The sequence below is a fragment of the Phoenix dactylifera genome, chromosome 18, assembly GCF_051530095.1.
Source record: "Phoenix dactylifera cultivar Ajwa chromosome 18, Ajwa_hap1_PhDact_Kaust_v1.1, whole genome shotgun sequence".
In the NCBI taxonomy this organism is placed as follows: domain Eukaryota; kingdom Viridiplantae; phylum Streptophyta; class Magnoliopsida; order Arecales; family Arecaceae; genus Phoenix; species Phoenix dactylifera.
The window spans coordinates 15,186,008-15,258,096 of NC_143207.1; the positions used below are offsets into that span (position 1 = coordinate 15,186,008).

The 72,089-nt window shown below is 39.8% G+C and overlaps 3 long non-coding RNA genes and 1 other non-coding gene across 9 annotated transcripts; all 4 read right to left on the reverse strand.

The window, feature by feature from the left end:
* Window positions 1–8,465: 8,465 nt before the first annotated feature.
* Window positions 8,466–20,904, reverse strand: LOC113462702 (uncharacterized). 5 transcript variants are annotated; one of them, XR_015974670.2, is made up of 4 exons: window positions 12,828–20,208; window positions 12,414–12,532; window positions 11,524–11,776; window positions 10,711–11,381 (listed from the first exon to the last, which is right to left on the reverse strand). It is a non-coding gene; the product is annotated as an uncharacterized LOC113462702 (long non-coding RNA). The 5 variants fall into 5 exon arrangements; XR_016398987.1 differs by adding an exon at window positions 8,466–10,485 and having other exon boundaries at window positions 11,262–11,381; window positions 11,524–20,208; XR_016398986.1 differs by adding an exon at window positions 20,383–20,904 and having other exon boundaries at window positions 10,706–11,381; window positions 11,524–19,936.
* TRNAV-CAC (transfer RNA valine (anticodon CAC)) lies at window positions 12,176–12,249 on the reverse strand. Its single transcript has one exon. It is a non-coding gene; the product is annotated as a tRNA-Val (tRNA).
* Window positions 20,905–51,041: 30,137 nt separating the features above from the next.
* LOC148699524 (uncharacterized) lies at window positions 51,042–53,206 on the reverse strand. Its single transcript, XR_016399001.1, has 3 exons — window positions 52,993–53,206; window positions 52,043–52,141; window positions 51,042–51,219 (listed from the first exon to the last, which is right to left on the reverse strand). It is a non-coding gene; the product is annotated as an uncharacterized LOC148699524 (long non-coding RNA).
* Window positions 53,207–64,837: 11,631 nt separating this feature from the next.
* On the reverse strand, window positions 64,838–67,152 carry LOC120110443 (uncharacterized). 2 transcript variants are annotated; one of them, XR_016399015.1, is made up of 3 exons: window positions 66,797–67,152; window positions 65,847–65,945; window positions 64,838–65,023 (listed from the first exon to the last, which is right to left on the reverse strand). It is a non-coding gene; the product is annotated as an uncharacterized LOC120110443 (long non-coding RNA). The 2 variants fall into 2 exon arrangements; XR_016399014.1 differs by having other exon boundaries at window positions 64,838–65,945.
* Window positions 67,153–72,089: the final 4,937 nt, after the last annotated feature.

Consider the following 72,089-nt stretch of genomic DNA (forward strand, 5'->3'; position numbering starts at 1 on the left):
TTGGTGCGCATGAGATAAACCCATACGCAACGTATAAAATCATCGATAATGGTTAAAAAATAGGGTTTTTTTACATGGATATCCTTCTAAATATCAGATTTTGTATAAATATTCTTTCAAAATTGATATTTGCATGTATATCCTTGTAAAACTCTGTTATTGTACAGATTCCCATAATATAATGGTTGTTCTAACGATGTTAAGAAAAATCATATTTATATTAATTAAAAATAAAATAAAATTTTAAAATTACGCTATTATTCCTGCCTTATTTTTCTGCTATCGGGATCGCAATCTATTTGCATGTCTACCCATTAAGGGTATTTTAGTCATTTTAATTTGAAATCGTTAATTTTTTTAACGTCGTTAAATAGCATGGGTACATATGCAAAAACAAAAAGAAAAAAAAGGGTAGAATAACAAAATAAGTGTTTTAAGAGGGCATACATGCAAATATCAATTTTGGAAGGGTATTCATGCAAAATTTGATATTTAAGAAGATATTCATGCAAAAAATTCTAAAAAATATTAATAACGATCACGAGAAACTGTAGAGAACGGTCCCCAAATATCAACATAAATTAAGTCAAATGCATTTTTCGATTTGATATAACTAATTGGAAAAGATAAACGATGCTGTTTTGCAAGAGGGCAAACAGGACAATGATGATTTGAAGAGAGGAAAATATTAGAAACAGAACGTGCTACTAATTCTAAGCGAGATAAAGAAGGGTGGCCAAGACGATAGTGCCATAGATATGGAGAAGTGACAACCACAGTTGCCGCAACAGCAGGCGAGCCAACCAGATCATGTAGCAGGTGATATAGGCCAGCGGATTTCTTACCCATCCCAATCGTCCTCCATGTGGAAGGGTCCTGTATAAAACAATTGTCAAGCAAGAATATAAATCAATATCAAAGTGACCGAACAAACTTACTTGCAGAAATAAGATTAAAGGAAAAGAAAGGTACGACAAGAACATCATGTAAAATAAGGGAATCTGATAGGTGTACAGTGCCTATGTGGGTGACAGAAGAAACATCACTGTTGGGCAATTTGACAGTAGCTTGAAGAGTCGAAGTGATGGAAGTGAGGCAAGTGACGGATCCGACCATGTGGTTGGTCATGCCTGTGTCAATAATCCAAAAATTTTTAAGTGAAGAGAATGAGGCGAGACAAAGGGATGTACCTGCAAGATTGGATGTAGGCTGAGATTGTGAGGATAATATGTTACTTGCATGATTAGCCAAGGCTTGAGAGAGAGAAGGGCTCTTGAGGAGAGCAGGAAGTTGCTGGCACTGTCCTTGAGTAATTGGCAGTTGTGAAGCATCTGCTTGGCCGAGCATTAAGAATGACTCTTGGTGCGATAGCCTGGAGGATACCCATGAGTTTGTAGCATTTATCAACAGTGTGTCCAACAATGTTACAATGAGAGCATGTTGGATGCCCACGACAAAAAAAAATTAGAGCTATTTTTCTTGTCGTCTGATCGAGGAGGTTGTTAAGTAGTATGTGTCCTGCTGACCAAGGCAGTGGAGTCAGGATTGAGGGACGGTGAAGCAGTGATATCTCACTGTTTTCTTCTTGAATAACAAGGGCAAATATTTTGTTAATAGGTGGCAAGGGGTCCATAAGAAGAATCTGACCACGTATATTAGAGAACGAGCCATTGAGACCCATTAAGAAATGGAGAACATACTCCTGCTGTTGGTATTCGACCAATTGCTTGAAAGCGCCACACGAATAATCGGGTAGAGGTCGAAAGTTGAGTAACTCATCCCAATAACTTTTGAGTTTGGTGAAATAGGTACTTACAGAATTTTGATTTTGAGTAAGGAAGGAAATTGCCTTCTTTAGTTGACAAATACGAGAACTAGCTATGGGAGAATCGGTCTTTGAGATCAAGCCACATGTCACGGGCATTGTCGATGTAGATCACGCTAGCACTTAGTTCTTTGGAGATAGAATTGATGATCCAAGAGAGGACCATGTGGTTGCAACGAACCCATGGCATATACAGAGGATCAGTCGGGCTTGGCTTGGAAAGAGACCCATCAATGAACTCGATTTTGTGCTTGGCACTTAATGCCATATACATGAAATGGCTCCAGGTGGGGTAGTTATCACCATCAAGGGGCTGTGAAACCAACATGATGTCTGGGCTATCGCCATAGTGGAGAAAATATGGGCTAGAAGGATCAGCAGCCATATGGGGTATGGAAGCAGAGGCACTCGAGATAGAACTCGAGGATGAACTTGAAGATGACGCCATTAAAAAAAATTAAAATTGCTCTAATACCATGATAAATGTGAAGAAAACTAAGATTGGAGGAAAGATACTCTTTTATTGATACATGCTTTGTCCCATATATATACAAGAGTTTGGAATAGCTAGCCGTTGGAATAGTACAAGAGTTTGAAATAGCTAGCCGTTGGAATAACTAGCCGTTGGGATAGCTAGCCGTTGCTCTGCCAGCCTCTGATACTTTAAGATAGAACGTGGGCAGTGAGAAATGAATTAATTTAGCTTCTTTTTCTCTGATGCATTTCTTTTTCTTATATTGGACATCTAATATGTTCGTGGGAAATGCTTGGCTTTTAAATAGAAGTAGCTGTGTTTTCCTCGAGAGTAACTTGGCTACGATGATCGAGTAGATCCGGGTCGGAGATGCGGTGCTAGCAATAGGCCATTGCTGTACAACATTTCCAGACTCTTGGATGAGTGTGGTTCCTATCGGACGACACATGTCTATAAGAAGGCAAATAATGCTGCTGACTAGATTGTCTTTTTTATGGTTCACCACTATGAAGGTTTCATCTGAAAAGACCATGTGTCTACGCCTGATACTTTGTATTATTTTTTTTTTGAGTTTGTTGGTTGTATCCATACCATTGTACCAAAAAAAAAAAAAAAGAAAAGAAAAAAAGAAGAAGAGAGAAGTGGTTTGCAGAACGGTATAATCCTCCATAGGAGGAAAGACCGTCCGATGCCTGCTACTATAAAATCAAGCACAAAAACATAATGCACTAATGCAATGAGAAAGAAATATACCGCGAGAGAAAAATATAAAAATTAATTAATTAAAATATTATAAGACGATGGCTATCTTGACTCTTGGATCATGCTCTCTCCCTCTCCGGGTGCAAGAGACGGTGCCCCTCACAGAAGGCATGAAACACCAAAAGCAATCTCTAGAAGCGGAATAAATTAATCCAGGATAAATGAATTAACTTGCTCCCATACCTTTTTAGTCTAGAATAAATTACTCTATCTGCGTGCAGCGGAATAATTTATTTCAGGATTAAGTAAGGTAAATGAATTTGGATTGCAAAGTTTTCTACCGACTTTTATTTTCTTTTATTCCACTTGGAACGCAGCATAAGTTTCTTGACTCTTCTTTCTAAAAGAATCGCCCTACTAACTCTATATAAATACTCACATATTATTTTTCACTCAGAATCAAGATATATTTGGACTTCCACTCGGCTAACACGTCCACCAATCCAACACCCGGTTTCTAACTCAAAAAAAAATTCAGAGCTTGGTTCCATCCGGCTATTCACTGAACTCCCATTTCAATATGAAATCAGACTCATAGGAGAACAATAGACTCAACTTACCTTTTACCATCCAACACCTAAATTAAATCCATTTTCAAATATAATTCTTTGCAAAACTAAGATACTCAAGGAGTCTTTGCACTCTCCTTTATTATGCTCGCGGAGTGCGGAATTTAGGGTGGGATTTAGGTGAGCCCTTAGAAAATAGGGTCTGTGGGCCAAAGCCCTGAAGAAATATGCAAACAGGCCTGAAAAATGTTGGTATGCAAAAAATTTACATTTTGAATTCTTTTTCATGCTCCATTTTTCATATTATATGAATAAAAAACTGTTTCATGTTGACTTCCTTTGGCTCTAAGATGTCAAGATACCTTCTCTCCTTTCCGTCATTTTGGAACCGGGGTTTCCTTCAAACGGAGTGCAATTGTAGTTGTTGGAGAGGAAGAGTTCCATCTTTCCTTGTGGCTTTATGCTGGACCGCATGGAAGGATAGATATGGTAGCCTTTTCATGGATAAATCAGCTCCAACAAATGGAACTCATTCAGGGAGCCTAGCTCAAGCTGGGGTTAAGGCAGACCCAGAGAAAAAGAAAAAAAAGAAGGTAGCTCCCATTGCTAAAGTCTCCATCAGCTGCTGACCTTGTTCTGAGCTTCTTTACTAGCTATGCATGGCTGCTTTTTTGCAAGACTCGCCTTTCTATCATGCTGTCTTTTGTTTCATAGTTCGTCGGAGACACCAACTCTAACGGCAGCCTTTGGATGGTAAAGAACTCCTACAAGCTCGTTACAATTGCCATGCCACTGAACCCCAAGCCTAAGACCGCTCCAAAGCCCCATGGCAGGCCAAGATACTAGATGGTATGGGACAATGAAGGAAGGGAACTCTATATAATAACTTTGGTTTTCTCTGCTCCTTTTGTCTCTCTACCAGCTTAGTGGTTACTCTAAGCCCTTTAATTGGCAAAAGGAGGATGAATCAAAAAAGTGCTGTTAAAATACCAAATTACAACGGAAGGGAGAAGAAGTATCATGCGTTACCAAGTGACAGTCATTTGTCGTGACAACGACGAGGCATCAACCTCGACAGCTATGCCGGAGAAGCGGATATGAAATTGAAGAAGACGCGACATGCAACGTAAGGGAACTTTTAATGGTAGGAATCATAGGAAAGGGCGAGCCAGGCCTTAGAGATGCATTGGAATCTGAAAAAGGACTTGGTTGGTAACCAAGAAAGGACCTCCACCATGGGATCATCAGTCAATTTGGCAACACAGTGAACCATCTCTTTGGAAACAATGGAAGAATTGCTATTTCTTTATTAGGATTGCGACCCGATTTTCCGGAACGACCACATAGCAGTCTTTTGACAAGCTAGGGTTTGTTTTTTTTAATTTAATTCGGTAAATATATGTCGGGTTACTATTGGTTTGGTCTAGAGTTGGTAGACTATGTAGGGTATAATTTCTCCCATGCTGGATTTGGACGTGGTCCATGTTGAGGTTTCATAGTTTAAAAATGAACAACCCCAAACCAGCTCCTCCATTTTCTTCTATGCCATCCTTGATTTTATTCATGAGCACCACCATTAATTATAATTATAGGGTAGCAGTCGGAGAGTGCATCGGTCTTATTGTTTGAACCTACCAATTATTAAGGATGCCAAGTAAGTACAGACCAGTAGAAATATTCAGCTAATGCATTCCTCTTAAATTTTTGGAAGTATAAGAGCAAAAAGCAGAGAGGGCTTCCGATAAATTCATATTGTCAACAATGTCCAAAAAGTTGAACTACAATCAATGGATATGTGAAATATATAAATATAATGTAATAATTGATCATGCATGTTTTTTTATCAATGAATATTGGATACGTTTGTGGATTTAAATTTTGTTTTTTGTATTTTTGATATGTTTTGGTTGTAGAAATTCATGTTTATGCCTACAAAAAATATTGTTGGAATATTATTATGTCACAATGGTCATATAGACTACTTAAATATTGTCACATAAAAATTGCTGAATTTTGATGACTTTTTTTTTATATTTACTTAAAGAACATACAGAAAAACGTTCATAAGTAAACTTTAACATAGCAATTTGTATTAGACGGCAGTTTGAATCCATCATTAACCCGATAGGTGTGTGATTATAACAATAATGCAGAAATTGTTACAATTAAGACATTTAAATATTAATAATTTTCAAGATCTATCATATTTTCAATGTTAGAAACCGAGATTATGTATTTGAGTATGAATCAACTTCAACCAACAGGCAAATAATAACTTAAATAATATGATACTACAATGTACAAAGCATAAATTTTCTACCATGTTTAGTGAGACAATTACAAATACTTGTTAATTATAACTTGAAAGGTGTAATACTCTCCTTATGTAGTAAGTTAATTTATTGTTCGATCATTAACACACTATAAGTTCTATTGTGGCTTTTATGACTAATAAACAAGTTAACAAGAGCCAGAGTTACACTCTACCAAAAATCTCTTTCTTAAAAGGGATATGCCAATTATAGTTTTCGGGCTATATAGTTAGGTTTTAACCTCAAAGATTAAAAAATTATAAGATAATATCATGCACAACAAAGGTCGTTCGAGTTTAATTAATTGAAACTTGTTAAGTTGATGCATATTATTGGAAACTTGCAAGCCTAGGCTTATTGCTTGGTGGCAAACAATTTCACCAAATTTTGTCAATTAGATTGCATGGATTTATGTTAATAAGCTTGTAAACCACGATTTTTTTTATATTAATCAATTGACCACTCTAATTTAACAATAATACCAAATAGTATATTAGCCTTGTTTTTGGTTGCCTCCAACATTTCAAAAAATATAAATTGCAATATGACACAAATAACTAAATTTTAGAATATCTAAAAATAAATCTTATTATTTCATAATTCAAGGTTTATTTTTTAAATAGAAAATTGTGAACCTAGAAGAAGATGTTGAAGAGGAAGTAGTTGTTGTGCTGATCATGGAAATATTTGGTTCTCACAACATTCTAATGTTTGTATCATGCAAAAACATGACAATTTGATTTATTCACATGAAAACAAGTAGCTCGTTTACATTTTGAATGAACAAAATGGGTTCATTCTTTTATCTTTTGATTGGGATGCTGTAAATCATGGTAATTGATAGTTCATTTATTTTGGATGAAATTTAATATACAATTTCCTTAGGTTTGCAAGCTTATTGAAATATAAACAGGAGGTATACATGGTCTGGATTTCAATGGCTTAGATATAATGCTCCTTAGGTGAATTTTTTGCATGCATTGGTTTTTAGAGCTAGATAGATTAGCGACTCTTGAACCTACACAAATGCGGCCCAAAAGATATGCAGGCCCAGGACTTAAAGATCCAAGACCGGAGCAATGCTCATACTGAGTAGCTTATATAGACCAGATCAGGCCGGTCCTGTTGGCTTGGGCGGCATGAGAGGGAGAGAGTTCGGAGAGAAGCCAACTGGGCCGGGCTCAGGCCCCGCTTAAACTTCGATGCTCCGGTTTCTTAAAATAAGGGCTTGGGTTGTATTTTTCGTGCGAAAAAAAAATCACCTTTCTTCGGGCCAATCCACGGCTGGATCCTGCAATGAACTCTTTGAGATATGTGCATACAGCGATCCAACGGTGGACATTGTGAAAAATATGTTAATTATTCTCTTGCGTCATAGATACAACCCAAACCACCGAGAAATACCTCAAATAATCACATCGTAGTTGTATCTTTCGATTCACCGCATGAATCCACCATTGGATCACCCACCGCATAGGTCTCAAAACACTCCAAACTCAGTTATCAACCATCTGCATGCATCTCAAAGCAACTAGTGGATGATTTAATGGATTTACTTATATTTTTTTATTAGAAATCAACACTCATCCTACCCATTGGTTGGTAATTAATGGACGTAGATGACCAGCGGACCGATCTACGAATGGAAAAGAAAATAAAGATTATGCGCTTACATGAGATTGAAAAAAAAGAGAGATAAAGATAGATGAAGAAGAGGGATAAGAAGCGAAAAGCAGAGGAGAAAAAAGCATGCCACCAAGGTGGTAGCATCGATGGAATAGGGATTTATTTCCACCGATATGGTCCAGGTTCGAAACGCACGTAAATATGGGGACCGGATGCCTCCCGCTTGAACTGCACACAGTGAAAGTATTTTCTGGTCTGTTGGTACCGAGGTGGCGCTAGGGTGACGTACTCACACGTGGATAAGGAACCCAACGGGGGAAACCCACAGGTCGGAAAGGGTGCACGAAAATTTGCGGCTTGCATCGAACATTTTTTGGTAGAAGCGGAGCCCAGTGGGGGCTGCTATGCGGGTCAGGTTTCCTCTCCTTCCTCCTATTTTTTACAAAAAAGAAAGAAAAGAAAAGAAAAGAAAAGAAAAGAAAAGAAAAGGAGGAGGAAAGAGCGTAGGAGAGAGAGAGACGGCCTGCGTGAGAGATGAGCGGAGAAGAGCGTGTACTACCGGAACAGAGGACCTCTTTTGCATCCGGTCTCCATCAACGCGTAGACAGCGTCGGAAATCTTGGCGTGGCTTCCCAGCTTTCCTCGACAAGTTGACGACTACATCTTAAGTCCACTAAAAACGATAAATATTCTCATTTCAACACGCACCAACCCTGCTGGAATTAATGCAGCATGTCCTGTGAACGTAATAATCCCTCCGACATTCCCCTTTTTTTTTTTTGTTAAAGTTCAAGCAAAGACTCTCAGTTGCGGCAATTCTTCCTCTTGTTTTTTCATTATTTTTTAGAAAGTCAAAAATATAAAAATGAAAGGGTGGTGAATCCTTACTGACTTATGTTAGCTTCGTGCTTCAGTGTTTTCACACGTGCCAACTACGTACTTCACTCATTTTTCTCCCTTGGGATCTACCATTACGAGAGGAACCAGAACGATGAGAACAGTAAAATTGAAAACAAAAAAAATAGAAACTGCTGAGTATTTCAAAACAGGCATACCTTCTGAAGCATCATATTCAACGATTACATAATTAACAAGAGTAAATAGATATAATACAACACAGCATCATTTTAGAAACAATATAAAAATATAAACTAGTTCATGATCTTCTCTGGGGATCACGAGACTTGTTCTAGCTAGCCCTTTCTGATGTTCTTCATGGTGGTGGATTGGATCCCGGTGCTTCTCCAGCCACAGAAACCCATGCAAGAGTGGAAGATGGACTTCACGATGCCCTTGAGCACCCGGCCCCGTTTCGGCACGTTTCGTGGATGGACAGGCGTCGGCGGCGGCGGCGGCGGCGGAGGTCCTGAGCAAGGCTTCACCATCATCTCCGCCGCACTGGCCATCCAAAGAGGCGGAGCGCTTGGGCGGCGAGAGGTGAGAGTGCCATGGAATTTTATAGGAAAAAGGTGGACTCCTTTTCAGCCAGATGGAAGGTGGTTTTACGCGGTTTAAGTAGGTTTATGGGACCCACCCGACACCGTTGGGACGACATTTGCTTGGCAAATTTTGGCCAGGGCTGCATGGAACGAACGATGAGGACGCTATGATCATGATTGGATCACGCGGTCAATGTTTGAACAGGGGATTGGTGGACCGGACAAACCTCGAAATATTTTAAAGACACCCCAATAAACACCCAAATGCACGCGCATGAATGGCCCTTCCTCTACGAGCCACGCTTTTCATTTACGTCCACGTATCAAAGAATGTAGACGAGGCATGGGTCTATAAGGAATTATTGGTGGGACCCATTTGGGGCCGACCATGTAGATATGAAGGATACGAGGAACAAACCATCCTCTCCTGTGCCCAAAAAATAATAAAAAAATAATGATGAGGACGTCCATTTTGGACCTACAAGAGTGGGGCCATCAGCCATGTGAGAATTACGTGGATCACTTCAAAAAAAATGTAGTGTTGGATTGTTAGTCAATTCACGTGCTGTGGCTGATCAGGTACTTCAGAGTTTAGCATATAGGCATGCATGCATGCATGCATGCATACATACATACATATATATATATATATATATATAGAAAGTAGATTTGGCTATACTTGAGTGGATCTTTACTCAAATTTGAGAATACATTGGACAATGGAGATTCCTCACGATCTACTAAATATAAATTACTTATATAACGAAAATCATATGATTTCGAGATTTCGTATCAGTTAATATTATGTTCTTTTTTAGCATGATCCTGTATCGGTTAGTATTTTTTTTTATTAGCATTATATTATTAGAGTAATTTTACGGATTACATAATAACTTATATCAGCGAATATTATTTTTGTTTATTAGTATGATTTTATATCAACCTATTTATTTTTCTTATATGGAGTCTATATACAAGTATATATAACCCATAGATGTACCGAATATGATGGAAAAGAATATTAAAATTATTTTTTCTCTATTTTTTTATTTTTTTCTTTTTTTGTAAATATTTTAACATCTTAGAGCAGAGGAAAAGAGATGAATCGGAGTTCAAGGCATATGAGAGGGCGTGCTCTTTTTTTTCTCTTTTTTATTAATGAGGCGGAAGAGTCATGCTATCCTATTATAAATCCAACAAGATCAAAAAATAAAACATTACAAAGAAGCGGAGTAACAATGTTATGGTTTACTCAAAGGGTTCCACTTAAGTGCACTGCCATATAAAAAGCTACCTAATCTGCAGCTTAAAAAGAAGATGCAGCCCCCTACTACAATTCAAATGTCATGCAATAAGAGGTCTCATGATTCACCCAATCAGCTGTCTTACTCGAGTAAAATACAATATATCCTAGGAGCAAGCCTCGCATAGCTGATTTCCTCTCGAACTACTCTCAACTCAGCTCCACAGACCGAGATATCAAAAATCTTTTCAAAGCAGCCTTCTTTCTGCTTTGCACCATAGATTGAATCCAGAGCTGATCAAATGTTAAGCCAGGTCAGTCCCTCAAGTAGAATTAGGCCTAATGTTTATGCCTAGACCCGGCCCAGCCTGCCGGGCCTCAAACCAACACCAGACCCACCCAACAGACCCGAATACTATAAGTTCTTATAATTTTAATAATTAATATATATATATATATACATATATATATATATATATATATACATATATATATATATATATATATATATATATATATATATATATATATATTAAATATACATAATTATCTCAAGCTAGATTGGTCTGGGCTGGGTTTTTTTATTTTTTTAGGCCCAGCTTAATTTTCAGATTGGGCTTTTTTAATATTTTTTCCAGGCCCATCGCATGGGTCTAAGTTGAGTGCCCGCCCACCAAATTTTGGACAAGGCTAGAGGAGCCAGGCGGGCCCAACGACCCATGATTTACTCTACGTGGCTCTCCTCAAAGATGTGCGGCTGGTCGTCCGCAGAGCTATCCTCTTCTTTTGACTGTTAAGTATCTCCCAATATTAGAAAGAATCCTATTTTGAAACATTTAATCTTAGGAAAAGGATGACCTTCACCTTAAAAGCCCACACAAAACAAAAAAAATAGGAGAAACCGTGCTCTCCTAATAAAGTTGACCTTCTTTAGATTATGATGTTGACCTTCTTATCCCAAGACCTCACTTTAGATTATAATAGTGCTTAATTGTCGGTGTCTTCCATGTCACCTCACTTTTTATGGGACCAGCACCAAATAACATACTAAAACATTAACTCCACTTTACCTTCACAAATCTTACTGCTGCTTTCAACCAAAGTCGAATCAACCACCTCATTACCACTCAAAGCTGTGGTCTTCTCTTTCCACTTACTCCATGAAGACTTTGATGCTTGCTGGCTGAACCCTAGAATCAAAGTCAGGACATATCAAGTTAACAACAAAATTGCAGCAACCAAAAATAAAGTTCATCTACAAAATAGCATCTACAGATTTCTAGCTTAAGGACTCTGCAACCGTAAATAGTATATACTATTCCATCAAACTACCTCAGGATCCAATCTCTCATGATGCACTCATTCTTTCACATCCATCCTCTAATCACTTGAACTATCCAAGACTTTCAGATCCATCATCAATCAGCTAATTGCAATCGGCTGACGCCGAAGGCATGGAGTCGTCAGGTAGAGAAGGGTGTCACCCTGCTAGTTGCTGCAGCAATCACCATGAAAGACCTTTTTCCACAACCTTCGCTTTCCCAGCTCCAAAGCTGTCACTCTCACCAAAAGCCTTCTTTTTTCCCTGAAAAATTTCGCAAAATGTGGCTGCATTATGTGAAAAAGTTGGATGGATGGTAAAGGAAAATATATAAGGACCTGAAAAGAACCCATCAAATGCTTAACTATATTAGTTAAGAAGAAGTGGTCAAGACATAGAAGTACCAAGCAAAACCCACAGAATGCATAAGGATGAAAGGTAAATCACCCAGATTCCCTTCCCTTTTGTTTTTCTTCTGATAGCATGTATAAAGGTTGACCTACTCTGAGATGACATAACCTTTTCAATCTTAGTTCAATAAAATTGACAAAAATCAAAATATACAAGCTGTATATGGTTGGGTGGTAAACCTGCTTGCCCCTGATTTTAAAAAAAATATATATATACAAATTATAGTGTTTTTACTCCCTTTTTCAAAAATATTGTCTGAGCCCGGGTTCGAACCGGGGACCTCTAGTGTGTGAGACTAGCGTGATAACCAACTACACCACCCAGACTTTTTCTTCAATTCGGAAGTGAAGAACTATTTAGTCATCGACGTAAGCAAAGCCATCTGAGTGCAGGCCCTACTCGCCGCTGTCTTCTTTCTCATCATACCTTTGATCAGACCTGCTTGTAATGTAGAGGAACGTTAACAGCCAGTGTAACATCCTCAGCTTACCTCGTAAATTTTGTTTCTTTCAAACAGAGCCTGCCCGAAACCAAAACAGCAATTTTGTTTCTCTTTGCTTTGTAGGAATTTCTTCTCCCTCCACTTCATGAACACTTGATGACTCCTGGCTAAACAGTTATAAGGAGAATGGCACAAACAGCACACACAAAGAAGGATATAAGAGTTCGATTATCTCCAAGAATTTTCAAAGTAAGAGAAAAGTTACATGATATCTAAAAAGAAAGAAATGAAGTTGACAGTGTACAACCTCTAAGCATAGAGAGATCATCACCAGAATGGCTATATACTATTGATTTAACCATAGAGAACTATGATACTATGTGCTGAAGTTTAAACAATGTGATACCACAGAAGCCAGAAAACTAAGTTTTAGAAAGTAACTTATGCTAGAACTGGAAGCACCTGAACATCAATAGTAGTCACAATAGCCTTCTCCATTTTAGTGCAATGAAAAATTATGCATCCTTCAAGAGAATTGCATGCTCGACAACCTAAAACATGAAATCACAAGTATACTCACAAAGACAATTTGTGCAAAGAGGCCTATAGTCCAGTGGTTGTACCCCTATTACACTATGGTAATTATTCCATCATTTTTATGAACTGATTGGCGGTGGCGTTCCCACCATCATATCACCGCCCAACCCACCCCAAACCCCCACACAAAAAAGAAAAGAAAAGATGAATTATTCTCTGTAGGCGACAGATGACGTAGACCTCATCTTTAATTGGGCATTCACAAATTCATTCGAGAGTTTATAATAAGCAACATCTCATTTAGAGTAAATCTATCGATACAGAGCTTGTTTTTCATAAAACCAAAATATCTAGTAGGAGTGAATCCTTTCAGGCTTAATTGCATGCTTGGTACCTCCAATTTATTCACTTGCCCTGTCTTCACTTCACCCCTTTCCACCTGCATGAGATATCGCATAGATTAGGTGGTTAGTCATGCAAATAGGCTCATTTTCATGCTTGCATTCTTTTTCTTTTTTTTTTAACCTCGCATCAGCAACACACATTGGCTTGCAATTGCATTACAAAGAGAAGTATGTCTCAAGGTATATAGCAGTGTTGACACTAATACCGTATCGGCCACAACCTGGAATGGTACGGAACAAGAAATGGGACAGTTCATGGGCCCGAACCAATGCGGACTGGTCCTTACCCGCTGGAAACTGCTTGGTTCAGAGCGGTTCAGCCTAGTAAAGGTCCCATACCGATTTGGAAAGAAAGAACCTAATGCCCTTTTCTCTCTCTATTTCAAGATAAAAGATGAGAAAGAGAGAAGCCAAGGACAGAGAGAGAGAGAGAGAGAGAGAGAGAAGAAGGGTGAGCAAGAAGTTCAATCCAGGTATTTTACTCTTCTTTTTTCTTTTTTTTGTTATATCTCATAAATGGGAAAAAATGGAAAATATGGGATCCAACATATTACAAGCTATCAATAGCATAAAAATTAAAGTATATTATATTTAAACAACAAAAATGAACCGACAAAACCCTATTTCCTTTTTAGAGAGAAAGGGAGGTATGACCCACACAAGTTGAATTACTCTGGTCCAATTACTCAGGTATGCCCACTGAAGACTCGAACATGGTACCTCCTCCAAGGAAGGGTGAGGCATGGCCACTGAGGTATGACCCACCCAAGACTCGAAAGGGACGTGACCCACACAATGTTTGTTTAACATTTCAAGCCCCATATGGCAGTAAGATCACATTCAATGTAGTTACAAGAGTCAACAAAGCAGAAGTTTCCATAATATATCATGTTAAATCCATACATAACTTATCAAAGGATCTGAATCTAATGAAACAATAACAATCAGTGATGGTGATCTTCAGATTTTTATAAAGATCAGGAGGTAGCAGAAACAATATAGGACTAACCTTCCTTGTCTATTTGAATTTCATTCTTCACATGGAGTCCACTTAGAGCTGCAAAAAATGGATCTTGAAGTGATAATTACCAATTTAATGAATATACCAAGAAGGGGGGAAAAGATTCCTTCTACTAAACCAAGAAGGACAGAAAGGTTCTTGGTTGATTTCTTTTTCTTACTTTATTTGTTATTATTGAAGATATGTTGCAAAATAAGTTAAATTACTTTATTCGAGCACTGAATGAACATACCTAGAAGGGGGAAAAAGATGCTTTCTACTAATCCAAGAGAGTACAGAATGGTTCATGGTTGATTTCTTCTTTTTTTTTTTTTACTTTCTTCGTTATTATTGAAGATATTTGGCAAAATAAGTTAAATAACTTTATTCAAGCGCCAGTTAAAATAATGATTGGGATAATATATTTTTGACACAAATGAATATGGTCTACTTAACCGCAATTGCATAAAATCTCCAGGTTGCAGTCATTGTTAAAGTTAATTATAGACCCAAACCGCAATATCCTCAGTTAAGTATAATGTGCCTGTTTTGTCTGACTTTAAATCTGCTAGTCATTCTGTAGTCACCAAATATAAATTTAGATACTTGGATATTGCCCGCTGTTCTCATCTGCTTCTTCTAATTGTGATGTTCTGAAGATCCCTTTGGCGCTAGCATCCTATAATCAGATGGCACTCTCATTGTGTCAAACTGAGATTTACAGGAAAAAAGAAAAGATATGCTCTAGTTAACATGGCACAATGACAGATAGGTTCTTTCTTTTTCCTTTTTCTTTGAGACCCACCCACACTATAATTACCTAGGCATAAGAATTTGGGATGCACCAGCCACAAGTTGCACCCAGAACCTTTGGTTGCTAATAAAGAGTTAAGCCCACTGAGACAAGTTTTATTACATAGCATAGACCATCAACTGTTATAGACAAATCTAACACAGATCATCAACTATTATAAACCAGATCTTACACCGCGCTTCTAGTTCTCAAAAGAATATCACCTACCCTAGTTCTTAAAAAAAAAAAAAAGATCACAAAAATATTCAAAAACTTCCTCCTCCTCGTCCTTTTTTTCTTACATTCCTTTTTCTTCTTTTGAGTAAACCATTTTCTTTCATCTTTTACCACATGCTCCTTTTTGCTCCCTTTCTTTTTACATTCTATTTTCTTTTTTTTTTTCAGATAAGTGATGCAGTTTGGTACTTTTGTGAGAGAAAGGCTTTGGATCAAGGTACGCCCTACCATACCGTTAAACGGTATGGACTGTACTAGTTCGGTATCGATTGCGGTACAGGGGTGTACCAATACTCGGTACACCGAACCAGCCCCCATATCAAGCATGTTGTGCTAACACTGTAACAAGATAGCACCGATACAGAGCTTGGTACTGAGATGGCGTACCTTGCTTTGAATATATTGATCTACAGAAACTTACAATCTTCTCAAAAAAAAACATATAAGGGTACTTATAAACAAAATTAGAATCACATAAAGCACAGTCAGAAATTAAAATGCCCTGCTTCACATGTTAGTTTCAACAGGTGTAATGCATAATGGATAATATAAATTAAGAATAAAGAAAAATGAATTTAACTGCATAACAGAGATAGTAAGACATGAGTCTACTGGGAAGTTCCACTTACCTAGTAATGGCATGCTCGAACTGCTTCTTAGCATCATAGTGCTCGTGGTACTCTCCAAATTTGATGCCATACTTACCATGCATTGTGGTGGTAGTGGTACTCTCCTCCTCCTCCTCCTTTCCTTGTTTTTGATAAAACCCTTCACTTTTCTTTATTCTATTACAACTGCTCCCCCTCCTCCTCTTCCACCCTCTCCTCCTGCTTTTTTCTTTCCATTTTTTTAAGAAAATCCTTTCCTTTCCTTTCTTCTTTTCCATATGCTCCTTCTTGCTCCCTTTCATTTTTCATTCTATTTTTTTTTTCAATAAGTAATGCTGTTTTGTGAGAGAAAAGCTTTTGGAAATACTAACTTAATCGTGCTTACAATCTTCTCAAAAAGATCCACTAGCATTTACAAACAATATTGGAATCACATATAACAAAGCGAGAAATTGAAATGCCTGCTTGACATGTTAGTTTCAGCTGGTGCAACGCATAATGCGTAACATAAATTAGAACAAAGAAAATTGAGTTTAGTTGCATAATAGAGCCAGTAACACATGGTCTCTGGGAAGTCCCGCTTACCTAGCGACGGCATGCTCAAACTGCTTCTTACACATTATAGTGGTGGTGGTACTCTCCATATTTGATATCATGCATTCAAATGGGATGTTAGTTGAATGTGATGTCTCTAACTATGTTAGTAATAAAAACTGTCAAATCAAGCAGCCCTTAGTCTTCAACCATTAATATGAACTAAATGCAAAAGAAATATTTAGTGCAAATTTCAACAAGATACTGCTGATAGCCTGATAGAAGCACCAGTTCTCTGAAGAAAGCCATCTTTTTGTACATTTTATCTGGTTTTGTTTTTCCATCTCTGTTGCTTTTGGAACTACCCTTATCTTCTTTCCTCTACTTTTTCCTCTCCGCCTGTATTGTCAGAAATTTCTTATCTTTATGCTCTAAGATTCCTTCTCTATTTTTCTCTTATGTCCATAACATGTAACACCACATGTATTACTAGAGAGAAAAAAAAGGCTTTTCTAAATCAACAAACCCTGCCATCTCGACAAACAACCGGAGTGACATAAAACAAATTACTAGACCTCGATACGACAGTTGATATGTATCAATATCAGCAAGTATTATCAAGTGATATGAACCATGAACGGAGTAAGACAGGGTAAGTTTCACATGAAAAACAGGTACATGTTATTTTCTAAGGACATTTTGCATACCTTCAAAGGGCACACTTCCTAGGCTTCGTACAAATGCTTACAGTAATGGCCCTTACTGGCAGAAGTAACGAAGCGGGGACAATTCTAAACTGTCACTGAACATATTAAAGAAAAGAAAAGATTGGACTTTTAAAAAATATATTATGTGACATAAGTTTTTCTATCTTTTTTTCTTAAGATTGGACTTATATTTGGGGCTGTGATAATTTCCCCTGATTATTCATGTTATGGTGTAATCTAGAGTTAGCATAACAATGTTGTTCTTTTACTCATTCCCTGCCATGCCAAGTTATATTTGCCATCAAGTACATATTATATTCAGAATATATGCAAAGGGAGGTCAACTTTATGTTATACTTCTAAATATATCGAAGAAGAGAAACTCTACAAATATATAGTGCATTATATGTGAGAAAAAATAAAATTAAACTTATATACAAATTAGAAACTCTACAATTATATAGTGCATTATATGTGAGAAAATATAAAATTAAGCTTAATTATGAAGTACCAAAATTCCACTGGTTCTATACGTTACAAGTCAGCAAAAAAGTACTTGTTGGTTACTCAATTCCTGCCATGCGAAGACATACTAGATATCACCTTCATAAAATATTCAGTATTCATGCATAGTGTCTGACCCTGAAAAACAGAGCCTCAAAGAAAAATGAAGCTTTAGAGATGTTTATCAGAGACAGAGATGCCATATTACATGTCACACTACTTCAATTTCCCACTGGGCCTTCCATATTCAGCTCTGAAGAAATTTCACAGTAGCATGCCAATGCAACCACATAGACCCAATTTACAAAAAAAAAAAATGTTTCAAAGGAGATCAAGCTACTTCTAAACAAGTCCCAACCCGCAGAGGCTTGATTATATTTCTGGAAATTAAAGGAAATGAGACGAAAATGAGAAAATGGGAGTTCATTATACCAAAATAATATATAATTATACCTATTATGTGGAACAACATCACCATCATCATCTTTCCTTCACTTTTCCAGAATCCACACAGAGACTGAATTTTGAAACAAGATTAAAAAATATGAAAATGACCATACATGAACATGAGAAGAATCGAGACCTTATAAAACTTTATTTCAGGTTGTGCAATAAATGCAGAAAAATATGAATGAACCAAAATGCTTAAAATATTTACCAAGTCTAGCCCACTGTCTCAACTTCCTCATGGAACCAGGTAGAGGTCAAAGCAGAAAATTATTTTGTAACCAACTCAGTATTTACATAACTAAGAGATTTGCTCTCTCTTCTCATAATAGCCATTTTTAATCAAATCAGGACATCCATTCAAACCAAAAATAAATGTCAAGTTATTTGTACCCAACACAGGAATCTGATAGCTGAAAGAAAAGCTAGAAGGTGCCACCCATTAATAGTCAGACCCAAAACAATTAAAGTAGAGCAACCAAAGACACAGAGAGAAAAATTAGAATCATAACGAATGCTGCACCTGGAGTTTTCAAATATCAAAATATGGATCTTATCTATTTTCTAACTTAAAAACAAAAAAATTGAGATTTTTCAGAAAGTTATCTTTTGAATCAAGGTTTCAAATGCCGAAACTTATTGGGCAGTACAGGGTCCACTGTATCGACCTGGTACTGTACTGGTATGGTATCAGGGCTCAGTACACCCAATACCAACACATGGTATGGGTTTAGGCCAACTCCAGCAAGATACCATGTCCAGGCATGTGGTACGATACTGCATGATAGAGGTAAGGAGCCCGATACTGAGACTTAAAACCTTGGTTTGAGTGTTAAAGAGAGAAGGTTCAAAACAGAAATGTGTAAGATGATAAAGATAGAAAATATATTAATTGGACAAAAATTCTACATAATGCAGGGATTCTCAATTTCATAATTTTATTATTTATGTGACATTTTATCGCGTAATGGGAAACCTAGCATCACGAAATCATGACTTGTGATTTCAACAACCATGTGAAATCATGAAAATACCACGATTTAGTTGCAGATGCAAATAGAGCCTCCATTATATTTCATGATTTTACATGATCGGATGTGCAAGCAAATGAGCTCTCTTTTAAACATGTAAAATCATGAGATTATCACAATTTCTGTCCAATTAAGGAATCATATAGCTAAGGGACTGGATCAGGGGCCTATTCTCATAATATCAGAAAAACCAATCAATATACTCATCTAAATATTAAACTTAGGAAGATTAAAAAAATAATAATTTTGTTTCAATTTAGTAATCATGAACAAGGCCCTGTTCTCATAATACCCACCCTCATGATGACCAAATTATAGAAACCAAAAAATTAATGCATTTTCTATGATGAAAAAAAAATACAAAACCAAAGATCTAACTCCCGCAGAACTGCTTAGAATCACATTCTCATCATATCCATCCTTTAATTAATTAGGCAAAATCAACCTAGCAACCTTTACACAAGCATAAAGAGTAAATAAATCAAACAAGACATACATCAATGCATCCGACCCCATTCAAAACCCAATAACTTAGACAATAACAAAGGTCCACCAAATCTTGCCGAACTATTATAACTATAAGATGCAAAGACTAGAAATAAAAGGAAGAATCAAAAGAAAGGCCAAAAAGATACCATTTCTCAGAAAAAGATCCAATCATATACCAAACACCTGCCAAGCCTACTCCAAATTCCAGAAGATTCATGAAGTTACTAACCAAGTTGTGATTAAAAATTCCAACTTTTCTTCCTCTCGTGCATCCCTAAGCCTGCATCAACAGCATGGGAATCCACACAGAGGGGAAAAAATGGAAAGATGGAAGGGGTAAGCTAACCGCAGATTATTGCACTCACACACGAATCCATCTCTCTCTCTACCGTGTATACAACAGTTGAGAGTTTATCAACCCAAAAAAAAACAAAGTAAATGCTTTTTTAGAAGGCCATCTCTGCCGTCCGATCGTTGAGGGTATATATCAGACCGCCGGATCGCAACCCGAAGCTTCGCCGGAGAAATTGAACGGACGGCGGAGATGGCCAGGGGCTCAGCGAGCCTTCTTCCTCCCGTCAGCCGGCGAGGGGCGGACCTTCCCGGCAGCGGCGCGGCCAGGCGGCGCGAGTCCGAAGAGGGCTCTCAGGACTTGCTTCAGGACCTCGCCCCGCTTGGGTATGTAGCGGGGGTGGGTGCCCCGCGAGGGCCCCGGGTTCACCTTACCTCCTTTGGCTCCACTCGCCGCCATGGAAAGGTTGGTGTCGAGCTCGAAGGCGTCGGAGAAATAGTCGGCGGCGGCGGCGGTGGAACGGACTCCAAAGAGAGAAACAAAACTGATGTGGAAGCTTGGCTGGTTCTGTGCGCTTATATATAGAGAGAGAGAGCTCGAAGTCTCCACTCCTTTTGAGAAGAGGCTGTGGGAGGGAGGGGGTGGCGTTAGCGCTTGCTCGCGGTGGAAGGCAGGAGAGAGAGAGAGAGAGAAAGAGGAAACTTCGGACAGAGTTCGAGGAAATGAAAGCGAAGGAGTCGATCGACGCGGAATCGCTACGCGTTTATGATTTCCATGGAATTGGATGGGCGGGGATTGGCAGGGGGCTGCGTGGTGGTTTGGAGTTCTTTGGCTTGTTCGCGTTTAAGCTTAGAGCGAGAGACAGAGAGAGAAAGAAGAGAGGGAGATTTATATATTTATTCCTTCCACTTTTTTTAGCAATGCCTGGAGGTGTCACATTGTGACCATCAGACACTCATTCTTGTAGATTCCCATCTTGGATTGTCATCCAGCTCATCTCATCTTAGATTGTTGTTGTGGTGCTGCAGATGGTGCAGGGTAAAATTTTTTCAACTTCTGTTTCTCTTATTGGTTAGTTTATAATCAGAATCTAGCGATTGGATTTGTTTTAGAGTTTTTTCGGAATGTCACATAAACCAGCAGGGATGTAGACAGGTCGACCGGCAGGCTACGTTATGTATTTGTTTAAGATGAGATCACTTGGTTTGGAACTTATTTTTAGAAAAATCACCATTAGATTAGATAAACAAAAAAAAAAAGGAAACAAGGCAATATATAACTACTTATTTGTTGCTCGAGTTTAGGTCTTGAGGTTTCAATATATTTTCATTGTCAAAACTTAGTTATAGGATGTGTTGTAAAATTTAAATTTAATTATGGAGCTTTGGTTAAGTGCTCAAAAGATTTTTCCAGGACTTGCAAGGTAAGTGCAGTGGGAAACCAAACGATCCAGGCATAGCCGCAGAAGTTTAAGACAGTTCCATGAGAATAATTATTGCAGGGAGATCTGCACACGTTCCAAGAAGCTCCACAGATGCATCAAGGATCTAGGAGAATATCTGATTCCAGATTTGTGCTGTCCTTTGGCAACCTGTTTCTAGATGAAGTTGTCTTGCAGCAGACACATGGCCAAACTAACCTATTGATTTCAAGTTGGAAGGACAAAGATTTAGGGCCTGAAAACTCTAGCAGGGCTGAGTTGGATTTTCTGTAAGATCGTGGATTGCACAGTTTATTTAAATAAAATTCATGTCAACTTAATTCTTTTTCGGTCCGAATTTTATAGGAACAAAAGGAAAATTTCATATTTTTTTTTTTATATATATATCCTGTAGTTTAACTTGCCCATAGATGGAATTTAGGTTAAAACTAGAATGAAGAAAGCCCTACAAAAATACTTTTAGATAAAAAAATGATGTTTGGTAAAATTTTCGCAAAACTGTTTCAGCTTTTGCGGGAAGCTGAAAATAGTTTTTGGGAAGAAGTTTCAATTTGAAGCTTTCCGAAAATGCTGTTTTCAGCTTTGTCGGGAAGCTATTTTTTGGATCAAAATACCACCATTTAAATCTTACTTTTTTCTCCAAAATCCTCATCCCACCTCTTTCTCTCTCACCCATCCTCCTCCTCTCCCTCTCTATCTTCTTCTTCCTCTCAACGCCGCTACCTCTGTTTCTTCTTCCTTTTCTTTTCTTTTTTTCTTTTTTTTTTTGTTTTGGGAGCTCATGGCTGATTTCCATAAGAAATTCAGCTTAATCCTGTTGGATTTTTCCCAAAAAAAAAAAAAAGTTATCCACATGAATACAATCAACAGAAAATTCTTTGTAAAATATGCATGTTTTCCGATTAAGTAGAGATCTTAAAATTTGGATGGTTAAAGAGGCACTACAAGCTGCTTACAGATTTCACCCCAGATAACCAAGAGATGGCTCAACGGGCAAGCGGCAAGTTTTTTAAAATTTTGTGTAGATAATGTCAAAATCATGGCTTGGAGAGGTTTAAATCTCGGTCCCTTTGCCTTGCTACGACTATAACAACAGCCTATTGGCCCGAAGACACGCATCCAAAGACAGCATAGCTTTGGGTTCTTGCAAATTGGGTGCCTCTAGAGGCCATGGGCGCGATTAGGCAATGGGTTGCACAATTTCCAAACGTTCGAAGAACCTAGTATATTTTGGCAACCATGGCTCACGTACAAAAAAAAGAAGAGATATATATTGTTGCTGGAAATTGGACCCGGGGGCGGCCGCGAACCGAGGAGGAGGAGGAGCTCCGGCGAACACTGGCGGGCGGCGATCCGTCGGCGGGCGGCGTCCTCCGTGGAGGGCCTGCAAGAAGCCGGTGGTCGGGCTCTCCGGCGCCGGCCCTCCGATGCCTAAGTCAGAGGGGGGCTTGATTTTGGAGAAGAGAGAGGGACTGTATGTGAAGTCCGAAGCCTCCCTTGGGAGGAAGAAGCCTCCAGCCCTTTTTAGAGGGAGAAGCTCCCCTTTTATAGGGAGAGTGGCAGGGTTACCTGTGATGTGACTGGGCGAATTAATGGGTTACCGTCACGATTGGACGTGGGCGTGTGAAGTAATGAGTTGCCGTGGATGGCCCGTTCCCATCATGGGAGGAGATGGCGTGTTGCCAGAGCTTGCTTGTGGCGCGCAGTGCAGTACATTCTTGGGAATGGTGAGGCGTTGACAGTTGTAGCAGGGTATGGTCCTTGATTGATATGTCATGGCGTGGCCGGCAAGTAAAGTATGGTGCGGTGAGGCTGCTGCAGGGCATGGCCGCAGCATATAAACGACGAGGTCGGCCTTCTGAGATCAGCTCAGCCTTCTGTGCTCGGCCTGCTGTGCTCGGCCTTCTGGTCTCGGCCTTCTGGTCTCAGCCTTCTGTGCTCGGCCTGCTGTGCTCGGCTCTCTGGTCTCGGCCTTCTGGTCTCGGCCTTCTGTGCTCGGCCTGCTGTGCTCGGCTCTCTGGTCTCGGCCTTCTGGTCTCGGCCTTCGGCTCTCTGGTCTCGGCCTTCTGTGCTCGGCTCTCTGGTCTCGGCCTTTTGGTCTCGGCCTTCTGTGCTCGGCCTGCTGTGCTCGGCTCGGCCTATGAGCTCGAGAGCGGAAGAGCCCGAGCACTTGGATGAACTCGAGAGCGGAAGAGCCCGAACACTTGGATGAGCTCGAGAGCGGAAGAGCCCGAGCACTCGGATGAGCTCGAGAGCGGAAGAGCCCGATCACTTAGATGAGCTCGAGAGCAGAAGAGCCCGAGCACTTGCATGAGCTCGAGAGCGGAAGAGCCCGATCAAGATGAGCTCGAGAGCGGAAGAGCCCGATCACTTGGATGAGCTCGAGAGCCGAAGAGCCCGAGCACTTGGATGAGCTCGAGAGCTGAAGAGCCCGATCACTTGGATGAGCTTGAGAGCCCGATCACTTGGATGAGCCGAAGAGCCCGATCACTTGGATGAGCTCGAGAGCGGAAGAGCCCGATCACTTGGATGAGCTCGAGAGCCGAAGAGCCCGATCACTTGGATGAGCTTGAGAGCCCGATCACTTGGATGAGCCGAAGAGCCCGATCACTTGGATGAGCTCGAGAGCGGAAGAGCCCGATCACTTGGATGAGCTCGAGAGCGGATGAGCTCGAGAGCGGAAGAGCCCGAGCACTTGGATTAGCTCGAGAGCGGAAGAGCCCGAGCACTTAGATGAGCTTGCATAAGCTCGGCCTGGATGAGCTCGATCTTGCTGACGGATTTGGGTGCTATAATTGCATTTGTGGGGTGGTCCATTTTACCACCAACATATATATATATATATATATATATATATATATATATATATATATATATATATATGCACTAGAGAGGGAAGCTCATCCGAAAATTTGATCATCCTACCAAACCTCTAGGTTCACTTGGAATGTAACCAAGAAACTACCATTGAGCCATTCGGAGGCATGGGCATGGTAAGTCGAGCTAAAACACAACAACAACAACAACAATAAAATAATAATAATATAAAAATAAATTTACTTATCCATGCCATGCGAGGAGGTTTGCCAACACAAACAATCTGAGTTATGTACCTTATTTAACTGCTAAGCAAGAACGTTTACTATATATTATCAAAAGGAACAATCGAGTTGTCTCATATTATTCTTGGGAAAGATTCTTTGACAGCTGTGAGGGCTATCTAATTCAACACCTTCAGAGATCAGCACCCATCCTCTGAGACAAGATTGCCGAAGAATAGGGATAACTTGCAGGAGAATAGGGATAACTTTTCAGGCTTTCAAAGCGAAACATATCTACAAAAAGGTTAATAGGATCTACTTTGTAAACGACCTCGATAGATATTCCTTCTAAGTTCTTAAACATTTTATTTTCTAAGTAACCTAAAAATGACTAAGCACAAACATATATAACATTGTAGTAACCATGCATTATTTGTTATTATTCTCATGAACTCCGCAAGATTTGTTGTTGCCATCCCTAACTTGATCCATGAGCTGAATCAAGCACCTGCAGCAAAGACTGAGGCCCTATTTGGGGGAGCTGTTGGTAGTAGAGCTATTGAAAGTAAAGCTGTCTGAAGTAGAGCTGTTATAAAAAGTTGTTTATTGTTTGGTAACTATATTTATAAAGTACTGTGACACTTTAACATATGTTTGTTAAATAAACTGAGAAAGTATTTTTATATGATAAAATTACCATAAAGGACATTACATAGTATTATACAACAGAACATAATAAAATATAATATATATTAATACATAAATATACAATATAGTATAATATTACTATAAGAAAAAATAATATTATTATAATATAGCATAAATAGTAATATAATTATTAGAGTAAATTAATTTTTGATAATATAACATAATATTAAATTATTTAACATAACATACTAATGTATTATGATATAATGTAATATATATTATATTTATAGTATAATACAATAATAAAGGTATAAAATATTATAATTATTAGTATAAATTAATTTTTCATAATATAACATAATACTAAATTATTTAACATAATATATTAATGTATTATGATATAATATAATATGATATTATATTTATAGTATAGTACAATAATAAAGGTATAAATATTATAATTATTATTATAAATTAATTTTTCATAATATAACATAATTTTAAATTATTTAACATAATATAGTAATGTATTATGATATAGGGTCACGCGCAGAGGATGCAAAATCAAAACCTTTTTTTTTGTTTGGAGGGCGTAGTCATGACTTGTCAAGAGAACGATGAGAAAGGCAGAGACTCTCCTTTTGGGCGAGGTCTTCCAAACCTTTGACTCATTCAGCTCGCGCAGCTGTGACTGCAGCCCCCTAAGCCGCGGCTTAACTGCAAGCTACGGGCTGCCTTTGCGGCTAGACTGCGGCTGCAGCAAGGTGCTGCAGCTGCGGCTTGACTGTGAGAGGCTGCGGCTCCTCTTGCGGCTGGCTGCAACTGTCCCTGAACATGATCATCTGAATCCGCATCAGTCCCAATAATATGATATTATATTTATAGTATAGTACAATAATAAATGTATAAAATATTATAATTATTAGTATAAATTAATTTTTCATAATAAAGGGATAAGCTACGTAATACATTATATTTTAATATGGGCATTTTTGTGAAAAATACAACTTTCTGATAAAGCTGAAAACGGCATTTTCGGAAAGCACTAAATTGAAGATTTTTTTCCAAAAAAAAAGATGAAACAGTTTTTTGAAAATTTTACCAAATATTATTTTTTATCTAAAAATATTTTTAGAGGGGTAGAAAATATTTTTTGATCCTCCAAAAGAAGGCTCGACTACGATGCGACCGAAAAAAGCAACCGGAAGAGAGGAATTTCATAAGACTTTTGAGCACACCGCCGCTTTTGGAGGCTGCCCTCTTTCCGACCAAGGGTACGGTGCCACGTTTGAGAAGCAAAATGTCTTGGCTGTGACTTGAGAGTTGTGACAGTGAATAGAGAAGGGAAAGGGCTCACTTAAAAAGGCCACCAGCTCGTTAATTAGGAGGCTTCCTCCTTGTTTCATTGAAGGGTTTTTGATAGTCTCGTTTCTTTTATTCTCTTTTTTTCTGGCTGAAAGGGTCAAATTGAGATGGTCGAGTTCTCATCTTCTATATCTTCTAGTTCTTTGAGGTGAGCTTTCACACTGAGAGAAGCTTTCACACACATAGAGAGACAGAAGGAGAGAGAAGGTTCCGCTATAGTTCGAAGGGATCCTGCTAGATTTAATGGGTGCTATTGTGAGAGTCCAAAACCAGTTTTTTTTTTGATTCCGGAGAGGAAAGGACAAGGAATCTACATACACTTCTATAGCTCTACCCCACAATTCTACCGTTAGAAAAAGCTGATATTATTTAACATTTTTTTATTTTCAACCTCAGTGTAATTTACGCTATCTTTTATTTAGAATATGTAAAAATGTCTATACATGGAATATTAGAATGTCTAAGTGTATGTATTTGGAACTGAATGATGATTCTACACACGATCAGAAATTTAATTCATTGTGCAAACTAACCTTTTAATTCTCAATATTGACAATGTTCACCCTAAAATAGCTATATTGTGTCTAAAAATTCTCAAAAAATGCTGCATAAATGTCTAATTTGATAAAATCTTTATAGTGATAAGAAAATGTTGCTGCTGATACCTTAAAATAATAGTAGGGGCATAATAAAATTTTCAGACTTTATCTTAGCAGGAAGCATTCGTAGTCTTGAATCCTAGTGGGAGATCTCGTAAGATGCTAGGATGGGATATCCTACAATGTTAGGATAGGACAATCTTGCCATTGTTCTAGCATCCCGATCGATGCCTCCTAAAACATCCGCCATCTCAAATATCGGTATAGGGCGACATGGCAACCCATCTTATTCCACAAAAAATGAAAAAAAAAAAATGATGGACCCATCTCAAGGATTTAAAACCTTGAGTGCATCTATGTGTATCAGTATATGTTTTGCCCATATGCATATTTTTTTTTTTTTTTGCTAAAACCATATGCATATTTTTGGAAAGTAGTTTCAGTGGGAAAAAAACAGTACCCAGCCCTGAAATTGATTGTTGCTGCACAATTATGGTTTGGATATGTTCATCTAATTTTTTGTCCCTGTCTTCTTGATGGGATTTTATGTGCACTTTTGTACCATCATGCCTGTAATACACTGTTGTTTACACATATCCCAAGGGGCTGAAGAAAATAAATTGGGAACAAAACAGGAGATCGATCAGGTGTTAAATTCTGAACAATGGGCATTTATTTAGTCTCGTCATGAGCACTATATTATTTTTGTTTGTTTTAATATATGAAAAATGTTTACTAGAAATGTGATGGGAGAATGCAGTGGCATCCTTGAGGAGGGGTTTGTTGAATGGCTCGCCCAAATCCAATTGCCAATGCAAGAGTTTGATTTTTTAGCTGTGCTAAACTAACACCAGAAGGAAGAAAACAATGTGAACTTTAGACCATACTACAATTTATTATTAATTTGGGCATAACCCAAACGAAAATCATATGAAACGGGCACCAGAGAATGGAATATAGGGCACGGTTTTTTTTTCTTTTTGCTACGTTTCTTCTTGCGTCCTTCTTAATTAAAAAAATCCAAAAATCAAATAGAAACAAAAAAATTCCTACTAGCAAAGTCCATCAATTTTCTAATTTAAATAAAAATAAAAAAGAAAAAAATTGTTTTCTGCTATAAATTTGAGGCTGAGCGATTGCTGATTTCACATATTATATCTTAACAAAAAAAGATTTTCACACATTAGATCTTAAAAAATAGTGAGTGAAAAAGCAATCTTTTGATAGAAATAAAATGCAGACGATCTTTCTACGTGGACGGTCTCTTCTGGCACCGCCTAATATGATTTTTGTTCTAGCCCAATTGGATGGTATCCTTTTCCTATCTAGAGACTAGAGGTGCTTCAGCCATGTAGCTTCTCTCTCTCTTTCTCTCTCTAAATGTCACCAGGTCTTAGACTTGATTAGAATTTTGAACATGATATAGAAACAGCTACAAGATACAAATGACTTGTCAAACTTATGCAAATCCAAGCATGTCCGGAAATAATCTGGATCATCTCGGTTCCTGAAGATCCTCAACCACATAAAAAAAAGAGCTGGCTTCTTAGGTTAAGGAAGAGCTGAAGTGGGGCCATTGCTTGACAATGAAAGGCTGCACCTTCACTCTAATCTTATTCTGTCGTAAACTTTTGCATTAAACTCTAAAAACTTTTTAACTCAATGGATTGCCTCTGAAGGAATGCTAAGTAAGCTACTGTAAACACATTCAACTTGGCGACAGGGGTTTGGTGTGATTCACAAGGTTTAGTGCAATTAACAAAGGCTGGAAGAATGAGCAATAAATAGAGTCGTGATAAGTAGTACTTTTCTTTCTTTTACCAACACACCTCCTTCCTTTCTTTTAATTGGATGAGAGAGGTGAAAACTCAGCTATGGAATCCGAATATTAAAGAATATTAAAGACCATACGTGTTTCAGCAAAAGAAAGCCAAAGCTTCCATAATTCCATTCATTCCTCCATACAGAAAGAAAGCATCACAAACTAGAGCACAAAATAGCGTCCTCCAACTCAACGACACCAGCAGTGGGGATGGAAACACGAACAGTTGCATAGCAAGAAGATTTAGACCAGGGAGGCAAATCATTTTCTTCATTTGGCAGTGCATCTCCATGCCAAATAATTACAATACCGATCGGTCTCAAGAACAACCATAAATCTTCTAATTTCATACGTATCACAGAAATCAATAGGCCTTTTGCCCCCACAGGAAACAAGAAATCTTATAATTGGAAGGAAAAAAATTGAGGGATGAATTATAAAAATCTTAAAAATTATACTACAAAACAATAAAAGCATTCCCTTGTTAACTAGTAGTGAGTATAAAGAACCTCATAGAACCATACCACCAAAAGACCCAAACCCAATCCTCAAAATGAAATCATAGCTTCCATGTCCTTGGTCATGGCTCAATATGCAAAAAACTGCCAAAATACAAAGAAAAACCATACCATCCACCCATCGCCAATTTCTTTAACAATGAAAATATCACCAAGTATTAATTATCTTGAATAAAGAAACGCAAACAGTCTTCAAATAACAATATATATATCACATTACCAATAGAACAAAGGGAACAATGTCACTCTCAATTGAGGTGGCATATACACTTGAAAGAACATCATAGTCACACACTTAAATGAACACTCAACCTTATGTTATTGAGTACATCCATAGCTCCACCCTCTCACACGACTTGGCACATACACACCTAAAGAACGGTATCCCTCCACAAGAGAGGCCATCCATCCATCTACCCTAGCTCCTGAATACATAACCACTAAGCAAACGTATAACATAAGAAATCAAAGCACTAACCCCATATCATTTCTTTCCGCTATCCATGAACACTTTTTTCACACATCAAGACCTTGACTTCATGGCATTAGTATCCATCTAGTCGGCCGGTGGTTCGCAGCAGCAGAGGAACTTCATAATACTCCTCATGACGCCTCCCCTCTTGGGGCCTGACCCTGCAGAGTTGGAAGAATCCATGGAGAGCACCAATAAGCCAAGTGGCAAGAATTAATTAATGCAGCAGCTGATCAAGGTCTCTTCTCTAGTGTTTGCACTTGACAAAAGGGAGCACCCGTCTTAAATAGACAAGCTTAGCAGTTAAACAACGGCATTTGCCTTGTTTGGTCTGATTAAGGTGGCTTCCACATGATTTCGAGGAACTTGTATGGTAGTTTTTTCCTGTTTTACAGCAGGGGATGCTCATGAAAGTGCTTAATATTTTCTTTTCCTTGGTCTTCAAAACCATGGAGTCCTTGTCGTACTTGTAAGAGTTTTGCTAACAGAAGAATAGAACCTGCTGCATGAGTCGCGAACGCACAGCAGGAAATGGAGTCAGATGAGACCACACAGTTACCAAGAACGAGTATTGCACCACAGGGTTCCGTTTCTACGAAATCCCCATGCTCCTTTGAATTTGTCGGGACTCAGGAATGACATCTTGCCTTGCCAACTGCAAAAATTTTCAGAGTTTGGATCCTCCCATATTATATTATATTTTGTTTTTATAATATATATTATCGTATCATAAAATGGTTATTTTCACGTATGTGTTCGTTTTGCAAATAACGTTTGGCTGGCGTTAGACTTTATTCAAGGTCTTATGCTCCAAGTAAATACCATTGTGAAGAACATAACATAATACAGAAATCTAGCCTTGATTTTCTGGATTAGTTGGACATGTCGATCGAGAAAAAAAGAATCATATAAAATAAAAAATCGAAAATATAATGACAACCATGACTAACAATCTGAAAAAGTTGGATTTGGTGTTGTCTGACCAGGGAATAGGCAGGATCAACCTCTAAAAACTAAATGTTAATCCAACTCGATCATGTAATGTAATGTATTTACTGCTTTAAGAAAAAGAAAGAAAGAATAACAAAAAAGAAGTGCATAGCTTTTGAGTCGTATATGAAATACCACATCAAAAAAGCTATGGAAAGGGGCTTCACCGAGAGACTAGTCAATGCAATACAGTTTAGAACTTCCATGCAATTCTGTTCTTAGGAGAAAGAACAAAGAACGACCGAGGCTTTGTTATTTCAAAGTTATAAACTTGCAAACTTCCTTCTGGTGACAGTCCATATAAGCATAAGAGGGAGAGTATGTGCACAGGGCATCTCCTTCTGGCCTTAATGCTTAGGGATCCAAATATTCTTAGTCAAATATTCTCATGCCCAATATACGGCATAAGGCTATGGAATATAGAAAGGTCATCTAGCTAGGTTCTTTCCTTCGTTTTGGTTTTAGTTTCTTTCATTCTCCTAGCTAGCAGAGGCAAATCCAACATTGATCCTTGGGAGTGCCAAAATAAATAATTAAAAAAATTAGATTTTTTTGCATGGATACTCTTCTAAATATCGAATTTTGCTTGAATACTCTTCAAAAATTGATATTTGCGTATATACCCTCGTAAAACTTTGTTATTGTACAAATACCCCTAATATAACAGTTGTTTTAACGGAGTTAAAAAAAATTATATTTATATTGATTAATAATAAAATAAAATTTTGAAATTACGCTATTATCCTTACTCCCTTCCCCTCTTGGGATCGCGAACGTTGTTCGCCTGCGGGCGAACAGATCGCGATTGCGATCTCGCGATCCCTTGGGCGATCGCCCACGGGCAGGCGGGATCGGCCTCGCGAGCAAGATCGGCCCGAGATCGCGATGCCGCTCACGAACTTTCTCCTTCCTCCCTACGGCGCTGGCAATGCTGCTGGTTCTGTCGCAGATTTTTTAGAGGCCGAAGCCTTGGGTAGTGGAGTCTGCCAGGACTGCTTTCTTGAAATTATCAGAAGACATCAATGCTCAGCTGCTTGATATAAGAGAAGGGAGGGATTTAAAGAAGGTGGGCAGCCTGGATGTCCGGGGTTGGAAGGAGAAGGCCGTTTTGATCACGTATAGAGGAGATGACAAGCCTAGGTTCTTGAAGAAGCTGACCTTCAAAAAAAAAGTTTAGGGACCTGGGAATCCCACAATGTTCATTCTGGACAAGTAAGATGACAAACTTGCTTGCTGTTTGGTTTCAAGTGATTCAGTTCCCATTTTACTATTCAAGAACGCTGTCGTGATTTTTATATAGAAGTTAGAAATGGTTGGATTGATACTTTTACACCTTATTTGCTTTCAAGTTATTTGGAACACGACTGGTAGTACCCATTCGTGAAGAGCTCAAAAATAAAGATCCAGTGGCACTCTCTGGCAAGTTATTCTCACCAGATGTTGATTTGGAAGCAAACACTTTCATAACTTCAGACGCAATAGAGCTTGGAGTTGACTTGATTTCCTGTATGTCTTCAAGCTGCATTCCATAAGGCCACATGAAATTTCACTAATTTATACAAAAATGAAAACAAAAAAATGATGATGGTGACAAATAGTTTTTAAATAATTATTTCTATTTCAAAGTGTTTTATGGAGAGGATGTTCGTGATAAAGTTTCTTCCAAGGCCTAGAAATAAGATATTAACTAATAAATACCGCATTATGAAGGCTATCATATTAATTGATGTATCTAAAATTTTTTCCATCTACTAGAATTCTTTTTTGCATATATACCCTTCTAAATATAGAAAATTGCATGGATATCCTTGTAAAGTTACTATTTGCTTATATACCCTTATAAATGTTTTTATTTGCATGCCTACCTATTAAGGATATTTTAGTCATTTTAATTTGAAACCGTTAATTTTTTAACGGCGTTAGATGGCATGGATACATATGCAAAAACAAGAATAAAAAAGGGTAGAATAGCAAAACAAGTATTTAATGAGGGTATACATGCAAATATCAATTTTGAAAAGGTATTCACGCAAAATCCAATATTTAGAAAGGTATCCATGCAAAAAACTCAAAAAAATTAATTTATATGTTCAACTAATGGGTTGTGTGTGTATGTGTGCATATATGCAAAGATGAGAAAAAAAGGCTAGATGGAAGCTAGGGTTTTCTGGATTTAGCAGAGTCAGGGAAGAAGTGGGAGTTGGTCTCCTCCTCTGACTCCAATAGAGAGTTAGAATTCCTTCAAGACTTGATTAGGGATCAGAGCTCTATTAGGCCCTTTCAAGCACCAAACCGGTGGGGAGGGGGAGGAACCCATAAATATTAGTATGGGAACCCATAAATATCCCAAATATTTGAGGGAGAGCCGGGATAATCTAAACAAGAAAAATTAGTATACGAACCTCAAATTAGCTACAAATATCTTATCAATTAAAACTTTCCTAATTGATAAGATGCTTATTGTAATACCTAGCCAAGCTAATAAGAAATTGGGCCTAGTCCACTTGACCGGCCTAGATATAAGAGTTGGAGTAGAAGACGAAAAAATAAAAAGGGATAGAGCTATATTCGACTTGGAGTAGGAGACCCAAAAAAAAGAGATGGAGCCCTGTTTGACTTGAAGTAGGAGATAAAAAAAATAAAGCTCTGTTCGACTTAGAGTAGGAGGCATACTTCTCCTCCATCCCGATTTTCTACAAGAACTAGAAAACTTAGCCTCCAACGGCTATTTAAAAACCCTACACCCCCTTTCACCTCACCATCGATAGGTTTTGCCAATTATCACCTGTTGCCCAAGGAGACAACCCAAGAGGGAGGGTGAATTGGGTTTTAATTAATTATTGCTCAATTAAAAATAAGGTGAGTGATTAACTAAATCTATTGCAAGTAAATTAGTTAGATCACTAGATGCAATGAGTGAAGAGAGTGAAAGAGACAAGGTGCAATACAAACACAGAAAGATTTATAGTGGTTCGGAGCCAACTCTTGCTCCTCTGTCCACTCTCCAAGCTGCACTTGGGAGTTCACTATAATTCCTAGGATTACAGCCGGTTGTTTTATAAGCTCACAACTCAACTTGTTATTTTCATGAGGTCACAATGAACTCGGTCGGTTTTGACAGGCTCACCAACTAGAACCATCCGATTTTTTTTTTCGGGTTCACAATCAAACCCAGTTAGTTTTTTCCGGTTCACCAACCACAACCTTACACTGTTGGTTTTATCTTTGGCTCACCAACAAACCTTACAACCCTTGATACAATCCCCTTATTGAATCACGTATACAAAATAAGATATTAAAAGTTCTCAAAGAAAGCTTCTAAAAAGCAAGTGTGAGACAATATAAATAAGGTTGAGTTAGAAGCCCTCAAACAGATTTTAGATGAGGAAGTGGGGGCTTCTTGATTTCTGAGTCTCCTCTTGAATGTGCCGAAGGATGGATGTAATAACTCCAAAATTTTTTTATATATATATATTAAAAAAAAGGATAGAATAGTTCTTTAAAATTGATATAAGGGGTAAAATTGGAAGGAATCAAAAGATAATGGCATAGTTGTAGATGCGTTGAAGTGGTAAGGGTAAAATTGGAAGGAATCAAAAGTTAATGGCATAACAGTAGATATATTGAAGTGTTAGGAGCAAAATGAAAAATTTAGTATTTGATGTGACTTAATTCATGGGTTTGGTGCCTCAGACATGGAATGAAACAGAGATGAGAGGGGGGAGTCTCAGGCGTGACAGAGAGAAGGAGAAGAATAAGAAGAAAAGAAAGGAAGAAAAGAAGAGGAGAAGAAGAAGAAGGGAGAAGAAGAAGGGAGCCCGGTTGCGCTGTCAACTGAAGAAAAAAGCGTAGATCTCCTTCCCCTCTATGCAAAGATCTCGATTTTCTGAAGAGAAAAAGGTAAATACCCATCCCCACCTAGTCTTTTGATGAAATTAGGCCATACAAAGGGTGGATGTAGTCTAGAGGGGTCGGATAAGGGTTGTAGAGGTGGTTAAAAGAGGAAGAATTAGATTTCGACGAGTTTTTCCGGCACTGCGGAAAAACTGTGTCGAAGTTCCAACTTCGGTGAATTATTTCGGAGGTCAATTGGCCTCCGATAGCAATGCATCTTACCTCTTTGGAAACCCCTATGAGTGTAGAACATTGGGTAAAAAATTTCATAAAAAATAGAGTTTGGAAAGTGGATCAAAACCGGGATGAAGTAACCTACTATCAGTCCGGGTTACTGTTCATCCGAGATAAAGAAGGTGAGAAAAATGATGGAAGTCGCCTCGAAACGCGCCGGAGTCGACTCGAGGTCAACTAGAGTCGATTCGGGGCAGATTGGGATCGACTCGAGCTAGGCGGAGTCGACTCGAGAGGTGCCAGAGTCGACTCGAGCCTCAATAGAGTCGACTCGAGAAGTCGGAGACGGCTTAGGAGTCAGGAAAATTTTAGAAAGGGAAAGAATTTAATTTTTATCGCACCTTGCCCCAACAGCAATGGCCCAAGGTGTGAGTGAAATGCTCCTGCATCATGATTCATGTAAATTGAGGATTAATTAATAAGAATAAGGGAAAAAGAAAAGATGTTAATTAAGGGGGAAAGTTGAGTCAACTAAAGCTTTCTACATTATGATTGATACATAGATAATAGGCCCTTGATACAAGACTAAGAGCATGATTAATGTATGTTTCAGCTAGGCAAGAAGTTAGGAAGCAAGAAGAAGAAGCCCCCTACTGCCTACCGTAAGTTTTGGAGGTGTATCAGGGCTGTGCCAGATTGACAGGTGAGTGGGAGTCATGTACTTTGCACCATGAGCATTCTTAATTCATTTTCATGAATGCCGCCAAGTGTGAATTGATTCCACTTGAGCATATTCATTGATATTGTAGTAGATTCCTCTATAATCTTGATTCTCCATGCTTGATTATTTTGTACATGCATTTGAGGGAACATTAAGAGGAATTACAAGGGGTAGATGAGTAGTTAAATTGATTCCAAATTGTAAAATGACTTCTTTTGTAAATTGATTTTATTTTCTCTATTTCAAAGACTTGTAAAGCCCTTTTCAGTGGTATATTAAGTTGCATTGCACTCCCTTGACCCCTCACTCCCAACCCTGATGTTAGTTTATGATTGGGTTGTAGTCGAGTGAGTGGTAGTTTTGATTATACTCCTTTTTAGTAGAGTATTGGAAGGGTGCATTATGGCATTTATGCATGGCTTGGCAGTATCTACAGGACACCTATAGTCGATGGGGTTAGACATCGGCCTGTGTGCACATATTAGCCTTCTGGATGGGCGGAGCCCAGTCCCTTCTTAGGGGGGACACGGCCCTAGGCGTAGGATTGGCCGGTCCTGCAACTTATATTTTGCTTGCCGCCAGACAAAGTAAGACCCCGCGAGGTGCAGTATGGCTTTCCGCGGATGTAGAATTTCCGCGAGGTGCCATCTAGTAGTCGGATGTGAGATGATTCTCACGTGTTTTTATGGATTTCTGTTCTAGATATTGGCCGGCATTTATATGATCAGTGTGGTGTCTTATTCTGCATATGTATGTGACAGTAGGGAGTTGTTTTGGTTCGCCTGGGGCGTAAGACCTACATTCCGACAGCTGTCTAGTGATGACTTCGCATATTGACATCCTAATTTACATATTGTGGTGTCATATTCTATGCATGCATATGGCAGTAGGAAGTTATTGTGGTTCGCCTGGAGCGTAAGACTCACCTCCCGATAGCTATTTATTGATGTTTCAGTATATTGACACCCAATTTGCATGTTCCAGCATTATGATCTGTCGAGCATATTCATGAGTAGCATATATGTTTACTTGATTATTCCATATGTGCTCCAGATGAGTTGATTGTGATTGTGGTGATATTGATGATTTACTCCATATTCTCTATGTTGAGTTCATGTTCATCTTGTTATTGATCTTGAGATTTCATCTCGAGCCATGATTATATTCTGTCTCATATGCATAGTACTCTCTACTCCACTCACCGAGTATTCATATACTCACTCCCCAGTTTGGTGTTTTTGATTTCAGGGCAGGTGTTGTATAGAGAGGAGCAGTGTTAGAGATTGCCTGCTAGCTGTGCCGCTCCATAGTATAATGTAGATAGAGGTTTATATATTTTGATATATTATAAACCTTCTGTTGTATATAGTGTATGGTTATAGTCATAGATCCTGTTGTGGATATGGGTTTGACCATGGATGGAATGGGAACCAGATTTTTATACAGATGAGTTATATGCCTGTGATGATGTATTGATATATATTGTCCAGGTTCATTGTGTAACAGATTATGTGATTGCTGCTCTGACAGATAGTGTTATTGTATGTATTGAGATAATCCTAACAGGTCACCATAGGAAAGGTGATCATTTTGTGTATGTATCATGCCAAAATTTTCAGAATTTATTGATGATTGATAGGTAGTAGGGTTCTACGTGGTGGCTGGTGGCCTTATGCCTACCCGCACCCTAGGACCGTCGCGGCGGACCGCCGGGAGCGGGGCGGGGGTCGTGACAATGGAGGACAGTAGTAGAGCCTTGAATGCGAAGGAAGCACTTTTTGTTTTTGAGTTGAATGCACTTCTTCCTTTATTTTCTTGGATTCACTCTACGAAAGCTTTTGGTGGTTGAAATACTTTAATGCTAAGATGAAATAACTCTCTTCTTATCTACTACTGTTCACTCTGGCTATTTAAGTGGTTCCTTTTGAAAACTAGCCGTTAGAGAGAGATTTGGAGCCGTTATGTTCCGTCTGCACATCCTGACAATGTATCCGTTGGGATCGGAGTCGACTCGTGCGATCTAGAGTCGACTCGGCTATTACTGGAGTCGACTCGCGCTTTAGTGGAGACGACTCGCCCGCTGTTCTAGATTTGAATTAAAGTGCATGCCTCGTCCTGGAGTCGACTCGGACCAAACTAGAGTTGACTCGTTAACAGCTGGAGATGACTCGGGCACTTAGGGGTCGGCTCGTTCTCAGGGTTCCAGAAACTCAACTTTCTGTTTTTCTTTTCTCGAGTCGACTCGGGTTTATTTGGAGTTGACTCGGCTGACTTGAGAGACGACTCGATATTTTTGGGAGACGACTCGTTCTCAAAGACCGAAAAATCGATTCTCTGTCTTTTGAACATTTCTGCCTTGGAGTCGACTCGGACCTTACTGAAGTCGACTCGACTATCTTGGGGGTCGACTCTGCAACACTTGGAGTCGACCGTGCTAAGGGACTCCGAAAGCTGATTCTCTGCCATTTCATACTGTTTTCCTCTGGGAGTCGACTCGTTATACTAGGAGTTGACTCGCAAGAATCAGAGTCGACTCGCAACCTTTTGGAGTCGATTCGGTAACAGGGTCTAAAATTCATCGTTTTGTCTTTCTGTTTGTTACCGTTTGGAGTCGACTCGGGAACATCTGGAGTCGACTCGGCAAGCATCGGAGTCGACTTGAAACCTTTTGGAGTCGACTCGTTAACAGGGTCTAAACCCATCGTTCTGTCTTTCTGTCTGTTCTCAGTCGGAGTCGACTCGAGGAGTTCCGGAGTCGACTCGAGCTTGTGCCAGAAACATCAAATCACCCGGAGTCGACTTGCAAAGTTCCGGAGTCGACTCGTGATGCAGACTTTGGTTCAAATTGAGTCCAACACTTAGCCAAATTATTTTGAACCAAAGCTCGAGGCACTTAAACAGAAATTCACACATATTTGCCTGAAATACTAGATTGAATTTATTAATACAACATAAGATATACTCAAAATGCTTTGTGCTCATCAAAATCAATTAGAGAATACTCAATTACTCCACATCACCGCTAGACCACCATTGTTTTTTTCTCATTTTCCTCTTGATTTCCAACAATCTTGGCTCACAGTGCTCACCGGAGATTTCAGTTAAGCACTTGCCAGAGTCTTAGGTTTTGAGAGAGATTTTTGAAATTATTTGAATATGTAGTTTGGTTTCGCTCGCAAAGCAAGTAATGATCTATCTGTCTTAAAATATTTTTTATTTATACAAAATTATTTTTATATAAAAAAATTGTTAATCGATTTATATATGATTTATGAATTTTACAAGATAATGATTCGAAAGAAAAATAAATATGTAATTCAGAATAATATTTTTCAGATTTTTGCTATTTACTGATCTTACATCGTATATACATATTCTGATTGGATTATGCTATATATGTTATTTTGTTAAATTTTTTTTGATTTCTGTATCCTATCAATTAGAGGTTATGCATTGGTACTTTGATTATTATTGAGCTAACTGATTCTACTTCTGACCCCGCCGTAGGATATAAGTCCAGTATTCTAGCCCCGTTCCATTGATATGGACATATGTGAGATCAACAAATGCTCGAGAGTTCCTTTATACAATCCTTGTCCTTCTTTTTGTTGCTGGATATTTTATTTGTATACATATTCTCTTTGTTTTCTCAACCTCTAATGAGTTACAAGAAGAGTTAGAAAAGATTAAATCATTAATGCTTCCATCATATATGATTGAGTTACTAAAACTTTTGGATAGGTATCCTAAATCTGAACTAAATGCTTTATGGTTAAAGAATCTCCTTCTAGTTGCTCTGAAACAATTAGGAGATTCTCTGGAACAAATATAGGGTTCTGCTTCTGGTGACAACATGGCCCACTCCATAGGGTATAAGTGTGATTTTGTTTCTGGCCTAGCCACAGAGTATAAGTGTGACCATAGTTAAGGACTATTGAATTGAATGTAATTTGTTTTGAATTGAAATTATGATTATGTATACAAATATTATAAAGATATTGATTTTACTGAATTTATGCTTGAGATGGAATTGACTGTCTTTATACTGATTCATTGTAATTTGCATTTATATTTATATGTTATTACATAAATTATCTAGTTAAGGTATTCATTACTTACTGGGTTGTCTAGCTTATTTTATGATTTCTTATTTTTTTTACAGAACTAGCGCGATCGGGATTCAATATTGGAGAGTCACTAGTAGAACTTTAGCACAAATTACCTTGGAATAGAGTTTATTTAAATTAATATATTATCTTAGAATATTGTTAAAATTGTGAGATATTTAGATTTTGAGTTAGTTATTTAAAAATAATTTGCATAGTATCATTTATGGTTGTTCCGCTGAATGTTCATAATATTATATTGAAATGCCTTGCATACTTGTAGGAGGGATCCTATAAGTATACGGCAGTTACCGTGACTCTAGCTTACGTTCTCGAGTCGGGGCATGACACTTATGTTGGATTTATGTTGTTTTTTCCTTTTTTTGATATAACATATATGCTAATTGTTGAAAATAAGCTACCTTGAAAGTGCAATAATTTGTAGCACAAAAAAAAAAAGTTGCAATAATTGCTGTAGTAATGGACAAATGCAAAAATTTAAGATGGGTCCCCGCGCCACTTCAACCCCGGATCCATCGTTGCTCAGGGACCCTGCAAGCTCGAAGTTTTTTAAAAGTCAAATAAAGAATATGGAAGTGAACCAAAGTTATAATCGGAAGAAGTTGGCTTTATAAAAGTAATGCCAAAGCAAACATTTGGCTGGGGAGGCTGAAAGGAATCTCAGAAATGAAAGAAAGGGAAGAAAATGAGAAAGCTAGCTTTGCACACCAGCGAGACTGCTTCGTATGTTTTCCTAGTTGACATTCTTTGCAGTCCTCGAAAACAAATTTATTAATCCCAAACTTTGGCTATCGGATTTAAGCCGACAATCTCTGACCAGCCAACACATGCCACGTTTCTGCCTGTTGTCGGCGGCTGGCAACGTCATGATACCAAACCTCAGCACCATACGTTATATTTCATGCGTGGCTATCTAGTCTAGATTCCCTCGGGAACTCATAATTATGCCAAGATTTTGGTTTTCTTTAAATTATTTTCACCTGGTATGATCACAATTTAATATGTGCACTTTAAAATAAATAAACCATATCCATGCAACATCAAATATATATATAATATTCATGATCATGCAGGTGATTTGGGCGCTGGAATCTTTACATATTATTTATTTTAATTAGGAGCATTATATATATATAATATTCATAATTATGTAGGTGGTCATATATTGGAATTCTTATCTCAACCAGTAATGCAACCAACCAAACACACAAATATTGGTCCACGTGCAAGCACACCTAATGCATCTGGTTAATTTAGAATCAATATTGGTAAATCAAGATTTGAAAACCAATCTCCTTACTAATTTTAAATAATTAATTATAAATTTATAATTTTCTAAATTTTAAAATCTGACTTTTCAATTCTAACTCTACTTTCTAGCTTTCTATGAATACCCAAATACTTAATTTTTAATTCAACAAAAAAGGGACCAGAATCTTACTTTGATTAGTGAGCTAGGAGCGACTTTATGCTAGTCCTATTCGGTCCAAATTGCTACCTGCCTATACAATTAAACCAACCCCAGATTGGAAAAACAATAGAGAGCAAAATGAGGAACGACCCAAATTTGGGGCAGTGGGAGCAAGTGTTAGAATGAAGCCCTAGACAGCCCTAGAACTATAGCATGAGCTCAGTAACTAAATAGAAATAGGACGACGCATGTGGCAAATTTTTTCTTTCTCCTAGGCCTTACTGCATGAGCTTATAAGCCAAGCACGGAACAAGACTTTTCTACGAATAGCTTAATGCACTGCAACATAAGCATTCTGGTATTGCAAGAAGAATCATTTTAAGGCTGACCACTATATTGGAGCGATAGCGAAGCCAAGTCGGGCAGCTCTTATAGCAATAGCAAACCTGCTCATGGCCCTTTTTTTTTTTTCTTATTTTGTTTAGGCACCGTTTTCTTACTGAAATAGGGTTCGCCCTTGATACCATGGTGGGAATGAGTGCATAGGCTGGTTCAGCCCGACCGAGGAGCCAGGAGAGATCCGGAGAGAGAGACATGAGAGAGAGGTCGAGAGACAGAGGATGAGAGAGAGGGGGGGAGATTGAGAGGTTCGGGTTGTATCTTTTATGAGAAGGAAGGATTCATCTTCCTTCGTGCGAATTCACCGTTGGATCGTGCAATTTGTGTGCAGCGGACGAATAAGAGAATTCGGAATGCTTTGAGAGCTGCGAAATGAGCTATCCAAACGGTCGACGTCGTGAAAGAAGATCAATCATTCTTTCGCGCGAAAGATACACCGCGAAAAGAGCGTGAAAGCAGGCGGTTCAGCCCCTCGGCCGCTGCCTGCATCACGGCCGCCTCGGTGGCGGCCGCCACATGGAGGGAGATGCGAGAGAGACGAGGAGGCGGCGGCAATCTCGGCCGCAGGTCAAAAACAGGGGAAGACAAGAAACCTAGGAAGAGATTGGTTGGCTTGTGGCGACCAGCCACGACCTCCGGCCGGGATAGAGGGAAGAGGAAGAGCAAGAGGCGGTGAGGTCGGTGGCGAGGTCGCAGCTAGGAGAGGGCCTCTTCGATTGGTTCGCATGCGGGGAAGGGCAGAGAAGAATAAATAGAAGGGAAGACGGTGGTCTCGCCCTCTCTCCGGTCACGTCGGCGGCCAGCATCCGGCGTGGCGCACTCCGCCCTCTCCTCTGTTGCCAAACAGGCGCGGTTGGACAATCATCATTCTACAACATCATCAAGCTAAAAATAGAAATATGCACTTCATCCAGTTATAACATAAACTTTCTCAAAACAAAGACAGAATAGATTGCTTTAAGGTTTATATTAATATTAGATAAGCATTGTTTTTCATGGGGACATAAGCATATGCATGTATGTATCTATTAAGAAGTACATGAAAGCTAGATTCAGCGTGCTTTATTTATATGGAACTCCGGACTCCGCCTCGCTCCCGATCCATTACGACTTATCTTCGATTCGGGGGCGCGAGCAGCAGCAGAGCCACCTTAGTATGCCTTTCAAGATGTCGCCACGCTTGTGCCTATGGCCGTCGCAAGCAGTCTTCTTGCAGGGCAGCCGGGGCTTAAACCCGGCGGCCGAGGTTTCGTTCATGGAGTTCGGCTGCTGCGTTTGAGAGAACATGGTGTAGTCTTGCAACCTTCTTCAGTGGTTATGAGGCAAAGTGGTCGCACTAGAACACTTAAATAACGAGAACCAATATTAACAACTAAAAAAGTTCATCAACTAGGCATTTGGCTAGAGTGGGGAACGGGCGGTCAGGACCATCCCACTAGGTTACCAAAGATTTTCAGCCGAAGTATAACTTTCTATAAGCACCTAAGATCTTTCTAACGAATAATCTATATGAAACTAAATACACGTCTGCACGGTTCCTCATATACTCTCTCCGTTTAAATCTTGACATCTTCGTCACGCTAAAAATTCAAATCTATTTAAATCTAATCACAAGCACCACGTAATCAATCTCAATGAGCTCGTACTGCAATGTCCTTCCATTCAAATCTAATCACAAGTATTGCGTAATCAGTCTAAATGTGCTCGTACTGCAGTGTCTTTTAGTCCACATAGGTTATGAGCCAGATCCGCTCTAATACTATTTTGTCACAATATAATATCTCATCCGAAATAGCTAGCCAGAAGGTATTTTTTAGATTCCTCAGTTCTGTATAAGTACCCAAAATCTCTCCGATGAATAACCGATATAAGACTAAACACACGCCCACATGGTATTTCATATGAGTTTCTTCCCATATCTTTCTAATTCTCGAGTCAATGCATTAGTTGGCTATTAGGTCTCCCAACTAGAATTTGCCCAAAATCTTCAGCTATATTTGATTCTAGAAAGAAGGAACAATAGGGAGAGAGGTTCTCCTCTTAATAGTTTTCCTATAAATTTGTTGATGATTTGTCTTAAAAGACAAGGAAAATAAAGTATTATTTATTATATTATATTTTTTTTGGATGTACTCATATGAAATTTGTATGAGTCATCCTGGAAGCATTCCATCCTCAAAGTATTCAAAGGTGATTGAAACATGTGGTTGGGAATTCCCTCGCTTTGGTCGCAATGAAGCACGATATAAAGTAGCTCCGCAAAATTCTTGTGCAAAGATTGGAAGGGCTTAACGAGAATGAAATGGAAGGTCTGACTCATCAATCACCAGGGCTAAAGACTATTGACTGAAAATACGGTGGAGGGAAGAAAAGAGACAAAGAATCAATGCCACGGAAAAGAGAATATTGGAATAGAATTTTACTTCTTTCTTTATATTTATTTTATTTCTTCACTCTGCTCATGTTACTTTCATATGCGTGAAACTTAAAAAAATTGATGAGCCCCCGCACCAGCAATGGGGCATATGGTTTAATTCAATGCAAAGCAAAAAAAATCTTATGACAAAGCTCTAGAACAGCTTCTGTCACCCTTCTTGATCTTATGAGGTACACCCATACAAGTTGTGTGGGAGTCGCCATTATACCAAAAAAAAAAAAACGCAGCTTAATTATTATCCTTGAAGAATTGCTCCAAGAGTTATATCATGCATTTAACAGGAGGAATGGGACCCTACACTACCTAAAGTTCTTAGCCTTTAAAAAAAAAAGAAAGAACTTAAGACTGGACCTTAAAGGAGATCCTAGCCAACCTACACAAGCAGGATGTTTTAACTTGCCCTGACCACCTATTTTGTTGACCTAGGAAGGACCTTCAGAGAGACCACTGAAACTTAATATTTGCTATTGTCCAAGAGGCCTGCAGAGCTGCACGTACTTGAATTTCCTTCCTAATCCAACTTCAGCGCCTAGTTGCTAAGAAAAGGCTTGTTGCTGGTACAAGATCCATTCTTCTTCTTCTTTCTTTTTTTTTTAATTTTTATTTTTTTTATACAACTGCTGATCACCCAACTCTAGAATAAGTGATGCCAACTGAATCACAAGTGAGACAATAGCCTAAGGGTGGAGGAAAAGTCCCTGATGTGTCCAAAAGAATTCTCTAGAATGCCGAGCGGCATAAGTAACAACCTAGTTTGTAGTTTTGTTTGTCTTTCGGTATACATGCACGGCTTAAAAGGTGCTACATTCTCCTGCCAATTGCCGAATGTCGCAAAGAAGAGGGGATTCCTCTCCCATCCGCCTCTCCCTGCATATACAGTCGACCACCATGGCAGCGTCTCCCTCGAGAAGGATCCGCTCCATCTGCAGCACCCGTCTCGCATTACCAGACGCTTGCCACAAGGTTTACAGACTAATATTTTTTTATTCTTACTTTACTGTCTGTTTATCAGATGTTCCGAAAAGATAATTCTTACTTATCGTCACCTTGGATCGTTCAAATTAAATAGCGAATGATTATGACACCAGTCGCACCATAATTCACAAACAGGTATCATTATTAAATATCTCAAAGAAATTAAACAAATCAAGCAAACATTTAAAAAGTTAGGAGCAACGGCAGCGGCCAACTCATTCGATCCTCGCTCCTTAAGGTCAACATTTCATTTGGACCGTCCATCCAATGATGCAAATCTACCGCTCTGTTGTCGCATAACAAATTCTATGCTAGTGCCGTATATGCCATCTGTTTTGCCCATGTGGAGCCATCCTGTCCTTCATGTCCAAAGCAGAGCTCGCGTCCACATAGACATCTCTATGCGGGCATATGGAGAACAAGCGTGGTCCCTCCTCCGGCTCTGGGCCGGTTGCCACTGCTTCACACTGGGCTTGGGGCTTGAGAATTTGCTTCCATATCTTTCCTCATTTTGGGATGCAACAGTCCCCTGCCTTCCGGAGTAGAGCTGGCAGCACTGAGTTCTAGAGAAAGAAAGCGAGCGTTGGATTGGCAGTCTCATGCTGAGCCATGGCCAGTTTGTATGTATGTGTCTACATATATATATATATATATATATCTACATAGATGTATGTATGCATATACATACATATATGTACATACATACATATATATATATATATATAGAACCAAAAGATCTCAAAAAGAGGGATGGAAGGAACCGGCAAAGGCTCCCATGAACAGATGGCGAAAGGCTCCTAAGCAAAGCCTCTTAAGCTCTTAGGCAAGAAGTTCCCAAAATAAGACTCTCAAGCATGATGACAAGCTCTTTTGGGGAGAAGCTCCCATAGAGAGATTCTTAAGCTCTCATGGTTATCTCCACACTCAACTCCTCTTCCGTGGCCATCCTCGCACACTGTCTCCTCTCTAGATAGGATGCCTATCCTTGGAAACCAGGATGTGAGTTTCTGGAGACCTTCCTTCCATGCCACCCAAGACACATGTGTCGTGTGTATGCTCTTAGGCTTTCATAAAACTGATGGTGAAAGGCTCCCAAGCGGAGGCTATTAGGCTCTTAGGCAAGAAGTTTCCAAAAGAAGACTCTCAAGCTCTCATGGCAACAAGCTCTCATGGAGAGAAGCTCCCATAGAGAAGCTCTTAAGCTCTCATGGTTACCTCCACATTCGACTCCTCTTCCATGGCCATTCTCGCACACTGTCTCCTCTCTAGATAGAATGGGCATCCTTGGAAACCAAAATGCGGGTTTTTGGAGACCGTTCTTCCATGCCAACCAAGACACAAGTGTTGTGCATACGGGACTTGCATCCTTAGAGACTAGGACGCAAGTTTGTGGAGGCCGTGCCATTTAATGCCACCCAAGACATTGAGCTACGTGCACAAGGGACGTAAGATTGCCAACTAGAAGGTCAACCAGAGCCATGCTGAGCTATCTTTTTGCATGAAATGTGAATTCTTGGAGACTAGGACGTAAGTCTTTAGAGACTGTTATTTCGTGCCATCCAAGATATACGAGCATCGTGCGCACGGGAACTGCATCTTTGGAGTCCTCTGTAGGCTACCCTTACGTGCCACTCGAGATACAAGTGCCGTGCATATAGAATGCATAATCGCCGACTAGAACCAGACCGAGCTCTCATGCCGAGCATTTTGATGGCCAGGCCGGGCAGCTCTTATAGCAATAGCAAACCTGTTTATGGCCTTTTTCTTTTTCTTATTTTGTCTAGGCACTGTTTTTTTACTGAAATAATGTTCGCCCTTGGTCGGAATGGGTGCATAGGCTGGGTTCAGCCCGACTGAGGAGTCAGGGGAGATCCAGAGAGAGAGAGACATGAGAGAGAGGTCGGGAGACAGGATGAGAGAGAGAGAGAGAGAGGGGTTCGGGTTGTATCTTTTATGAGAAAGAAGGATTCATCTTCCTTTGTGCGAATTCACCGTTGGATCGTGCAATTGTGTGCAGCGGACGAATAAGAGAATTCGGAATGCTTCGAGAGCTGTGGAATAAGCAATCCAAACGGTCGACGTCGTGAAAGAAGATCAATCATTCTTTCGCGCGAAAGATACACCGCGAACCGAGGGGGGAACGGGAGCAGGGGCAGGCGGTTCAAACCCTCGGCCGCTGCCTGCATCGCGGCCGCCTCGGTGGCGGCCGCCGCATGGAGGGAGATGCGAGAGAAACGAGGAGGCGGCGGCAATCTCGGCCGCAGGTCAAAAACAGGGGAAGACAAGGATTGGGGGAACCCTGGGAAGAGATTGGCTGGCTTGTGGCGACCAGCCACGACCTCCGGCCGGGATAGAGGGAAGAGGAAGAGCGAGAGGCGGTGAGGTCGGTGGCAAGGTCGCAACTAGGAGAGGGCCTCTTCGATTGGTTCGCATGCGGGGAAGGGCAGAGAAGAATAAATAGAAGGGAAGACGGTGGTCTCGCCCTCTCTCCGGTCACGTCGGCGGCCAGCATCCGGAGTGGCGCACTCCGCCCTCTCCTCTGTTTTCAAACAGGCGCGGTTGGACAATCATCATTCTACATCATCATCAAGCTAAAAATAGAAATATGCACTTCATCTAGTTATAACTTAAACTTTCTCAAAATAAAGACGCAATAGATTGCTTTATGGTTTACATTAATTTTAAATAAACATTGTTTTTTCAAGTGGACGTAAGCATTTGCATGTATGTATCTATTAAGAAGTACATGAAAGCTAGATTCAGCATGCTTTATTTATATAGAACTTCAGACTCCGCCTCGCTCCCGATCCATTACGACGCCTCTGCGATTCGGGGGCGCGAGCAGCAGCAGAGCCTCCCCAGTATGCCTTTCAAGATGTCGCCACGCTTGTGCCTATGGCCGTCGCAAGCAGTCTTCTTGCAGGGCACCAGGGGCTTAAACCCGGCGGCCGAGGTTTCGTTCATGGAGTTCGGCTGCTGAGTTTTAGAGAACATTGGAGCCTTGCAACCTTCTTCAGTGGTTATGAGGCAAAGTGGTCGCACTAAAACACTTAAATAACGAGGATCCATGTTTACCACCAAAAAAGTTCATCAACTAGGCATCTGGCTAGAGTGGGGAACGGGCGGTCAGGACCATCTCACTAGGTTACCACCCTTCGTAGCAAAGCATCCAAAATAACTAGTTAAAAGATATTTTTTTGGGTTTCTTATTTCTATATAAATACCCAAGATCTCCTTAGCAGATAATCTATATCGGACTAAATACACATCCGCATGGTTCCTCATATACTCCCCCGTTCAAGCCTTGACATCTTTGTCGGGCTAAGAGTTTAAATCCATTCAAGTCTAATCACAAGCACCACGTAATCAGTCTTAATAAGCTCTTACTGTAGAGTCCTCCAATTCAAATCTAATCACAAACACCATGTAATCAGTCTCAATGAGCTCGAACTGGAGTATCTTCTAGTCCACATAAGTTATAGGTTAAGCCCGCTTTAATACTATTTTGTCACAATACAGGATCTCATCTAAAAAAGCAAACCAGAAGATATTTTTTGAGTTTCTTAGTTCTGTATAAGTATCCAAAATTTCTTCAATGAATAACCAATGTGGAACTAAACACACACCTACATAATTCCTCACATAAGTTCTCTTCTCATGTCTTTCTAATTCTGCAATCAATGCATTCGTTGGCTATTAGATCTTCCGACCAAAATTTGTCTAAAAATCTTCAGCTAATTTGATTCCAGAAAGAAGTAACAGTGGGGGAGAGGTTCTCCTCTCAATAATTTTGCTATAAAATTTTTGATAGTTTTTCTTCGAAGACAAGAAAAGAAAGCATTATTTATTATATTTTAATTTTTTTGGATATATTTATATTAGACTTGTATGAGGTGTAGCAAACAAAATAATAACAATAATGATGGAAGCATCCCATACTCTAATAGTTCAAAGGTGATAGAAACATGTCGTGTGGAAGTTTAAAGGTGATAGGAACATGTGGTTTGGAATCGCCCCTTTCCACCCTAACTTCTTTAATAATAACCGTCTTGGGGGGGATCACCCTTGCCACCCTGCTTTCGAAAGAAAGAAAAGTCTTGATGCTCTTCGATTCTCAAAACAGAGAAAGATCCATCCTCACTTCTGATCTTTTAATTCTCACCATGTCGTCACCTTGGATAATTCAAATTAAATAGCAAGTGATTATGACACCATAATTCACAAACAGGTATCATTATTAAATATCTCAAAGAAATTAAACAAATCAAGCAAACATTTAAAAAGTTAGGACCGACCGCAGCGGCCAACTCATTCGATCGAATCGATCCTCACTCCTTAAGGTCAACATTTCATTTGGACCGTCCATCCTATGCTGCGAATCTACCGCTGTGGTCGCATAACAAATTCTATGCCATCTGTTTTGCCCTTGTGGAGCCATCCTGTGACCCTGTCCTTCATGTCCAAAGCAGAGCTCGCATCCACATAGACATCTCTATGCGGGCATATGGAGAACAAGCGTGGTCGCTCCTGCGGCTCTTCGCCGGTCGCCGCTGCTTCGCACTGGGCTTGGGGCTTGAGAATTTGCTTCCGTGTCTTTCCTCGTTTTGGGATGTAACAGTCACCTGCCTTCCGGAGTATAAGAGCTGGCAGCACTGAGTTCTAGAGAAAGAAGGCAAGCGTTGGATTGGCAGTCTCATGCTGAGCCATGGCCAGTTTGTATGCATGTGTCTACATGCATATATATACACACATACATAATCTCTTGATTTTCGTCTCTAAATTGTAATGGATGGACGCTACCTCCTCTATATAAATAGAACCAAGAGATCTCAAAAAGAGGGATGGAAGGAACTGGTAGAGGCTCCCAAGACTAGATGGCGAAAGGCTCCCAAGCAGAGGCTCTTAAGTTCTTAGGCAAGAAGTTCCCAAAATAAGACTCTCAAGCTCTCATGGTGACAAGCTCTTTTGGGGAGAAGCTTTGATAGAGAGACTCTTGAGTTCTCATAGTTATCTCCGCGCTCAACTCTTCTTCCACGGCCATCCTCGCATACTGTCTCCTCTCTAGACAAGATGTGCATCCTTGGAAACCAGGATGTGAGTTTCTGGAGACCTTCCTTTCATGCTACCCCAGACACGAGTGTCGTGTGTATGGAACTAGCATCCTTAAAAGACTAGGACACAAGTTACTGGAGGCTGTGCCATTCAGTACTACCCAAGACATGAGCACCGTGCACAAGGGACGTACGATTGCGAACTAGAAGGCTGACCAGAGCCATGCTGAGCTATCTGTCTGCACGAAATGTGCATCCTTAGAGACTAGGATGCAAGTCCCTAGAGACCGTCATTTCGTGCTATCCAAGATACGAGCGTCCTGCTCACGAGACCCGCATCCTTGGAGACCCCTGTAAGCTGCCCTTACGTGCCACCTGAGATACAAGTGCCATGCGTACAGGCTACGCGATCGCCAACTAGAACCAGACCGAGCTCCTATGCTAAGCACTTTGATGACCAAGCTCCTAGGTCGAGCACTCGAGAACGAACTACTGAGCCTGAGGCTGAGCTATCTCTTTGCATGACTACGCAACCGTAGAGACCACGATGCGAGTCCCTAGATGTTTTCCTTTTGTACCATCAGAGATGAGTGCGATGCATACAAGATGTCCGGCCACTGACCAAATTCAAGCCAAGTTCCTATGCCGAGCACCGCAAGCCGAGCTCATAGGCCAGGCAATTCAAGCCAAGCTCCCAAGCCAAAATCCTAAGGCAAGCAACCTAGGTTGAGCTCTCTAAGCCAAGTAATCGAGGTCGAGCTCCCCAGGACGAGGCTCCTACGGCCAAGCTCCAGATTGTCGAGCCTCTGACGGCCGAGCTCTCGATGGCCAAGTCTCTTATAGTCAAGCTCCCAAGGTCGAGGCCAAGCTCCCAAGCTGAGCACTCTAAGCCAGACACTCTGTCACGCCCCGAACCCATCACCCAGGTCCGGCACGCGACCGGCCGCATGAGCCCTAGAGCGGTGCCCTAAAGATCATGCAAAGCCTAAAAGGTACAACATTCACATATATGCCAAAACCAAAGATTGATGTAATTCAATCAAATCCAGCTACAATGTACTGATTTATTACATAATTTCAAATGTCCATAAATAAAAGATAAATTGACTTCTAACTATCTAGCAGTCTGACTCCAGATCGAGCTCACTTCTTGTCCCATCCGACAGATTCTACGAATCCAGTGCCTCTGAAAAAAAAATGGAAGTGTAGTATGAGCTTTTCCAGCCCAGTAAGAATCCCAACAGCCATACACAACAAAATCATAAAATAATCAAGTATCAAAATATATATATCATTTCATCATTTCAAAAGCTCAACAAACAACAAATGTATGTAATCAGTACATATACACAAATCCTTTTTCACATTATGTGATCCATTCCCGTATTACTCAAATTCCAAAGTTTTCAAACTTTTCATTTCTGGCGTTGGACTAACCAAGATCATGTCCCAGTCCAAGACTGCACAAATCCCACGCATAAGCTCGTGGCAGCTATCCCACGCGTAAGCCCGCGGAGGCTATCCTACGCATAAGCTCGTAGAGGCTATCCCACGCGTAAGCCCGTGGAGGCTATCCTACGCATAAGCTCGTAGAGGCTATCCCACGCATAAGCCCGTGGAGGCTATCCCACGCATCAGCTCGTGGCCGCTATCCTACGCATAAGCTCGTAGAGGCTATCTCATGACAAGGTTAGTCCAACCCATATTACATGTCTAGTTTTACATGTTCAATCACATTCCCATCACATCACATATTTTCATAAATTTTCAAAAAATATGTTATTTCTTCCCAAATGAATTTATCTCAATATTTTCATTATAAACAACATGCACGCCTCATAGGTGCCGCATCAACTCATAAACAATAACAACATAATAATGAAAATATGTTGATAAAAATTCGTCTCATATGTATCATATTAACTCACAAGCAATAACATCAAAACCGTAAATAAATCCAACGATAAATCAATATATGCATAGAAGTGCTCAGATGTAGGGATTCTTACAGAAATTGTAGACTGACTCAAACACAGTCCGAATCGCAACCTACGCGCTGGGGTGCTGAGTTCCCTGATCAAAACCTCCTGGCTCCGCCGACTCTTCCTCTACAACATCAATTATATTTCACAAACTAAATTATTCAATATTTAAATATTCTAAACCATAATTCTCATCTATTATGGGGTCCATCATCAGGTCCCCAAACATCTCAATCCTCCCAGATCTAGGGCAGTCGGGATAGTCCGACTCCCATCTTGTACCACCGGCCTACGTCGTCGCCAGCCGTGGCCGCTGCCACGCCGGCGATGATGGCCGGTCCCGGTAAAGAGACCAACATAAAGGAATGATTCCTCTCTCTTCATGGTTGGGAGTACATCTCCCTCCTTCAAATCTCTTTGGTCTAAGGGTAATAGCCATGGTGGCTGTGCCCTTTCCTTCCCCAACCCGACAACACCACAGCCACCACTAGCCACATCATCGCCGGCCAAGAGAAGGAGGGAAGAAGAGATATCTTCTTCTTCTTCTTCTTATTCCCCCAAGAATCGGCATGCTTTCCTCCCTTCCTCCTCCCCCTTCACCCACGGAAGACCACCCTGAGGGTGGCTCGGCTCCCCCCACCCGCCAGCAACCACCTCACCGTCGTCGCCGGCCGGCAGCCAACCGATGAGAGGAAGAGAAGGGAGATGGGATCACGAGGTAGGAGATCTCGGTCCACCTCTCTCCATCCCCTCTAAAACCCTAGAAATCCCTCTCCGATCCTCACAGCAACCTGACCAACCCCACCGCCATAGATCCCGGCCAATCCCGGTGGCCGGCGGCGGCACAATCCGGAAGAGAGAGGCCGAAACAGGGGTACCCTGTTTCGGGCTCTTCTCCGACGATTCACCGACCAAACACCCCATCAACAAGGCCCTAATCCTAGCAAATGAAGCATAAAGAAGGAAGCCACACTTACCTCGGTCCGACGGCGTGCTCCGGCGGCCTTTCCGGCGAGCAATCGGAGGAGGAAATCCGTGAGCACACGCACGGGTCCAAAGCTTTTTCTCCCGTTTGCGGGAGGTCTTCACCGAAGAAAACTTCCTCCGTGGCCGGCCGGATCTCGGTCTCCTCTCCGGCGATCAACCCCTCCGGCGACCAACCTCTCCCCGGACGCCGCCGCCGCCGCCGCCGCTCTCCCCCTTCCCTTTTTTTTTTTGTGTTTCTTCTCCCACGATCGTGCCCTAGGCACGATCGTATATGGTGGATGGGCCCGGTCTTTTCGGGCCGGCCCGTCCACCTCTCTCTTTTTTTTTCCTTTTCTTTTTTTTTTCCTGGGTATCACATACTCTCCCCCTTAAAAAAAATTTCGTCCTCGAAATTAACTTACTTGAAGCCTCAAACTTTAAAAATATGCATCCGTTATATCATCCCCGAGATCTCAAGTAGTCTCCCTCTCGGAGTACCTACTCACAAGATTTTGACATACAAAAATCATAGCATCTCAAAACTTGATCCTTTCTATTTACCACACGTAGTAAGTTCTTTTGGTATCCTTCAAAAGAATTCCAAACTCCCAACCTTGGATTAAAATGCCATAATTATATCCCAAGAAATTAATTTCTCTTGATTCTACATAGAGATCATAATTGACTTGACAGAAATAGGAGAAATCTTTAGTATCAAATGCTCTTAATATTCTATAATCATTTTTCTTTTCTTTCTCCCACATCATTCCAACAATAAAAGATCCATAGAATCAACAACATTCTCCTGAAACTAACTCAAGTATTTCATCATAATGCCTTTTAGATCAAATATTAATGATCTTAACCAGTGTCAAAATAAGTCAAACCACCACACTTCCGCTGCACTCTCTGATTTAATTCATTTAATTCTCTAAAGTCACAAAATGATTTCTGACTAAAGTATCACTTTGCATTGAGACTAAGAAACTCCAAATTTCAAATTTCCAAGTAGAACTAGAGCAAAACCTCTAGATCTTTTTGTCCTCAATTTATATAGAGTGTACATACCATAACTAACCCCCGATCCTTTAGTCAAGTTTAAGGTCACTATGTGATCTCCACAACCTTTTTAGAATCCAAAATATCTAGGTTTGATTTAAAGGGGGTAATTCTTTGTATTCTCTTTGCAATTTAATTAGAAAATCTACTTTGATTTTCCTTCCGACAGAATTTATTTCAAATTCAATGGGTTAGAAGTCATTGAACCAATACACTATGATTAGAATTTAACTCGATCGATCTCCCGATCTTCCTTCACCAAGATTCTTAACATCCATCAGTAATGCTATATATGATAATTCATGTAAGCATCTCATGACCGAAGTCTCTACTCAATATGACATTTATTAGTGGCTTCATCAATAATGACAAAAGATCCCTGCTCAAATCTTAAACCTAGGCTTGAGTTTTAAATTAACACATCAAATAGTCTGCTACAATTATAAGTAAAATCCAGTAGCCCAATCCAAACATGAGAATTCAAATAATTAGAATTCTCCCATCAATATGCATACTCTATGGCCTCAAAATAATCAAATACATCCATAGGAAATAGACCTATTTGCAATATCCAACATGCCAACACCAGATATAATCCACATACATTTTCAACTTCGAAGAACGTTCCTTTCAATATTATGAAATCTCCTTAGCTTATTCCAATACTAAATCAACGTACAAATCCCACTCTAATAATTAGCAGCAAAACCAAAAGTATGATCACATCAAAACCCACATCAAATTTGAACTTTCAAATCATTTAAATAATATCTGAACATGGTATACTCGATATGCCATTGCTGACCTACACTTATCTTAGGTCAAACCTCTCTTATCATGATCAAAGACAATTTATACTTTCCTTCCGTATGCATCGAAAACCAAACCGATGCATACATTTTATCACAATGCCCAGTGATCTTACACCGTAAGCACTGAATTTAATTATCATGTTTCAAGTAATCATAACCTTAAGCTATGATATATTTCTGTCACAATACCTAATGATCTTAAACATATGCTCAGATTCCAACTGGTCACATTTTCCAACAATCTTAAACCTCAAACTTTAATGCCACTAAGGCCACAGTCCCTAGTGGTCTTAAACCTTAGATTATAATATCATTCTTGTAACAATCTCAAGTGATTATAAACCAAATCTCTGATAGTTTTTCTATCATAATTCTCCACTGATACTCACCTGAACATAAATCCTAGGATACCTTAACCTTAAGCTCTGATACCACTCTGTCACGCCCCGAACCCGTCACCCGGGTCCGGTGAAAGAGTAGATGCCCTACAAGCCAATCGCAATATGTATTGCAAAAGGTTTTTTCTTTTGATTTGTCCAAATCATGTACATGACATTTAAATATGAATAAAGGCGTTATGTTTTATCATATGCTGTTGATTATATTTATGATAAACTCCTTAGTTTAGGGCAATGGTTTTAAGACTATGATGAGATCATACTAGTGAGACTTAAAATCCTAAAATCCTAATCTTAAATATTCCCAGTCATTGGTACATTGAGTCGGGGATCAATGATTACCGGAAAGACTGGCATGTCTTATGTATGCTCGATGCAGAGGATGATTGATCTCACAATCATTTGTGTGGAGACACTAATACAAAGATGTGGGTGCTCATTAGAGGAATGAGTTCACTGAATTGACCTACAAAGAGAAATCTTATGAAGTCTTACTTACATGTCAAAAGATGATTCTCTTAGTGGGAGTTGTGCAACTGATCCTATGACCTGAGATCACCATGGTATCTTGTGCACATGAACCCATATTTTGGTTTACACTCATTCATGACAATAAGTTATGTACGAGGTCTTCTGGATATGGTGAATTGTGTACGAAGATTATGAGTAGGTCAACAAGGAATTAATCACTTCTAGTAAGAGAAGATAGCATTCTATTTATTCTAATCATATGATAATTCAGGAAACCTTTGATCAAAGTAGAATGAAAATTAGAAAGAGTTTCTAATGTTTCATTATTTGAATTATCATTAAAAGATTGAGAAAAATATGAATATGAAATTGTTTGATTAAAGGATTGAATTGCATGGTAACTTGCCACTGAAGGGTATTTTTGGTATTTCTACCAAATTCCATATTTTCCGGGTAGACATGACACGTTGCTAGACGTCAATCTTGTTTTATAGGTTTGATCAAATTAAAGAGTTAATTCGATCACCAATTAGAAAGGATTCTAATTGTTAAGTTCGGGTTCGCGCAGTTTGGACTTAAATCGATTAGAAGAGTTCTAATCAAGTTGGGTCAACTCGCACTCACACCTATTGCTGGCTAAGTATGGAACCCAATGGGTCACACACAAGAAAACTTATCAAGGGTCTAATTGGATTAGATCATGTTTGCAAGATAAACATCCTAGCAGGTGTTGCAAACCTTAGCTCCTAATTCGAATTGGATTCGAATCTGATTCGAATTGGATTCGAATCGGATTCTTAATTGATCTAATTTGATTAGATCATATTCTAATATGGGTTAGCCAAGAGTTGGCACCTAATTGGCTTGGTTTGAGTCTAATTGGATTAGATTTAATAAATCATTCAATCTAGACCGTTAGATCTTGATCTACCGTTGGATGAAGACATAATGGAGAGTTGGTTTAACCCAATTGAATTGGGTTAGAGGATGGCTACCATAATTGACCATTGGATCTTAATCCCACCATTGGATGAAGACATAATGGGTCAAGTGAATGGCGCCTTGCATTGGAGCCCTTGGATCATCATCATGAAAGATCAAGAGGTGAGGCGTGATGGACATGTGATTAGCATGTGATGTTGACTTGGTCAAAATATGGCACCACATGAAAGGACATATCATTTGATACACCTCTTCACTTGATCTGCACCTCCTCTTATTTGATATGGCCCTTAGATGATGTCTTTTCATGAAAGGATGTGTGGATGGGATGCATCCCTTGGAGATGCATCCCTACACCTATTATAAATAGGCTAGCACTCCATGGGTTTCATCATTCCAACTCCACCCCACTCCTCTCTTCTTTCTTTCTTACATTAGTTTCTTTCTTTCTAGCATTGCTTCTAGTGTGTCCTAAGCCAAGACAAGGTGGTCTTCTTTAGGACAAAAGGATTAGAAGTGATTTTAGAAGGTTAAAGAAAAATAGAAAGAAAGGAAAGCAAGCCATTAGAGTTCTTTAAGAATTCTGCATTAAGGATCAAAGTCTTTGGAGCTTAAGACTTAAATCAAGTTTTCGTGTGGATCAACGTTGGAGGGTGAACACTTGGGCACCTAGTGGAAATTCTGCATATTGGATTAGCGTTAGAGGTATTCTTCTATTTCTGCATTTATATTATATTATTTGATTGCTTTCATTAAGGTGATCTTGGCTTATAAGGGTTTTATGTTAAGGAACTTTATCAAGAAATTTTTAAAATTCCTAACTTCCGCTGCGCATTATAACATGCTAAAATCCTTCAAGTGGTATCAGAGCCATCCTTAATTGGTTCAATCAAATAATTATGTATGATGTATGATTATTAATTTACTATGAGATAGTAATGTCATATGCTTAGAGAAATGCTGAAATGTATGATTAATATATGATATGTTATGTAATAAAATATCATGATATGAAATTTTCCATATGAAAATATGTTGAAGCATGTTAATTAATTGCTTATGATTTATACATGCTATGAGATAGCCATGATGCATAATAGTTTATTTTAGACATGTTAAATGTATGTTACAATTAAAGAATGTGCTAGAGACTAGTAAGCCCTCAATAAAAATTATATTAAGTCATAGTGTTGAAAAACTTTGAACTAACCCATTCTAGAACAATTAATCTAATTGGTGTCTAAGGAAAGCACTAAAGGTGGTTACTTAATTAGGACCTTACTCTCTGAGTAAGGGGAGCCTCCCACCTGCTTACCTGGCCAATTGTTTGATTGCCTATTATGGATAAGCTTAATATTGATATAACACTATTGATAGCCTTCCTTCATGCCTCGATATTATTATGTCAAGATCCATGCTAGTTTGTTGTGCTAACACAAGACTTGCAATGGGGACTGATGTTATACTGTCTTGGTGCATTAAGATGCTTATGGCATATTTTAATATATTGCCTTGTTGTGCAACCACAAGGGCAATATTATTCGAATATGACTATATGGAAATGAAGGGTTTGACTTAACTAAAATATTATTGTTTGTTGTGCTAACACAAGGCAATAAGTATTTTAAGAGGACAAGATAAAGTTGAGAATTGCATGAGATGCAATTGGAAAGAGTTTCCTACCTTTGAACTCATAAGAGTTTGTTGTGTAAACACAAGGCTTTTTATGATGAATTAGGATCTCAACCCTACTAAGAAAAATTATATTTTCACGTTTATCATAGGAGAGGGCTATGATATTCGATAAAAATAGTAGGAGACAAATTAGATTAAAGTCCTTATCTAGTTGCAAACATGTCATCATGATTGGTCTGCTTATATTAGTTTTGTTTTGCATATGTAGAATTATTAAATGGCTTCTTCACTTTCACTAAGAGGCATCTTAGATGCCAACAAGTTGACCGGACCAAACTATGTGGACTGGTTGAGGAATTTAAAGATAGTACTCACTCAGGAGAAAATTTCCTATATACTTGAAACCCCTGATCTTGGAGATCTAGGGGATGATGCTACAGAAGAGGAGGTTGCCACACATAAGATGTGGAAAAATGACAGTGTGACTGTCAAATGTATCATACTTGCCTCTATGAACAATGAATTACAGAGGCAACATGAAGGCATGGATACTCAATCCATACTTCTCAATTTAAAAGAGTTGTATGGAGAACAAAGCAGGACTGCTAGGTATGAGATATCTAAGCAGTTGTTCCGTGCTAGAATGAATGAAGGAACTCCAGTGCAAAACCATGTTCTTATGGTTATAGACTTGATCACCAGATTAAGTCAATTAGGTTTTGCTATGGATAGTGAGCTCAGTCAGGATTTGATCCTGCAATCACTGCCTGATTCATTCTCTCAGTTTGTTGTGAACTTTCACATGAACAAGCTGAACACCTCCCTGCCCGAGCTGTTAAATATGCTCAAAACAGCTGAAGGGCATATTAAGAAGGATAAAGGTCCACTCCTTCTTATAAATAGCACCTCTATGAGGAAATCGGGAAATAAGGGTTCTAAGAAACGATTGAACCCCAAGAGTAGCATCAAAAAGAAAAAAGGAAAGAAAAACTCCGGATCAAGTACCTGTTTTCATTGCGGCAAAGCTGGCCACTGGAAAAGGAATTGCAAGAGTTTTCTTGCAAGTATGAAGACCGATGCAAGAGTTGCATCAAAAGGTATGTTTATGTTACATGCCAACTTGTCATTAAGTTCTTCAAATTCAAATTCATGGGTATTGGATACCGGCTGTGGTTTTCACATTTGCAAATCTTTGCATGGACTACAGAAAATTAAAATTTTGAAGAAAGGTGACTTCGAGCTGTATGGCGCTGGAGGAGAGTCCATCCAGGCTGAAGCTGTTGGAACCTACAACTTGGAATTGCCTTCGGGAAAGCTCCTACAATTAGAAGATTGTTATTATATGCCCAAAATTATTAGAAATGTAATTTCCATTCCTTTGTTGTTAAAGAAAGGTTTTGAAATTAATGGAAAGGGCAATGGTTGCTCTATTTATTTTTCTAATAAGCATCTTTGCAATGGCATTATGGAAAATGGTCTTCTAGTTTTATTACTTAATGACAATGTCTTTCATATTAATAAAAGCAATAAAAGAAAGAGAGAGGAAGTGAATAATACCCTCCTTTGGCATTGCCGACTTGGTCACATAAGTGAATCAAGAATTAACAAGTTATACAAAGAAGAGTTCTTTGATCCTTATGATTATGAATCATTAGGAACTTGTGAATCTTGTCTTATGGGAAAAATGACCAAGTCTCCATTCACTGGACATGGAGAAAGGGCAAGTGAGTTATTAGGACTTATACATACAGATGTATGTGGTCCTATGACAACTCCAGCTAGAGGTGGATACTCTTACTTCATCACATTCACTGATGATTTATCAAGGTTCGGATTTGTGTATCTTATGAAACATAAATACGAAGCCTTTGATAAGTTTAAAGAGTATCAAAGTATGGTTGAAAAACAAACCGGAAAGTGTATTAAAATCCTTCGATCTGATCGAGGAGGTGAATACCTTTCTAGTGAATTTTTAAATCATCTTAAAGAAAAGGGCATTCTCTCTGAATGGACACCTCCGTATACGCCACAACTAAATGGTGTAGCTGAACGGAGGAATCGTACTCTATTAGATATGGTAAGATCCATGATGTGCTTTACAGATCTTCCTATTTCCTTCTGGGGTTATGCCTTAGAAACTGCTACATATGTGCTAAACAGGATACCTTCAAAATCTGTATCTAGTACTCCATATGAGATATGGAGAGGTAGAAAGCCCAATCTTAAATATTTTAAAATATGGGGCTGCCAAGCATATGTCAAAAGAAATTTTGGACATAAGCTAAGTGCTAGATCAGATAAATGTACATTTATAGGTTATTCCAAAGAAAGTATTGGATATCTCTTCTATCACCCTACTGAACAAAAGGTATTTGTTAGTAGGCATGCCACTTTCTTAGAAAAAGAGTTTATCTTAGAAAAGGGCAGTGAAAGAAGAATTGAACTTAATGAAGTTCAAGACCTAGAAATAGAAACACAAGAAATTCTTCAACCAAATGTACCCATTGATGAAGTACAACCACAACACACATCTCCTCTCCAAAGGTCAGATAGAGTGCGAAATGCACCTAAGAGGTATGGGTTTATCATTGAGAATGATGAAGCCCACATCATCGAAAATGATGATCCTCTGACCTATTCGGAAGCTATCATGAGTAATGACTCTAACAAATGGTTAGAAGCTATGAAATCCGAAATAGACTCTATGTATACCAACCAAGTATGGACTTTGGTTGATGCACCAGAAGGTGTTAACCCTATAGGTTGCAAATGGGTCTATAAGAAGAAGATTGGAGCAGATGGCCAAGTAGAAACCTACAAGGCTAGATTGGTGGCAAAAGGTTTCAGGCAAAAGCAAGGAATTGACTATGATGAAACTTTTTCACCAGTTGCCATGCTTAAATCTATTCGGATTTTGCTTGCAATAGCTGCATACTATGATTATGAAATTTGGCAGATGGATGTCAAAACCGCCTTCCTTAATGGTTATCTTGAGGAAGAGGTTTACATGACACAGCCAGAAGGATTTGTCTCAAGTGGGAGAGCAAATCAAGTATGCAAGCTTAAGAGATCCATTTATGGATTAAAGCAAGCATCGAGGAGTTGGAACATCCGTTTTGATACAACAGTCAAAGAGTTTGGTTTTATCAAAAATGTGGATGAACCATGTGTGTACAAGAAGACTAGTGGGAGTGCCGTTGTCTTCTTAATATTGTATGTAGATGACATACTAATCATTGGAAATGATATTCCAATGTTACAATCGGTCAAGACTTGGCTATCAAAAAGCTTTTCCATGAAAGACTTGGGAGAAGCATCCTATATACTTGGTATAAAGATCTATAGGGATAGATCTAAAAGGATGCTAGGCTTGTCCCAGTCTAAGTACATAGATCGTGTGCTAAAAAGATTCAGCATGGAAGGAAGTAAAAGAGGTTACTTACCTATGAGTCATGGCATACGTCTCTCTAAGAAGATGTCTCCTAAGACATCTGAAGAGAGGAATAGAATGAATTCTATTCCCTATGCTTCGGCAGTAGGATCAATTATGTATGCTATGCTATGTACTAGGCCTGATGTTGCTTATGCCTTAGGCATAACAAGCAGATTCCAGGCTGATCCAGGAGAAAATCATTGGATAGCTGTGAAAAATATTCTTAAGTACTTAAGAAGGACTAAAGATATTTTTCTAGTTTATGGAGGATCTGAGTTGAAACTAGAAGGATTTTCTGATTCTAGTTTTCAATCAGATCCAGATGATAGCAAGTCCACTTCAGGGTATGTCTTTACCCTAAATGGTGGTGCAGTGAGCTGGAAGAGTTCCAAGCAGCAAACTGTAGCTGACTCAACTACTGAGGCAGAATACATCGCTGTAAGTGAAGCCGCTAAGGAAGCTGTCTGGATGAAGAAGTTCATCGCTGAGTTGGGAGTAGTTCCTGAGATTGCTGGACCAGTTTCAGTTTATTGTGACAACACTGGAGCTGTTGCTCAAGCAAAGGAACCAAGATCTCATCACAAATCCAAGCACATTCTAAGACGCTTCCACCTCGTTCGAGAGATCGTCGAGAGACAAGACATAGTCATTGAACGAGTAGACACAAAGAACAACTTAGCAGACCCGTTCACTAAAGCTCTACCACAACAGCAGTTCGATCGCCACCTCGATTGTATGGGGATAAAATATAAGAGCGATTGGCTTTAGTGCAAGTGGGAGATTGAAAGAGTAGATGCCCTACAAGCCAATCGCAATATGTATTGCGAAAGGTTTTTTCTTTTGATTTGTCCAAATCATGTACATGACATTTAAATATGAATAAAGGCGTTATGTTTTATCATATGCTGTTGATTATATTTATGATAAACTCCTTAGTTTAGGGCAATGGTTTTAAGACTATGATGAGATCATACTAGTGAGACTTAAAATCCTAAAATCCTAATCTTAAATATTCCCAGTCATTGGTACATTGAGTCGGGGATCAATGATTACCGGAAAGACTGGCATGTCTTATGTATGCTCGATGCAGAGGATGATTGATCTCACAATCATTTGTGTGGAGACACTAATACAAAGATGTGGGTGCTCATTAGAGGAATGAGTTCACTGAATTGACCTACAAAGAGAAATCTTATGAAGTCTTACTTACATGTCAAAAGATGATTCTCTTAGTGGGAGTTGTGCAACTGATCCTATGACCTGAGATCACCATGGTATCTTGTGCACATGAACCCATATTTTGGTTTACACTCATTCATGACAATAAGTTATGTACGAGGTCTTCTGGATATGGTGAATTGTGTACGAAGATTATGAGTAGGTCAACAAGGAATTAATCACTTCTAGTAAGAGAAGATAGCATTCTATTTATTCTAATCATATGATAATTCAGGAAACCTTTGATCAAAGTAGAATGAAAATTAGAAAGAGTTTCTAATGTTTCATTATTTGAATTATCATTAAAAGATTGAGAAAAATATGAATATGAAATTGAGTTTGACATATATTCATACTCATATGCATATTTGGGATGCAGTTTGATTAAAGGATTGAATTGCATGGTAACTTGCCACTGAAGGGTATTTTTGGTATTTCTACCAAATTCCATATTTTCCGGGTAGACATGACACGTTGCTAGACGTCAATCTTGTTTTATAGGTTTGATCAAATTAAAGAGTTAATTCGATCACCAATTAGAAAGGATTCTAATTGTTAAGTTCGGGTTCGCGCAGTTTGGACTTAAATCGATTAGAAGAGTTCTAATCAAGTTGGGTCAACTCGCACTCACACCTATTGCTGGCTAAGTATGGAACCCAATGGGTCACACACAAGAAAACTTATCAAGGGTCTAATTGGATTAGATCATGTTTGCAAGATAAACATCCTAGCAGGTGTTGCAAACCTTAGCTCCTAATTCGAATTGGATTCGAATCTGATTCGAATTGGATTCGAATCGGATTCTTAATTGATCTAATTTGATTAGATCATATTCTAATATGGGTTAGCCAAGAGTTGGCACCTAATTGGCTTGGTTTGAGTCTAATTGGATTAGATTTAATAAATCATTCAATCTAGACCGTTAGATCTTGATCTACCGTTGGATGAAGACATAATGGAGAGTTGGTTTAACCCAATTGAATTGGGTTAGAGGATGGCTACCATAATTGACCATTGGATCTTAATCCCACCATTGGATGAAGACATAATGGGTCAAGTGAATGGCGCCTTGCATTGGAGCCCTTGGATCATCATCATGAAAGATCAAGAGGTGAGGCGTGATGGACATGTGATTAGCATGTGATGTTGACTTGGTCAAAATATGGCACCACATGAAAGGACATATCATTTGATACACCTCTTCACTTGATCTGCACCTCCTCTTATTTGATATGGCCCTTAGATGATGTCTTTTCATGAAAGGATGTGTGGATGGGATGCATCCCTTGGAGATGCATCCCTACACCTATTATAAATAGGCTAGCACTCCATGGGTTTCATCATTCCAACTCCACCCCACTCCTCTCTTCTTTCTTTCTTACATTAGTTTCTTTCTTTCTAGCATTGCTTCTAGTGTGTCCTAAGCCAAGACAAGGTGGTCTTCTTTAGGACAAAAGGATTAGAAGTGATTTTAGAAGGTTAAAGAAAAATAGAAAGAAAGGAAAGCAAGCCATTAGAGTTCTTTAAGAATTCTGCATTAAGGATCAAAGTCTTTGGAGCTTAAGACTTAAATCAAGTTTTCGTGTGGATCAACGTTGGAGGGTGAACACTTGGGCACCTAGTGGAAATTCTGCATATTGGATTAGCGTTAGAGGTATTCTTCTATTTCTGCATTTATATTATATTATTTGATTGCTTTCATTAAGGTGATCTTGGCTTATAAGGGTTTTATGTTAAGGAACTTTATCAAGAAATTTTTAAAATTCCTAACTTCCGCTGCGCATTATAACATGCTAAAATCCTTCATCCGGCACGCGACCGGCCGCATGAGCCCTAGAGCAAGGCCCTAAAGATCATGCAAGGCCTAAGATAAACAACAATTCCAATAATTCCATAAATGCCAAAATCAAAGATTGATGTAATTCAATCAAATCCAGCTACAATGTACTGATTTATTACATAATTTCAAATGTCCATAAATAAAAGATAAATTGACTTCTAACTATCTAGCAGTCTGACTCCAGATCGAGCTCACTTCTTGTCCCATCCGACAGATTCTACGAATCCAGTGCCTCTGAAAAAAAAATGGAAGTGTAGTATGAGCTTTTCCAGCCCAGTAAGAATCCCAACAGCCATACACAAGAAAATCATAAAATAATCAAGTATCAAAATATATATATCATTTCATCATTTCAAAAGCTCAACAAACAACAAATGTATGTAATCAGTACATATACACAAATCCTTTTTCACATTATGTGATCCATTCCCGTATTACTCAAATTCCAAAGTTTTCAAACTTTTCATTTATGGCGTTGGACTAACCAAGATCATGTCCCAGTCCAAGACTGCACAAATCCCACGCATAAGCTCGTGGCAGCTATCCCACGCGTAAGCCCGCGGAGGCTATCCTACGCATAAGCTCGTAGAGGCTATCCCACGCGTAAGCCCGTGGAGGCTATCCTACGCATAAGCTCGTAGAGGCTATCCCACGCATAAGCCCGTGGAGGCTATCCCACGCATCAGCTCGTGGCCGCTATCCTACGCATAAGCTCGTAGAGGCTATCTCATGACAAGGTTAGTCCAACCCATATTACATGTCTAGTTTTACATGTTCAATCACATTCCCATCACATCACATATTTTCATAAATTTTCAAAAAATATGTTATTTCTTCCCAAATGAATTTATCTCAATATTTTCATTATAAACAACATGCACGCCTCATAGGTGCCGCATCAACTCATAAACAATAACAACATAATAATGAAAATATGTTGATAAAAATTCGTCTCATATGTATCATATCAACTCACAAGCAATAACATCAAAACCGTAAATAAATCCAACGATAAATCAATATATGCATAGAAGTGCTCAGATGTAGGGATTCTTACAGAAATTGTAGACTGACTCAAACACAGTCCGAATCGCAACCTACGCGCTGGGGTGCTGAGTTCCCTGATCAAAACCTCCTGGCTCCGCCGACTCTTCCTCTACAACATCAATTATATTTCACAAACTAAATTATTCAATATTTAAATATTCTAAACCATAATTCTCATCTATTATGGGGTCCATCATCAGGTCCCCAAACATCTCAATCCTCCCAGATCTAGGGCAGTCGGGATAGTCCGACTCCCATCTTGTACCACCGGCCTACGTCGTCGCCAGCCGTGGCCGCTGCCACGCCGGCGATGATGGCCGGTCCCGGTAAAGAGACCAACATAAAGGAATGATTCCTCTCTCTTCATGGTTGGGAGTACATCTCCCTCCTTCAAATCTCTTTGGTCTAAGGGTAATAGCCATGGTGGCTGTGCCCTTTCCTTCCCCAACCCGACAACACCACAGCCACCACTAGCCACATCATCGCCGGCCAAGAGAAGGAGGGAAGAAGAGATATCTTCTTCTTCTTCTTCTTATTCCCCCAAGAATCGGCATGCTTTCCTCCCTTCCTCCTCCCCCTTCACCCACGGAAGACCACCCTGAGGGTGGCTCGGCTCCCCCCACCCGCCAGCAACCACCTCACCGTCGTCGCCGGCCGGCAGCCAACCGATGAGAGGAAGAGAAGGGAGATGGGATCACGAGGTAGGAGATCTCGGTCCACCTCTCTCCATCCCCTCTAAAACCCTAGAAATCCCTCTCCGATCCTCACAGCAACCTGACCAACCCCACCGCCATAGATCCCGGCCAATCTCGGTGGCCGGCGGCGGCACAATCCGGAAGAGAGAGGCCGAAACAGGGGTACCCTGTTTCGGGCTCTTCTCCGACGATTCACCGACCAAACACCCCATCAACAAGGCCCTAATCCTAGCAAATGAAGCATAAAGAAGGAAGCCACACTTACCTCGGTCCGACGGCGTGCTCCGGCGGCCTTTCCGGCGAGCAATCGGAGGAGGAAATCCGTGAGCACACGCACGGGTCCAAAGCTTTTTCTCCCGTTTGCGGGAGGTCTTCACCGAAGAAAACTTCCTCCGTGGCCGGCCGGATCTCGGTCTCCTCTCCGGCGATCAACCCCTCCGGCGACCAACCTCTCCCCGGACGCTGCCGCCGCCGCTCTCCCCCTTCCCTTTTTTTTTTTGTGTTTCTTCTCCCACGATCGTGCCCTAGGCACGATCGTATATGGTGGATGGGCCCGGTCTTTTCGGGCCGGCCCGTCCACCTCTCTCTTTTTTTTTCCTTTTCTTTTTTTTTTTCCTGGGTATCACATATGGTATCACTGGCTAGCCATTTTGGGTGAGGTCCTGGGTTGTTAGAAATGGTATCAGAGCCGAGGACGGCTCTTGTCCGATGATGGGAAGGGTGTGAGGCCCAATAGTCCTACATCGGAAAGACTCGTTCCAGAGCCTGGGCATATGAGGCGGGTGTCTCCTAATCCTGCAGACGCGTTTTGGGTGGAAAACAAAACCGGGAAGGGGTGAAGGACGCTTGCGTGAAGCCCCAGAACCGGACAATATCTGGCAGGGGAGCCCCGTGTTCCCCCTCATGTGGCCCCCACGTGGGCACTAGGTGCCTCACGTGCCTCGCAGAGGCGGGGGCGTGACAGTGGGTGTGAGGCCCAATAGTCCTACATCGGAAAGACTCGTTCCAGAGCCTGGGCATATGAGGCGGGTGTCTCCTAATCCTGCAGACGCGTTTTGGGTGGAAAACAAAACCGGGAAGGGGTGAAGGACGCTTGCGTGAAGCCCCAGAACCGGACAATATCTGGCAGGGGAGCCCCGTGTTCCCCCTCATGTGGCCCCCACGTGGGCACTAGGTGCCTCACGTGCCTCGCAGAGGCGGGGGCGTGACAAATGGTATCAGAGCGGACCCAGCCCATAACCTATGTGGACTAGGGGACACTGCAGCACGGATCCATTGGGGCTGACCATGGGCCAATCGTGGTGTTTGTGATTAGATTTGAATAGATATGAACCCTTAGCTTGACGAGGACGTCAGGGCTTGAACGGGGGGAGTATGTGAGGACCCGTGCGGGCGTGTGTTTAGTCCCACATCGGTTATTCGCTGGGTAGATCTTGGGTACTTATACAGGATCAAGGAACCCAAATAATACCTTCCGGCTAGCCATTTTGGGTGAGGTCCTGGGTTGTTAGACACTCAAAACCTAACCATGTAGAGCGATTACTCCATTCTGATGCTTTTTTATTATATCTTTTGTTGCTATTTCTCATTTTTATTCCAAAGCCCTACCTGACTTAAGCCTCGGAGGAAGTCAGTCTTTTTTTTTTTTTTATGCACAAATCTATGACTCTCCACAATAAATTGGTGTTCTGTCTTCCACCATCATGGACCAAGCTGGTTGATCTGCGCCCTCCATACCTCCAAATCATCAAACTATGATCAAGTAGGATTTAGGCATCAAATATATACATATAAATACAAATATACATACATACATATATACATAAATAAATTATATACATGTGTGTGTGTGTATGGCACATATAATATGGAGAAGAGCTAATATAACAGGTTGCATGTCTCTGATTTCTTGATGCATGCGGTTTTGGGGCTTTGGACCAACGCGCCATGGACTATAAGGTGGCCCATTTGGTTCAATTGTTAGAACCTAGGACATGGGGTTAATTTGATGAGGATCGGGTCTTCAGACAAGTTTGAGTCACCTTCATGTCTACGGTTTAGATTAAAAAAAAAGTCCATTTGGAGCTTTGGACATTACCTATCGATCTTGGTATCGTTGTGTTCGGCTCAAGTCACTCACCGTCCATTCATGCAAGTCCCTCTATGATTGAATAGACGTTGGGATAAATGTTAAGTGCCTTCATGCATATAGCTTGTCCTAGTTGTTGTACCCTTCTACTAACCAACTAGCGGTTGGTGATGAGATTAAGTAATCATAATCCAGGAGTTCCCCCTCACTCTGTCCAAAAGAATCAAAAAGGTTAAAGTATTCTCAAAACCAGTTTTTGATAGATCTTAGTTCCTTGATAGAAGAAAAATTTAGAAAAAGAAAGAATAAGGTTGAGACTTTCTATCTTAAGAGTTGCGAATCTAGGTAAGTGACGGATCATGACGCGTGTCGAATCTCAAACTGGTGGAATGCAGCTGTTTTTCTTGCTTGCTGTATGACCGAATCTAAGGAGGACTAGAAAAATTGTGGTCCACGAGACCTTTTATTTAGCCAACGCAGAGTAACGTAGATAGAGAAAATAGGGCTATTTTTTTTTCCAAGCCAAACTCGGTCGGTTTAGTAGGTGGTAATCTGGCATTAAAAAATAAATCTCATATCAGATTACCATATTTGGTACATAATGTGGATGAAATAGATGGTAAAATAAATGATTGATCCAATACTTCTTCTCCTGATGGAGAAGATAAAATAAATATCATCAAAAAACTAATATTTATTTTTTCATACTGGATGACTGAGTGAAGGTAATTTGAAAATATTATTTTTTGACAAAAATAACCTCACTTATATTATATTTAGTATTAATTATATTAATATATTTTCTAATATATAATTAGGTTACAAATATTTATTAACTTATGTAAATATATTCCCATATTCCAAATAGGCAATACTAATAACATTTATGCAAGTGGGTTATAAACAGCCAACAAATGAATATAGCAAAAAAAGTTATTATTTGAATTATGTATTCAAAAATATTGTTAAAAATTTGACAATATTTTTATATAGGATTCTCTCTAACTAAATATAGCATTTTTTCGTTCTTTTTTTTTAGGTAATTGTTAGATCATTCTGTAATTTGACATGTTCCAACCAAACAAGCCATAATAACGCGCCTTTAAATTCTAATTAAGCCTCATGATTTTATCCCATCTAGGCAAGCTGACTTCCATGACTGGAGACTTTTCACCGGCTTCCATGTGTTTCATGGCGATTTCTTTGTGCCCAAGGCAAGACATGGCCGGTTAGCGTTAATGGATTCCAAACGAATCCGACTTAGTAAAGTGGAACAATTCTATAACTGAAACGTTCGCAATCATTACGAGGATCCATCACCTTTCAAACCCAACGCGGACCGCAGCGTTAACTCGTGCTCGCTTAGTTCAACATCGAATGCATCCTTGTAGCTTCTCCTCTCTTTTTTTCCTTCTTTTTTGTGCGCGCGTTCCCATTGAAGGTCTCTAAGTCGATCAAACTTCAGCACAAAAAGAGCCCAATTTGCACAGATTCGTTTTCTTACCAAATCACAAATAGTTCCAATCAAACTGCAGTAGTTATCCAATCATTGCATCATGATATTGCCAAATATTGTCCTATGAGCATCTATATATATATATATATATATATATATATATATATATATATTTTTTGTAAATGCGGCAATTTATATAGCTTTAACTTGAGTATATCATGCCCAGTCACGAGAAAGTAAAGAGTACAAAAGAGCGAGAAAATCTCCTGTACATGTCCATAGAAAATTTCTGGAATGCCAGGTGACGAACAAGGCGACCCAACTCGCTGCCCTGTTCGCCTTCCGAAGCACATGTGCTGCTTGCAGACCACCCATCTCCTGAACCAGCCTACGAGTCTCTCTGATGAGAGGATGTCCATCTCTATATCTATCCATACCTCGGATCCAGCTAATCACCATAGAAGAATCCCTCTCGAGATACACCCTCTCGGTTCCAAAGGTCCTCTTCGCATATGTCAGCCTCTCTCATGCAGTCCGAAGCTCCGTCTTTACAACAGTAATCCCAGACGTGCGCCGACCTCCGGCTGCTACCAGCCTGCTATGAGCATCCTTATCAGTTGATCAAAAAGTCATAGGATGATACCCTTCCGACTTTTATACGCAAAGAAATATTACATCATAACTACAAGCTGGAATCACACTTCATAGAAGTTTAAATTTTTGGGCCGTAGTGATTAGTTAATATTCCTTGTTTTCAGTGTTCATGTGCATGATCCATACCAGCTTGGAGTGGTGGGGGGTGATTAAATTGGATAATGAATTGGGTGAGAACACCTGAGTCCAGTTTTGTCACCAATGTCTCCCCCCTTCCAGATTTCGATTAGTTTGTATAGGTCCACTACATCATCAAGCATCATTTAGCTCTTGTTGCTTCTTTGATACACATCATGAACCATGTGGCCTAATATGACAAAATTTGAATAGCATGAACACTTGGAAGTAAATAGCCCATGGAATCACTTAGACCTCGTTTGGGAAAGTTTTTGGAGGGCCAAAAAGTACTTTTTAACCCTCCAAAAGTACTTGTAGATGAAAAAGAGTGTTTGATAAAAATTTCGAGAAGCTGTTTGAGCTTTCTCAGAAAGCTGAAACCAGCTTTTTGGGAGAAGCTTCATTTTGGAGCTTTCCAAAAATGCTATTTTCAGCTTTGTCGGAAAAATATTTTTTTGACCAAAATACCCCATTTAAATCTCATTTTTTTTCTTCCAAAACTCTCATCCCGCCGCTTCTTCCTCTCTCACCCATCTCCCTCCCTCTCCCTCTCTGTCTTCTTCTTCCTCTCAACGCCGCCGCCTCTCTTTTTCTTCTTCTTCTTTCTATTTATTTATTTTTTTTTATTTTAAGAGGCAGCCTGTGGCTGCCCATGGTGGCAGCCACCACACCGGCGACCACCCGTGGCGCATGGCCGGCTTGTGGAGCGGTCGGGGGTGGCCGGGCCTCTGCCATCTGCAGGACCGTGGCGCCTAAAATGGTATTGCTTTCTAGGAGCTATGAGGCTCACAAATGATCAGTGCTAAAGATGAAATCATTAGAAAAGGTTTCCCTACATATCTTCTACCTGGCTTTTAAGAGCATATATTAGCAGAGAAATAGTTTCCGGCCCAGGACTTGGTTGGCAGCCTAGACCGGTGGGCTCGGCCGGCACCTGGGGGAAGATGCGACGGAGGCGAGAGACGAGGAGGCGGCGTGGCTTACCGGCGTTGAGGCGGCAATCTCGGCCGCGGGTCAAAAACAGGGGAAGACAAGGGTCGGGGGAAGCCTGGGAAGAGATTTGTTGGCCTGTGGCGACGAGCCACGACCTCCGGCCGGGACGAAGTGGAAGAGGGGGACGCGGTGAGGTCGACGGCGAGGTCGCAACGAGGAGAATAAATGGAAGGGGAGGCGGTGGCCTCGCACTCCCCCCCTCTCCTCTGATGCCAAACAGGGGCGGTCCATCTGGACCGGTCCCAATTG